Here is a 72,089-nt window from a genome sequence, read left to right on the forward strand (position 1 = left end):
TACTATATGTATAAATATATTAAAGGAAAGGTTCCTATTAGAAAAAGGGTAAGTAAATATGATGATCATTGCTAGAGGTATAAATGGCTATATCATCCCCTGACTCTTCTTTTTTTATGTTATCTTTCATACTTCTATTATGTTATTGATTATGCCTTACATACTCAGTACATTATCCGTACTGACGTCCTATTGTTTGTAGACGCTGCATCATGTCCGCAAGTGGACAGGGAGATAGACTTGATCCTTAGGCTGCATATCCAGTGATTACATAGAGGAACTCCATTTGATCCGGAGCCGCAGCTGTTGGTACTATTCTTTTATGTATATATATATGGGCATGGCGGGGCCCTGTGTCGTCCTTATAATGATAGTTCATACTCTTCTTAGAGGCTCGTAGATAGTCATAGTGGATGTCTTTTGCCTTGTCAGCTCATATTTCTGGTATGTTATTTTGTTAGCCTCGTCAGCTTGTGTATATGTATATGGGGGTAGTTGTTGATGTTGATATATAAAAAAAGGGTGTTTTAGCCATTGGAAATGGTATTGTTGATAATCCATGTGGCTCACCTAGATATGAATGTGAATGTACGATGAGAGGTGCCCGGTGGGTTAGCTTCGGGTACCCGTTATGGCCCTCCGGCTGGGTCGTGACAATGTCGATGCTCGAGTGATAGCTATTGTTATACGCGAACTCTTCCAATGGTAAGAACTGATCCCAATGACCACCAAACTCTATCACACAAGCCTGTAGCATATCCTAAAAAACCTGAATAGTCTGCTCGGATTTCCCGTCAGTCTGAGGGTGAAATGTTGTGCTAAGGTCCAACCTAGTACCCAACTCGGCCTGTAGAGTCCTCCAGAAGTTCGTTGTAAAAGTAGTGCCCCTGTCAAAGATGATGGAAACCGGAACCCCATGCAATCGAACCACCTCGCTGATGTACAAATTGGCTAACTTCTCTGCATTATACGTTATTCGAACCGGAATAAATAAGCAGACTTAGTCAACCTATCGACAATAACCCATATAGAATCAAACTTCCCAACGTCTTTTGAAGACCAACCACGAAAACAATTGCTATTCTTTCCCACTTCTACTCAGGAATGGGCATCCTCTGAAGTGCAACCCCAGGTTTCTGATGCTCATACTTCACCTATTAGCAGTTCAAACACTGAGCAACAAACTCTACTATGTCATGCTTCATCCTAGCCCACCAATAATGTTGTCTCAGATCTCGATACATCGTAGTAGTGCCAGGATGAATGGAATACCTTGAACGGTGAGCCTCTGCTAGAATAGTCTTAATCAAATCACCCACACGTGGCACACAAACTCTCCCCTTAATCCGTAACACCCCCTATTCCTCGATCATGGCCTCGTTGGCCTCACTACGCAACACCTTGTCATGAATTTTACACAACTTAGCATCCTCAAACTGTTTAGCCTTAATATGCTCCAGAAACGATGACCTACCCTCAACATAAGCCAACACTTTTCCCGTGCTAGACATATCTGGTCTCATAAAACTGTTAGCCAGAGTCTGGACCTCTCTAGCCAACGGACGCTCAGAGGAACCCAAACGAGCCAAACTCCCCATACTGGATGAATTCCTACTTAACGCATCGGCCACAACATTTGCCTTACCCAGATAATATAGAATGGTGATGTCATAATCCTTTAGAAACTCCATCCATCTGCGCTGCCTAGAGTTCAGATCCCTCTGAGTGAACACATGCTGTAAGCTGTGATGATCAGTGTACACCTCACAGCGGACACCATATAAGTAGTGCCTCCATATTTTCAGTGTAAACACCACTGCTGCCAACTCTAAGTCATGAGTAGGTTAGTTCTTCTCATGCACTTTCAACTATCTAGAAGCATAAGCAATCACCTTCTTTTCCTGCATCAAAATAGCACCAAAGCCAGAGCGTGAAGCATCACAATAAACAACAAAATTCTTGCCCTCCACGAGCAATGCTACAATAGGAGTTGTCATCAACAAGGTCTTGAGCTTTTGAAAGCTTTCCTCACACTGAAACGGTACCTCTTTCTGAGTCAAACAGGTCAAATGAGAAGTGATAAAGGCTAACCCCTTCATAAACCGATGATAGTAACTAGCCAGACCCACGAAACTACGGATTTTGGTCACTGATGTGGGCCAAGCTCAATGCCTGAATCTTCTGTGGACCCACCATAATACCCTCTTTCATAATTACATGCCCCATGATGGACACAACAAACAACCAAAATTCACACTTAGAGAACTTAGCATACAACTTCTTTTCCGGCAATACCCCAAGAACAATCCTCAAATATTTCTCATGATCCTCCTTACTTCTAGAATAAACCAGGATATCATCAATGAACACTATCACAAAAGAATCTAAATAGGGCTTAAAATCACTGTTCATCAAATTCATGAACGCAGTTGGGGCATTAATAAGCCCGAAAGACATAACCAAGAACTCATAGTGTCCATACCTGGTCCTGAAGGTTGTCTTAAGAACATCTTTTTCCCGAATCTTTAACTAGTGATACCCTGACCTTAAGTCAATTTTAGAGAACACAGAAGCTCCCTGAAGCTGGTCAAACAAATCATCAATACGGGAGATGGGATACTTGTTTCGGATAGTAACTTTATTCAACTGATGATAATCTATACACATGCGCATACACCCGTTCTTGTTTTTAACAAACAACACGAGAGCACCCCAAGGCGAGGCACTTGGGTGAATAAACCCCTTACTCAAGAGATCTTGCAACTACTCTTTCAATTCCCTTAACTCTGCTGGCCCCATCCTATAGGGTGGAATAGAGATAGGGCGAGTCCCTAGATCTAAATCGATCCGGAAGTCAATATCACAGTCAGGTGGCATACCTGGCAAGTCTGCGAGAAACACATCCGCAAACTCACGTACCACTGGAACTGAATCACTAGGTGGAGTATTTACACTGGTATCATGGATCTGTGCCAAATAAGCTAAAGAACCCCTCTCTACTAGCTTCTTATCACGAATGAAGGATATAATTTTCTTAGGGAGGGGACTAAGGTTTCCTTTCCACTCAAGTCTAGGTACCCCGGGCATAGCTAAGGTAATTGTTTTAGAGTGATAATCCAGAATCGGATAATACGGGGACAACCAACTCATGCCCAAGATGACATCAAAGTCTACCATGTCTAGGATTATTAAATCCACCCAAGTACTATATCCCATAAATGTAACAGCGCAAGAACAGTAAACTCTCTATACCACCACTGAATCCTCGACTAGAATAGATACATGGATAGGGGCATCAACTGTATCACAAATCATATCCAAACCCACAACAAAATATAAAGACACGTATGAAAAAGTAGAACTAGGATCAACTAAAAAAGAAGCCATCCGGTCACAGACTGAGATAGTACCTGTGATGACAGCATCGGAGGCCTCAACCTCGGGTCTGCATGGGAAGGCGTAAAAGTGATTGTGCCCTCCTATAGCCTGTGAACCATTGCAATTGCACTGTTCAGTTTGAGCCCTGCCCCTGTCGGGCTGCTGTCCACCTCTGACTGCCTGAGATCTGCCTCGATTAGGTTGAGCACCAACCCTGCCCGTGGTGTGGCTGCCCGCCCTGCTTGTACATTGTCCCTTCCTCCCCTATCTGATACGAATGGAGCTCGGGGAGCTTGATACTGAGTCCCCTGACCAGCCTGTCTGAGTTTGGGGATAAACCTCTTAAAATGCCCTCGCTCACCACACTCGTAATAAGAACGGTCCAGCGTAGGTCGCTGAACAGAAACTGATAAAGTGGTCTAACACCTATGCTCTGGGTAGCTGGGCTGCGCACCCCTATAATGACCCGAAGAATGATAATTAGCCCCTAATGGGCCCCCAGCACACACCTGCATGGTGGACTGAACCGGACGCCCGGAATACACCTGAGAACTCTGCCTCCTAGAGAAGGAGCTGCTGAAATTTCCACCCTTTCGGGCCTTCTTCTCTGCCGGCTTTGCATAACTCTCCTGTATAATCCCCTCAACAACATGGACATGTTCCACCACCTCCTGGAATGAAGCCCCAATGGCTACAAGTTGAAGAGCTAATAGCTGAAGTCCAATGTTCAATCCTTTCACAAAACGTCAGGTCCTCTCTTCCTCAATAGGCAGCAACGGAAGAGCATATCGGGACAAGGAATGAAACGGGACTCATAAATAGCAACAGACGAGTTCCCTTGATCAATATTACAAAACTCATCCTTCTTCTTGTCCCTCAAAGTAAGCGAAACATACTTCTACAAAAACACTTAATAGAAGTGAACCCAAGTCAACGGAGGTGACCCAGCTAGCCTGCACTCCACATATGCCCTCCACTACAACTTGGCATCACTCAAGAACTGAAACGTCACACACTCAACACCATACTTATCCACCGCCCCTATCTGATAGAGCCTCTCATAACAATTTGTAATGAACTCATACGTATCCTCTGACTCAATACCACACAAAACCAGAGGCTTTATCTTAGTGAACCCCTAAAATAAATCATGCTCCTCACCGGTCATCACCGGCCTTACAACTGGCCAGAAAAATGCCTCGAAACTTGAAACTTCATCCAAGGAGGAGGCGCGGCTGTGGCATACTGAACTCTTGGAGCCGAAACTCTTTTCGAAATTGGGGCTGCTATTCCTGCACCCCTACCTGCTGGAACGGTCGGTTTCGCTCAGGTCTATGCAAACTCGTGTAGCCAGTTCAGCACCTGAGCCATCGTATCTGGTAAACCCGAAGAAGCTGCATCCCCTGGCAGAGCTGGTACTGCCGCTGGCTGAGCTGGTACGGCTACATTCCCATGGCCTCATTAGGGGCCACTTGAGGCACGGGATCAACTGTTGAAACTCTGCCCCAACTGGCGTTGCTCCTTTACCTCCACCTCTACCTCTCGCTGTTGCCGTGCGTGTTCTCACCATCTGCGAGAGAATGAATGATAGTTATATAACAATTTGAATCATCCAGATACTAATTGGAATCAAGTAGCATGAAAGAAAGAAAGAAAGGGAATTTTTCTAGTGTCCGGTAGCCTCCCGAAGATAAGTACAAATGTCTGCGTACCGATCCATAAAACTCTACTAGACATGTCCTTGTACGACGAGATCGATGAACCTAATGTTCTGATACCAACTCTATCACGACCCAACCCGCCATGACCGGCACCTACACTAACTCCTAGTGGGTGAACCAATGCGCTTAACCATCTACTCACTCAAAGTTCATTTTTACTTAGTCAACACATTCAGTTCACAATAAATTAAACTCAATATTAAGTCAAAATGGTGATGCCATAAAATAATAATGTAAATGCGAAAGTCCTAACTATTACAACCCAAAAAATTCGAAAGTCACTGTACCAGGACTATAATCCAAAATATGTCTAAGGAATCCCTACTGTCTGAAATAAATAAACATCAATATCTGGAATGGAAATAGACATTAAATAAAGAAAGGTCTTCGGGCGGTCTGGTACGGATAGAAGCTCACCCTCAACCTATCAGTAATTAACCTCAAGCTAAATATGAAGTCGAGTAGCAGTCTCTGGATCACAATCGGCACTCAAAAGAATGCAGCAAGGTAGTATCAGTACAAACACTATGTACTAGTAGATATCATAGGCCGACTAAGATTAGTATCATACATGAATCATAAAATCAATAAAATAGAAAGACCAGTCAACAGAACATAATCAGATAGCCAATGTTAAGTCAATCAATGATATTAACAAATCAAGTCCACCACTGATACTAACAATCAAGTCAACGGAAGCAAGCAATGGAATAAACCTTACAACAACATTCTCACTTCCTCCGTCACTGATCACTCGTGCACATACATGCTAATTGGTGTCTTTTCCCAATAGATATGACCTGCAGGGGACCCATGGTGTTCATGTACCCTCGCTCCTGAATCTTACCTCAAATTATGAGCCTTTAACTTAGGCCACATCCTCAACCCCTGTCAAATGTGCCCAAAATCTAGGCCACATCCTCACCCCCTTTCAAATGCGCCTTTTCATATACATATGTATATATAATGTCACATCAGTTTTGAATGAGTGATTATCAAGTAGTATATCATTTTTATCAAGAAGATCATATCAACTTCTCACAACAATTGTCATCAAATTATAGATTACCACACATCGAATAATGGAATTTAGCCGACATTATCACTCAATCAATAACATATAGGAATTCCAACCACACATTATGCCCGAAGGCTAGACATGCTTTCTCCTATCAATTTCATAACAGATACAATAAACTAATCAAAGTCTAACTCAATTAAACCGTAACCTACCTCAACTTTAGAGCTGAAATAATGTGAATCACTCTGCTAGAGCCTTTCCCTTCTGTAATGCCTCGGAACGCTCAAAGTCTAGCAATTAAGATGCTAAATAAGTCACAACACACTAGTCAACAATAATAACTCAATGAACACCCTTCCACTTTACCCCTTTCTAATGGGTGAATGCTTACTAGGTGTAAATCATTCTAACATTGGCCTTAGCAACCATGAATTATCAATATATAAGGTTATTCAATCGAGTTGTCCCTTACAAGCAATTTCCATGGTCAAGCTACCATCTTTATAAAAACCCTAAGTCTCAATTGACTTAGTTCATGTCTCTAACGGTTCAATTCTTGATTCGAAAGTGATAAACCAAGCCTTTAGATGATAATCACACAATAATATTCATACCCCACCAACTATTAAAGGTCTATTAAGTTTTAGGGTTACTAATCCTCAATTCACCATTTTAGACCCATTAGAATGATGATAATCTTAAAGATGAATGCGTAATGAAGGAAGGAAGGGTTAAGACTTACCTCTTAAGAATATTCTAGCCCTAGCCTTAGAATTTCGCCCTAGGTGCTCCTTGGGAACTGTTTTTGAGATTTATGAATAAAGAATTCAGACTACGTGCTTAATAACCCGGGATTCTGCCCCCATCAACCGTTGTGGTGGTCGTTTTGTCTGCTACGGCGGTCTCGCTATAGCGGGCAAGGGCCCGCTATAGCAGACACCGACTTTATGCCCACCTACACTGTGGCAAGCACGGACCCGCCATAGTGCAAGCGGTACAACGGTCAGTGTTAGCCATAGCAGAGACTTCCCTTTCTCTTCCACTCAGGGCAGCGACCGGTCCGTCACTACCGCGGACTCACTTCAGCGGGATTCTATCCGCCGCAGTGAAGACCCAACCAGTGAGCTCAATATTTCTCACCAGTTTTTACTCTGCCACACCACACTTCATCTGAGGCCTCATGACCATAAACAAAACATGCACATAAATGTAAAAAAACCATACGGACTCACCCATGACCTCAGAATCCCCAACGGAGGTCTAATTTCCTACATCACCCCCAAATGGACTCAACACAACCAAAAAATAATCAGAACAAGCCAAGTTTTTAGCTCTTAGACTTCTACATTTGAGTTTCTGTCAGCTCGTTCTACCTTTGGAAAGGTTCTAATGGGAGGGTGATCCTAGATTTTCCATAATGATCGGGAAGGTCGTTACACAAGTGTAATCATATTAAATCTCAATCGTGCCTCTACATGAGCACATATCACAATATCACTACTGATTCAAGTTCTTTCCCTTATCCAGGATAAATGACAAGGTAAGTGAGAGGAGAACTTATCACAACAACAACATGACAAATAAGCAACAAGACCAACATCACACACATGGAAACAAGCCAAATCACAATAAACGTGGCGACAAGCCCACAAAGTCATCAACAATACCAACCTAAGAATATCCATCCCAACTTCATACCCGAAGGCTTAATATGTTTTTTCCGTCAATAACTAACTCCTACATATGTTTCGCTTATTGAAGTCTAACCGAAAGGTAAGTCATAACCTACCTCAATGCCGAGTGATATGCGGTGAAATTATGGCACATTTGAAGCTTTTTGACCTTATGCTTTATGTATTTTTAAGCAACTCAGTGTCGTTTAATATGTTTTTAGTGTTTTGCAAGTAAATGAGCATTTAAGTGACAAAAACTGGAAAGTTGCAGAATTTGCATTTGTGAAGAATTACTAGCCGTAATTTGCATTACGGTCCATAATCTTGGAGCGTAACAAAGGATAAGCGTAAACAGAATGTGCAGAAAAGAGCATCATCTTTTACGAACAACTATTATAGTCCTTAATTCAAATTATGGACCGTAATTCAAGACGTAAAATTTGATATGTCATGAGGCAAAGAGACTAGTTTTGGAGATGAAGAATTACCGTCAGTGGATTACTAACCGTAAAATGAATTACGGACCGTAAAAATTGATGGCGATTTTGTCCAAGTCTCAGCAGGAAAGCAAACCGCAAAAGTTGTTATTGTCTATAATTTGAATTTCGGACCGTAATTTGTGCCGTCAGGGACTAAAGTGCAATTCTGTAATTTTTATGTTTTTGAAACCTATAAATACTCCAATGTAGTGTTTTATTTAGTATCAGCTATTAGACTTTGACTCTTGACTTAGAGCATTGAATATTCCTTTGTTCTTTGAGCTTTCAAACATCAATTCAAGTATTATTAATTTCTTTTTTCATCAAAAGTAAGCTATTATGAAGTCTTAAATCTTTTATTTCTTGTTCTTTGTTATGAGTAACTAAACACCATTACTAAGGTTGTGAGCCCAAGGATGGGTGTTTTGTGATTGGGAATTGTGATTGATATATGCATAATAGATTGTTAGGGTTTATTTATTCTTCGGTCTTCATTCATAATTAATGGTTGAAAACATTGATTAAAGCCATAAACTTTATCTAACTGGGAAAAGTACTTAGGGTTTGGTAAGAATAAATAACAAGAACTCCAAGCCCTTGTTTGATAAATTCACTTAGGAATAAGAGGAATTTACTTGGCATAATTAACTGCTCTTCATATCAACTTTCTTATATTTGGGAAAATCATAGAAAGAAATAATCTTTATTTATTGGGAAATAGTATAGATTCACATAGAGGTTAAGTGCATTCATATAACGATCCATTAGAAGTATATCAAGATCAATACCCATGATCATACACTTTATCTGACGGGGACACAACCTTGGTTTCTTTTACCGTATATTACAATCCAAAGAAATTAGTTAGCAAATAGTCATAAACAACCAACTTTCTACAAAATCATCGGAGTTAGACATTAGACCTAAATAAATCATTCTATGATTTTAGTAACCATTTCACACCATATTCCCTGTGGGATTCAACCCTAACCTTGTTGGATTACTATATTTGACATCGTCCGCTTTACGCTAATAAAAGGTGTAATTTCAACGTATCAAATTTTGGCATCGTTACTGGGGAATACAGTTTTGAAATTACTAAATAGTGTTTGCTTTGATTGAAGTCTTTTGCTTATTCCATCACACCTTGTTTGCTATTCCTCGTGAACCAGGTGAACATGAATCAGAATCAGCGAAACCAATGTGCAGCAACTGGTAACTAGGGTGGTCAATTGAATGATCCCGCGAATAAAATGGATGAAGCGAATGTCTTCGCTGATCTTATTGCTGAGGAGGACTATGCATCTGCTATTATTCATCCTCGGGTTGGAGCTTCTAGTTGTAAAATTGACTCCTCTCTCCACCAGTTGTTGAAGCTTGAGGGCTACTTTAGAAATCTTCCGAGAATGATCCTCAATGACATTTGCAGAACTTTATGGATGTATGTGCTCATCACATCCAAAACAATGTTTCACAAGATGCTATTCGTCTTAGGCTTTTCAAATATTCCTTAGCTAAAGAAGCAAGAACATGGTTCGAGAAGCTTCCCTGAAATTCTATTACTTCATGGGCGAGGATGGTTACAGTCTTTCTCAAGAAATGGTAACTCCTAGAAAAAAGGCTGAGATCCATGACAAAATCTATGAATTCAAGCAGCGATCGGGGGAACAGTTATATGAAACTTGGGAGAGATTTAAGGAATATCTGCAGAAGTTTTCGACTCATGGCTTTCCGGAGAACATATTAATGGAAAGGTTCTACCGGGGGCTGGATCTTATAACATGGCAATTACGAACAATGCAGCTGATGATTGTTTTATGGATAAATCTTGCACTCGAGTTACCAACATACTTAACAGATTGACTACGCACAATCAGGCTTGGCACTCGAATAATGCTGATATTGTACCCTACGGGAATGCTATGATCCAGAATATGGTGATGGAGAATCAGGATACTCAGCAGATATTAGCTCAACTTCCAACAAATATCTCTTTGCTGACTAAGAAGTTTGATGACAACCAGATCAAGAAGGTAAATGTTTGCGAAGATGCCTCAGGTATGCCAAAGGCGATGTACCAAGTCCAAGAGCGTCCATATCATGAGGGACCTCCTATGCAGGTTGAAGATGCTAACTATGTGAACAACTCTCAAGGGGGTTATCAGAGGTAAAATTACCACTGGGGTTACCAGAATCAAAATCAATGAAGACCTCAGCAAGGACAAGGTACTTACAACAATAGCCAGGGAAACTACAATAATAATTATGGTGGTGCGAACCAATGGAACTATAACAACAATAGCAATTTTGAAAATAAGAGTTCCAATCTATATATTCCACTAAAAGGGCAGTCAAATGATCAAAGTAGTTCGAGGGTTGAGGCAATTCTTGAGAAAGTTCTGGCAAATCAAACCAAGTCTGAAAAGAAATTTTCCGGGATAACAGAGACAGTGAGATCTCATACAACGGCTATGCAAAAGCTCGAGTCGCAGATGCGAGATATGTTTAGAGAGCAGCACCCTCCTAAAAATGGAGGACTTCCTAGTGACACTATTCTGAATCTGAAAAATGAGGTGGCGGTGTTGACCGTGTGTTCGCTATTAGTACTCGGAGTGGTAAAATACTCCAAAGTGCTAAAAAGAAGGGTATTGATCTCGAGCCAATTCATGGAGAGGTGAAGTCTGATGCACTAATTATTATTGTTGAGGTTCCTCGTGAAGGAAAATTAGTTAATATTCCAGAAAGTTTGAAGGTCGCTGATGATAAGAGCAAGCAGACTGTAAAAAAGGGGCTCTCCTCCCTTTGACTCAGCTTTTCAAATCTAAACCTCCCTTTCCTCAAAGGTTGGTGAAAAAGAAGGAAGATGCTAAGTTCGAGAAATTTTATGATCAGCTGAAGCAATTATCTCTAAACTTTCCATCTTTGGATGCTATCAAGGAGATGTTCGGTTTTGCTAAGTACTTAAAAGAACTGTTGACCAAGAAGAAAATGGTGTAACAAGAAACCGTGAGTTTGACTCACACTATGAGTTCCGTTATTTGAACAACTACCGTCCAGAAAAAAAGAGATCCTAGGGCGTTCACCATTCCTTGTTCTGTTGGGTACCTTAATTTTGCTCGTGCTCTGTGTGATAATGAGGCGAGTATAACTTTGATGCCACTTGCTATCTACAAGCAATCAGGTTTGGGGATGCCAGGGCCTACTACTATGAGATTACATGTGGATGATAGATCTATTAAGCAGCTGGTTGGCATGGTTAATGATGTTCTTGTGCGGGTTGGTAAATTTATGTTACCCACTGATTTTGTGATTCTTTACTGTGCTGTTGATCGGGACATTCCTATTATTGGAGACCTTTTCTTGTTCGAGAAGAGGTCTGATGGATTCGAAAAAGAATGAAATAAAATTCCGAGTCAATGATGAGGAAGTTACTGTTCAAGCAAGTAAGGGGATAAAGTTACCAAGTGCTTATGAGAGCAGTTCGGTGATTGATTCTTTTGATGTGGTTAATGAAGCTGTGGAATTCAAGATGGAAGAGGAAAGTTTGGGAGAAGCTCTTGCTGCATTCTTGTAAATTTTGATGCTGAAGATATAGAGAGGTATGTGGAGATGGTTAATTCGCTTGTTGGGTTTTGGCTCATATTTGTACCACCCAAAGAAACTTACTCTTGATCTAGAAAATAGAAAAACTCCTCCAGCAAAGCCTTCTATTGTTGAGCCACCGAAGCTTGAGCTTAAGCAACTCCCATCATATTTGAAGTATGAGTTCCTTGGTCCAAATAATATGTTGCTAGTGATTGTTTCAGCATTACTGACTGAGGAGCAGATCGACAGGCTGGTGGAGATATTATGTGAGTATAGGTGTGCTATTGGTTGGACCATAGCTGACATTCGAGGGATTTCTTATGGAATTTGTGAGCATAAAATCCAGTTAGAGGAGGATAGCAAGCCAAGTGTGGAATATTAAAGGAGACTGAATGAAAATATGCAAGAAGTCGTCAAGAAAGAAATCATCAAGTGGTTAGACCCTGGATTGGTTTACCCTATTGCTAACAGCAAAAGGGTGAGCCCAGTTCAATGTGTTTTGAAAAAGGGCGGCAACACAGTCGTGCCCAATGCAAAGAATGAGCTTCTTCCGATGAGGACGGTGACAGGTTGGAGATTTTGCATGGACTATCACAAGCTTAACACTACTACTTGCAAGGATCACTTCCCAATGCCTTTTATTGATCAGATGCTTGATCAGCTAGCGGGGCGGTCATACTATTGCTTCCTTGACGGGTATTTGGGCTACAATCATATCAACATCGCCCTTGAGGATTAGGAAAATCCGCTTATAGGACATTCGCTTTCAGCAGGATACCCTTCGGTCTCTGCAATGCACCGGCTACCTTTTAGAGGTGTATGATGTCGATATTTTCTGATATGGTGGAAGAATTTCTTGAGGTATTTATGGATGACTTCTCGGTTGTTGGTGATTCTTTTGAAAACTGACTTGACCATCTGGGCCGAGTGCTTAAACGCTGTGAGGAGACTAATCTGGTGCTGAATTGGGAGAAGTTCCACTTCATGGTGAAGGAAGGGATCGTCCTTGGGCATAAAATCTCTAAAAAGGGGATTGAGGTCGATCAGGCAAAGATTGATGTGATTTCAAAGCTTCCTCCACCTATCTCAGTTAAGGGTGTTTGGAGTTTCTTGGGATACACTAGTTTCTATAGGCGTTTCATCACAGATTTCTCAAAAATTGCCAACCCGATGTGTAAGCTTCTTGAAAAAGAGGTTGAGTTCAAATTTGATGAGAAGTACTGAAAGGCATATGATGAACTGAAGGAGCGTTTGACCACAGCTCCTATTATTGTTTCTCCAAACTGGTCTCTACCGTTCGAGTTGATGTGTGACGTGAGTTGTTTTGCTATAGGCGCTATGCTTGGCTAGAGACATAATAAAATCATGCACCCCATATATTATGCTAGCATAACATTAAATGCGGCTCAGATGAATTACACAGTGGCTGAGCAAAAGCTGATTGCTATAGTATTTGCTTTTGAAAAAATTTGAGCCTATCTGTTGGGGTCCAAAATTGTGCTATACACAGATCATGCTGCATTGAGGTACCTAATGGCAAAGAAGGAAGCTAAGCCGTGATTGATTTGATGGGTGCTGTTGTTGCAAGAATTCAATTTCGAGGTGAAAGACCGCAAGGGAACTGAGAATCAAGTTGCAGACAATCTCTCTCGGCTTGAATAAGCCAGGAGACCTTCAGATGAACTAGATATTAATGATACGTTTCCAGATGAGCGGGTTTTGGCGGTGTCAATGGAGGTGGGACCATGGTATGCATACATTGCTAACTACTTAGTAACAGGCATAATTCCAAAGAAGATCAAGTCATACCAAAAGAAGAAGTTCTTGCGAGATTCTCGTCAATACTAGTAGGACAAGCCATACTTGTTCAGAACATGCGATGATAACATCATTTGGAGTTGTGTTCCCGAGAGTAAAGTGATGGTGATTCTAAAGGCATGCCAGGACTCTCTGATTGGGGATCATCATAATGGTAACCGAACTGCTACTAAAGTTCTTGAAAGCGGTTACTACTGGCCCACTCTCTTTCATGAAGTGAATCTGTTGGTGCGATCTTGTGATCAGTGTCAGAGACAAGGGAGTATAGGTAGGTGGCTTTACCTAATAATGAAGCCAAGAGTGTCATGGGGTTCCAAAAGAAAAACATATTTACTCGATTTGGTACCCCGAGGGCTATAATCAGTGATGGTGGTTCTCACTTCTGCAATAGAGCCTTTGCGGGATTGATGGAGAAGTATGGCGTCAAACATAGGGTGGCAACCCGTTATCATCCTCAGACAAGTGGGCAAGTTGAAGTCTCCAATCGGGAGGCCAAGAGTATTTTAGCTAAAACAGTGAATGCAAACAGAACAGATTGGGCCACACGCTTGATAATGCTCTATGGGCTTACGGGACTGCTTTCAAGACTCCGATTGGGACTTCGCCTTTCAAGCTAATTTTTGGCAAAGCTTGTCACCTGCCAGTAGAACTTGAACATAAGGCCATGCAGGCCTTGAAAAAATTGAATATGGATTGGGAAGAAGAGACCAAACTTAGGTTGTTTCAACTCAATGAGATGCACGAGTTCCGCTATCAGGCCTATGAGAGCGCAGCATTATATAAAGAGAGGATAAAGCAATATCATGATAAGAAAATCCTGAAGTGGAAATTCTACAAGGGTGATCCTGTCCTACTGTTTAATTCTAGATTGAAACTGCTACCGGACAAGTTAAAATCAAGGTGGTTCGGTCCTTTTGAGGCGGTATGTTTTTCACCACATGGGCAATTGAATTGAAGTCCGGAGATGGAACTCGGACATTTAAGGTGAACGGGCAGAGGGTGAAGCACTACCATGGTTGCATCGATGGGGATAGAATTGTTGATCGGTACCAGTTGAAGCATCTGGGAACAAATGTTGACCCGGATAATCCTGACCAGGAGTAAATTGATGACACCGTCGTGCCGCGACGTTAAATCAAGCGGTTCTTGGAAGGCAACCCATATGTAATTTTTGTTGTTTTTGAATTTTGTAACTTAGATAGTGTGTATATAGGGTAACGGTTGCTTTGTTGCAGGATGAAAATGCAGAAAACATAGGCGATAACAGGTAAGAAAATCATTAGACTCACTGTCTAATACATGAAAAATTACGCCAAGTGATTATGGACTGTAATTTCAATTACGGGCCGTAACAAAACACGTAATTTTCCATGCCTCAAAATAGTAAGCACTGTTGTAACAAGAAGAATTACGCCCAAGAATTACGAACCGTAATTGGAATTACAGTTCGTCACCAAGAACGTAATTTTTTATGACACACCACAGTGACCTGCTTAATAGTTTCACATAAATTACAGACCGTAATTCCAGTTACGGTTCGTAATTAAATGCTGAAAAAGATTACGAGCACTAAATATCGGATCGAGCAGAGGGTTAAAATAGAAAAAAGAAAAAATCTACGCGCCTTTCCTCATTCCCACCATTTCAAACACCAACTCCACCTCTTACAACCTTCAACCCACGATCCCATGTCCCTTTCCCACTAAAATCCCACCTTCAATTTCCATAATACCCTAACATCCATCTCCACTTCCATCACACCCATCCTTGTTCACTCAAAAGCCATCCTTCTGCTCAAAAAATTGTGTTGCTTGTGGTTTTCACTAAATTTTCTCCAAGGATCTATTCTAATTTCATCAAAGCACAGGTATGTTAACACTTAATCCTTACTCTGCTCGTATGGTTGCAATTTTATTGTGGATGTTGAGTAAAAAAGGGTTTTAGTGAGAAATTTCATGGTTATTGTTGTTTATCAATAGGGATTAGTTTTATGATTGTTGTAACATCATGGGGTTGAGAAATCAAAACCCCAATGGGTTGGAGGGCATTTTAATTGACGAATTCCAATTTGCATTCCGACATTGTTATGCCCGCCAATTGTTCGTTAAAATTGCTATGAGTTTAAAATCGAAATAAGGGTGACGTCTGAGTAACCCGACCTCATATAAATTGAAACCATGTGAAAATTTGGTGTGTATGATGTCTTGATCAAAACCCGAAGAAAACTTGAACTTAGGTACACTATGACATGTGATTGAAAATTACGGACTTAGTTACGAACCGTAATTCAAATTACAATCCGTAATTTTCAATTACGGTCATAGAAAGAAGAAATACTCAGGTACACTGTGACCTGTGATTGAAAATTGTAGACTGTGACCTGTGATTGAAAATTACAAACTCAGTTACGAACCGTAATTCATATTACGGTCAGTAATTTTCAATTACGGTCACAGACAGAAAAAAAATCCAAAAACAATTTATTACTTAGTTTGTTTACTTGTAGCTAATAAGTGCATCTTTTACAGGAATGACAATGAAGCATGGTACACAAAGAGGTACAGGGCCCCGAGCTTCAGGCCGAGGTAGAGGTCGAGGCAAACAACCTAAACTTGAGCATAAATTGCATGATTCCCCCTCCCAGTCTGAAGAGGATGAGAAAGTCATCCTAGAAAAGAAAAAGATGGGCGCCCCACATGCTGAGCCTGAGGCAATAACACATTTACAGTCCGAGTTCGGCTCCTCCCAGTCTGAAGAAAGGGAGTCAGTTTCAACCACATCGGGACATGAGGAAACAGAAGGAACAGAACAAGTAAGTGGCTTATCTAATCCTGATTCCAAGCAGGCTCAGGTTTACGAGGTGACTCCAAATCAAAGAGAAGGAGGCGAGGGTTGCCGATTGGCCATAAGTACAAGGAAATTGGAGGAAAAAAAACTCCAATTCTCTATTAAAGGGTCCAAAGAATTGTATGATGTTGGGTTAGCTCCGACGATAAAAGGGGGGAGCCGCAAAGAAATAATTTGGAAGAACAGATGTTAGTATTCGAGGGTTTGTCTGTGTATCCTCGCACTGCGGAGACTTTAGAGCTGTACCAGCTAGGTGTGTTCAGCCATCCGCCAGGGGAGTATGGTCCACAGATAGTGCGGGAGTTTTATGCTTCCTATGGGGCCGTCCTATTTTAGATGAAAAAACCCAGTATCCCCTGGCCAGAAGTTCCCATGCTTGACTTTATCATATTCCAGAATGTCTAGGTGGAAATCTCCTCCAAATCAATCAACCGGGTATACTTTGGCGATAATTTCGTGGAGCCAGCTGATGAACACGAGTTCCTTAATAAAAGAGCGAGAAAGGATGAGAGGTCCGTGAAGAGGTGGGTCGCATCCATGATAGCTAAGGGTGATTCAGAATGGGTAACAAATTTTAAAGCTTAGATTTTCAATAATTGTCTGACTACCGAAGGCAAATTCTGGTGGAGCTCAATCAGATACAGAGTTCTCCCGACTCAGGCTGATAACGGTCTCTCCACCAATCAGGCAGTGATAGTTATTGCATTGATGGCCCACTATCCTGTGAACCTGGGGCGTCTGATCAGTGAGGAGATTCGAGGCAGAGTGCACCGGCCTAAGTCCTTCACGGTATTTTCGTGTCTCATCACAGAACTATATCGGAGAGCGTTGGTAAAGAATATTCTCGAGAGAGACCATACTACCAAAGCAGCTCGCGTAGGAGACTAGAGGAAGAATAAGAAGGGAGGTGAGGATGATGCTAGGTTAGAGCAGCCCGGTAATGATAACGAAACTCAGTTTGAGTTGAGTTCAAGCCACACTGAGGAGGGTGTTTCCCCTGATCAGGCTATTTCGGTAGCGCTACTACTGATGCTACAGCTACTGCTACTGATTCCCCTGCCACTGTTGTTGACTCGATTCTGGTGCGTGTTACTGCTGCTATGCCGCCGCCGCGACCACCTGCTACCGCGCCCGCGACTTATGCGGGTGCCACTCCTTCGTCTGTTCCATAACAAGCAGCGTCTTCAGATACAGAGTTTCTAAATTTCTACAGAGCTAATTATCACGAGATAGCCTTTAGGACATTAAAGGCAGAGAAGCAGATTGGGGTGATTATGGCTCAGATTAAGCCTCAGGTGGCAAAACAAATCAGAGAGGCAAAGGGGGAAATCAGAGAAGAATATCAACAGTCTCACCAGGTCTTCCAGTCCAGATTAGATAGGTTCGAGACGAGACTTATTACTTTAGAGAGGGCTGCACCCGGAGGTGGTTCGGCATCATTGAGGAATGAATTGGACAAGTTGAAGGCCGACTTTGAGGCGCTAAAGGCACATGAGCGAGTAGATAAGCCAGTTCCAGCCCCACAGATTAACTTAGATTTGGAGATCCCGATTACAAATTTGCTCGACTCCGAGAAAGAGGATAGGGGCGAGTATTGTACACTAATGAAAGGAAAGACAAAACGGGATGAGATGGAACCGTCAGAGGAGGACCTACTAGAGCGGGACCAAAAATTATGTCGAAAGAAGGAAAAGCAGGTGAGACAAGCGATGTGCATTTCTCTGAGTGAGTCGCTCCAGGTTTTAGGTTCGTCCAGTCGTCCCCCGACGAACGACCCAGCTGCTGCAGAGCCTGCTCGGGATGAGCATAGCACCTAGGGCGTCCAGGTATTCTGTACTCCTACTTATATTTAATTTCATGCATCATGGGTGATGTATAGTTTTTCAGTTGGGAGTGGGGAGTACTTGATCTTTTGTGTAATGGATATATGAGTTTAGGAACCCCCTCGGCTTTTTTTTGCCATGTGTTCATTTCCTAAGGGGTTTATTTTATGTTGAACCTGGCACGTTTAGGAAGTGTTTAGGTATAATAGAGTAGTTTTGACTTATATGGTAGTACTTTTGTAATTTACGGCATGTTTGTGTTGTTTTGGTTAAAAATGGTGAACCTCTCAAAATATTGCATGCGTAGGAGTAGCTACGAATTGACGTGATTGGTTCTTTTCATGACATGATGATTATGAGGGTATCGTGTAATATAAATGATCGCTTGGGATGCTGTGTTAAGTTGAAATCCTTATGCCATTGTGTGAGTAAGTTGTTAGTATATGTTCATGTATTTGCATTTGCAATCTAGAACTTGTCTCGTTAGTTATGCTTAATTACTAAGGATAGTGTGGTTGTTGAAATGATCCTAGGCTTTCTTCGTGTGAATATTGAAGCCAATTTTGCCTTAAAAGCCTACCCAGTCCATGAATATTATCACTAGTCTCCCCTTTTGAGCCTTTACCCTTTTTCTTGACTAGCCGTAATCAGCCCATACCCTTGTATGAAAATATCCCATTGTTTGCACCTATTTCCTCCTTGACACTAGAAATTGATGAAATGAGGCTAAAAGCCTGAGTTGGGGGTGAAACGTGTGTGAAAGCGTAAGTTAGGGGTGCTGCGAGTTACTTAGTAGAGAAATCGGTGTGGTTGAGTAAGTAGTTGTGTAAGTACATTTAAAAAAATAAAGAATAAAAAAGCAAAAGCAAAAACAAAGAAAAATCAGAAAAGGATTGGAAAAAAAAAAAGGTAGCAGTTTGAAATAAGTTGATGAAACCACACCTAAACCAAAGGAATAAAAAGAGGGAGAAAAAAAGGCAATGAGGTAACAATAGCGTAGTGTTCAAGGAGGGCGAGTCACTAATATCCAAATATGTACCATTCCCATCCCGAAGCCTACATTACAACCTGATAAAAGTCCTAGAGTGATCTCAACCGAAAAATCCGAAGTGTATAGCATTGAAAATAAGGGCAAGCTTGTGGTATTTGCATTTGTGATGCTTGAATTTCTTTGTGACTGAGAGTGTTTGTTTTATTCTTTGCCTTAGTCCCTATCTCGTTGCACATATGTGTGAGGGACAGTCTTAGTCTGTCTGAGGGAATTAGGATTAAATTATGAGCATTCCCTAAAAAAGCGACGTTTGTGTGTACATTGATGCCTCTGATAATGTTATGGCATGGATTGAAACGTCACTGTGAGTTATAGTGTCCTTAGTATGAGTCATGTTCTGATTTTTTTAAAATGAGGTGGTTACTTATGATAAACATGCGTGCCTGTAGTTCCGAGTTAAAACAATTGTAGACATTAGTACTCTGTTATATCTAAGTTTAGTTGAGTCGTTTGTGTCATATTACTTGCTTGAGGACAGGCAAAGACTTTAAGTTGAGGGTGTTGATGTACCGTGAAATTATGGCACATTTGATGTTTTTTTACCTTAAGTTTTACTTGTTTTTAAGAAAGTCAGTGTCGTTTTAATATGTTTTTAGTGTTTTGCAGGTAGATGAGCATTTAAAGGACAAAAACTAGAAAGTTGCAGAATTTGCATTTATGAAGAATTACTGGCCGTAATTTGAATTACGGTCTGTAATCTTGGAGCGTAACGAAGGATAAGCGTAAACAAAATGTGCAGAAAAGAACATTATCTTTTATGGACAACTGTTATGGTCCGTAATTCAAATTACATACCGTAATTCAAGACGTAAAATTTGATATGTCATGAGGCAGAGAGACTAGTTTTGGAGATGAAGAATTACAATTAGTGGATTATTGACCATAAAATCAATTACGGGCCGCAAAAATTAATGGTGATTTTGTCCAAGTCTCAGCAAGAAAGCAAACCGTAAATGTTTTTACAGTCCGTAATTTGAATTTCGGACCATAATTTGTGCCATCATGGACTAAAGTGCAATCTGTAATTTTTATGTTTTTGAAACCTATAAATAGTCCAATGTAGGGTTTTATTTAGTATCAGCTATTAGACTTTGACTCTTGACTTAGAGCATTGAATATTCCTTTGTTTTTTGGAGCTTTCAAACATCAATTCAAGTATTATTAATTTCTCTTTTAATCAAAAGTAAGCTATTATGAAGTCTTTAATCTTTTATTTCTTGGTCTTTGTCATGAGTAACTAAACCCCCTAAGGTTGTGAGCCCAAAGATGGGTGTTTTGTGATTGGGAATTATGATTGATATATGCATAATGGATTGTTAGGATTTATTTATTCTTCATTCATAATTAATGGTTGCTAACATTGATTAAAGTCATAAACTTTATCTAACTTGGGAAAGTACTTAGGGTTTGGTAAGAATAAATAACAAGAACTCAAGGCGTTAACCCTTATTTGATAAATTCACTTGTGAATAAGAGCAATTTACTTGGCATAATTAACCGTTCTTCATATCAACTTTTTTATATTTGGGAAAATCATAGAAAGAAATAATATTTATTTATTGGGAAATAGTAGAGATTCACATAGAGGTTAAGTGCATTCATATAACGATTCATTAGAAGTATATCAAGATCAATACCTATGATCATACACTTTATCTGATGGAGACACAACCTTGGTATCGTTTACCGTATATTACAATCCAAAGAAATTAGCTAGCAAATAGTCATAAACAGCCAACTTTCTACAAAATCGTCGGAGTGAGACATTAGACCTAAATAAAGCATTCTACAATTTTAGTAACCTTTTCACACCATATTCCCTGTGGGATTCAACCTCAACCTTGCTGGTTTACTATATTTGACATCGTCCGCTTTACACTAATAAAAGGTGTAATTTGAGCATATTGCCGAGCTGGTGCCACGAATCGTCAAATATGAGCCTTGCCCTTCCGAAGAGCCTCCGAATACTCCGTCTAGTAATTATCGGAATCTAAGTTAGAAACGGAGAATAACGATACCCATATTGCAATACATTCGTTCGAATAAAAAATCAACTAAGGAAGAGAGGGAAACCGGGTCCACAAGGGTAAAATGGGTATGTTAAAAGTGGAATTGGTGACCCAACATTCTAGAAGTTCAATTCTACTCTTTGCTAATTAAACTCAATTATTGATCAATTTCATCATTCAAGAGAAAACACCAAATTTAGGCTTAAACCCCAATTTTTCATAATCAATTTCTCAACTCAAATTGGAAATTCAAGCTTATTACTACTAATTAATGACATTCCATGCTTATATTAGCCAAGTCCATTAATTAATCTCACATTCATAGCCTAATACTCAGTTAACAAATTTGAGGTTAAGATTCATCTTCTCCAACTAGCTTTCTAGATTTCACCATAGATTTCAAGCTTAGGAAGGTAAATAATTAAGAACAAGGTGGAAGAGACCTACCCCAAGATGAATCCACTCAGAAAACACTTCAATTCTTCCTTGAATCACTTGGTGAATTAATTTTGTTAATGTGAAATGAATGGTTCGAATTACGCATTTAATGAATCTGATTCTGCATCTTCCGCTCCAGCGGAAGTGGTTCGCTTTTGCAAATTCGCCTCTACGGAGGACCATCTGCTGGGGCAGATTTCAGTAAAACAAAGAACTTCCGTGCCTGCGGACCAAGCCTCGCTGAGGCGGGTCCGCTGGGGCGAAACACCAGAAAATAGTGAAATTCTGGTTTTTCACCAAGTTCACTACAAATCCCAACATCCACCCGAGACCTCTCAGATAAAAAATAGATATGTATACACGCATAAAAACACGCTACGAACTCACTCGTGGTCTCGAAATTTTCATCGGAGGTATTTGACCGGGTCAACCCCCAATGGCCAAAAACCAATTTTCCAACCAATAGCCCAAAACGCTCCCGAATGCTTCGGGAACCGAACTAAATATGCCACCAAGTCATAATCGACCCTTCAGACCTCACAGAATTGACGAATTTTAGGAAAAGGTCCATTTACCCAAAAGTCAACTATCGGTCAAGGATTTTTCGCTTTAAAGTTCTAATTCTCATATGTCACCATAAACTCGCCCGATTACCTCGAGAACCGTATTACCCGTCCTCGCGGGTTAAAATCATACTAACAAGACTTGGGGAAGGGTCAATGGGAAAATGGGTCAAAAGTGTTTGGTTGTTACAAGAAATCTCTCTTTATAAATGCCTTATACAAGAGGCCTTATTGTGGTAGACTGTGAAGAATTTTTTATTTTTTAAAAAAATTAAAGGACCATCTAGCAGGCTACTAGTGGTGTTTTATTTTAGAACAAAGAAATATTTATACAAGGAGTTTAAGCTAAAACAAAGGAATGCAGAAAAGGAAGGAAACTAATCAAAAGCAAAAACAAACAAAAGGATAAGAAAACTAAAAAGGAAAGGGATGATCCTTGAGCTAGAACTCTCCAACTACAACAGCTAGTAATGCTTCTAAAATCTATTGCATTGGGATGATGACATTATCAGTCACCTCAAGCTCTCACTAGGTGCTATGGTATCCATTCCCTATGTGTATGAAACAAGAGAATCTGTGCATTGTTGTTTTAATGTTGTTGGACTAGTTCCTGATCATACACTTTGAGTCACCAAGTCAATCTTGTGTGTTGTGAATAACATAGATTACCTAGTTTAATTACCTAAAGCAGTCCTGTTAGCAGGATGAGCATAACTGCTGATACCACACACTAACTAGCACACCGTCAGATAATCAACTAGTAATCATGATATCAGTTACTTTCTCCAACTTGATCATGTTGCAAGCTGCATACTGTGTTTCTACAACCTGGATGTATTTCCTTGACCATTTGCACACTGTCTTAACAGTCTAGAATTACTCTTATGTATGCTACTGCTGCCTGAGTACCCTGTTGTTTATACGTACTGCATTGTGTGTCAAGTATCAGTACTTGACATGGATCTTGTTCAAGCAAATGTTTCAATCTAGTTCTCTTGCCTTGTATGTCCTGAACCTAAAGCAAGGCATCATTGACTTGTCCATGTTTAGTATTTTCCTTGCTTCTGGAACCAGTTCTTAATAGCTATGGATCTCTATAGTACCTGTAACGTTAAACACACTGTTAGTTAAAAAATCAGCAAGTGCATGCCCTCCCTAAAGATGTGAGCAAATTGCACTTGTCCTATTGAACTCCAGTGTTTGATCTTCTTCACTTCCAAACTAATCTTGCAGGGTATCTCCCAATTCCCTTCAATGATATTCAGCATGGTCAAAGAGTCAGTTTCTACAATAACTGGAGTTAGCTGCCTTGTAATACAAAATTCTATCCCATCAGAAATTGTTGTGGCTTCAGCACAGATATTGGTGGTGTTGGCTAGTCTCCTTGTTGCAGCATATACCAAATCCCCTATATCATTCCTTACACAATAAGCAGCTGAACTTTGACCAGGATTACCCTTTGAGGCCCCATCTGTATTGCACTTATACCAGCCTGCATTTGGACTTTTCCATTGCACAGGTCTGCAGCCTACTTTAGCTTTGTAACCCTCTAGAAACTGCACTATTTTAGGCCAATTGTAAGGTACATCTCTCAGCCAAGGCTACAGTGTACAAACAAGATTATGCAGGTTCAGATTTATATTATATATCAATTTGCTTCTGCTCATATAACCCCCATTCATTATTGCATTCCTCCCCTTCCAAAGCTGCCAACAAACAAAGGTTGGTACGGCCTGGTAAATTGGCTTTAAAAAAGCAATACAAGAAGTATTCCACCATGTAACAACTGCCTGATGAATGCGAATCAAAGGATTAATGATACATGCTGCTCCTTTATAATATTTCCATATTGCCATAGAAAATTCACCAGACAAAAACAAATTTGCACAGTTTCTTCATGTTATGGATAATGACAACATCTACACCTAGAAACTATAGAGATTTTCATCCTTTTAAGAACATCATCCACTGGAAACTTGAACTTCCACAATCTCCACAAGAAAAAAGATACTTTAAAAGGCATTCCTTTTACAAATAACTTAGGGAAAAATATTGAAACACTATCCTTCTATCTTAATAGATTCTGAGCACTCTTGACTGTAAAAGAACCTGAGGGTGTTAATGTCCACCAAGGTCTATCCTTCTTAGTAGTAGTTCCCATTATAATCAATTCATTCATAACATGCACCACTACATGAGTTGGTAAATGTTCATTCATCTCATTGAAATCCCAACCTTCTCCATTCATGAGCTGAGCCACTTCTTCAATGTTGTAGTTAATATCAAACTCTGGTGGACAGTTGTGACATATTGGACCAAGATTAGTCCAATTTTCCTCCCATACATCACAAGCTCCATTTCTAGGTTCCCACCATATGAATTGATCAACCTGGTCCCTAGCTTCAAGCATTTTTTTCCAGACCTAAGATCCACCTTTCCACTACACTTTTGTTGGTTTATGCTTTTTGTAGTACTTATTCCACAAAAAAGTTGACCACAAAGTATTTGTTGTTCTAAATCTCCACCACAGCTTGGCAAAGAGTTCTTTAGAGACATCATAAAGAGATCTAAAGCCTATTCCCCCTTCCTCTTTAGGCAGACAATTATTCTTCCAAGATACCCAATGCTTGTTTCTTCCTTCCTCCTTGTTGTTCCAAAAAAACCTTGAGAAAATTCTGTGCATCTCATTGATTGTGTACTTTGTTGGTACTATAGCAGACAAAACATACACAGGAATGCTTTGAAGAACACTATTTATTAAAACTGCTTTACCACCATAAGATAGTAGTCTTCCTTTCCAGCTCTGCAACTTGTTCTTCACTTTCTTGATCAGCTCATTATAGTAAACTTTCTTCCTCCTAGCATGAAAAATGGGGCATCCTAAATAATTGAAAGGGAATTGGCTTCTAGAAAAACCAGTAATATGTTGCACTTCCGGAACCAGACTTTTAGCAACTTGTGAAACATATAAAAAACACTCTTTTCTTTATTGATCAATTGCCCAGAAGCTACCTCATACTCTTTCAGGATGTTCATGATTTCCATCAGAGAAAATTTCTCAGCAGATGCAAATATAATGGTATCATCTGCATAAGCTAAGTGATTTATATTAGCGCTCCACTTTGGCAAACCATATCCCACGTACTTACTATTTTCAAAGACAGCATTGAGTGCTCTTGAAAGAACCTCAGCAGATACAATAAACAAGGCTGGTGACAGTGGATCACCTTGTTTAACCCCTCTTGTTGAATGGAAGAAACCTTTTTCCTTGCCATTGAAAAAAAATGAATACCAATTATTGGCCAATAACCTCCATATCATGTCAACAAGGACTCCAGAAAAACCCATTTTGAGTAGAACTTTAATTAGAAAAGAGTGGGACACTCTATCATATGCTTTAGCCATATCCAACTTCAAAACTACATTGGCAGATTTCCCTCTTTTCCTGATATTTGTGACAATTTCCTGTGTTAGCAGGACATTTTCAGTAATGTTTCTTCCCTTAACAAAGCCTGCTTGATTAGGAGAGATTAAAGAAGGAAGGATCTTCTCTAGCCTATCATGTATCACTCTGGAAAGAACCTTGTTTATGAAGTTACTCAAACTAATTAGCCTTAAGTTTGAAAAGTTTTGAATCAATTCTTTTTTAGAAAGCAGAACCAAATTAGTGTGAGTAACTGATTTTGGCAAAGAATTTCCTTGAAAGAAAGCAACCACTAACTTGTACACATCCATACCAATAATGTCCCAACAAGACTGAAAAAACAATCCTGTAAATATATCTAGAGCACATGCACTATTACCGTTGAGTTTAAACACTGCTTCTTTCACTTCATCCATATCATGAACCTTGCACAAAATGTCATTATCAGCTGACTCCACCATGCATGGAATGTAGTCAATCAATCTATCTGAATGTTGAACATGATCCTCCTGAGTAAACTGTTTCTGATAGAAGTTAACTGCTTCTTCTGCCATTTGATCTTCATCATCCAACCAAATTCCTTCAAAATTCTGAATCTTCTGAATTTGTAACTTCTTCCTTCTACCCTTAACAAGATTGTGAAAAAAATCTTGTATTTCTATCACCTTCCACAAACCAATCTATCCCAGATTTTTGTCTCCAATATTCCTCCTCAAAGTGACGATATCTTTTCATTTCTACTTGAGCCTTCTGCAACACAGCTCTATTTAGAAAGGAGGGATTTTCTTCAAAAAGATCTTCTTTAAGCTTGACAATCTCTTCCCTGATAATGAGTTGTTTAAAGATATCACCAAAAGTTTCCCTACTCCATTGAGATAGAACCCCTTTCATTTTCTTCATTTTAAACTTAAAATTGAGAAAAGGATCTTCATGTTCCCAGCCTGACCAATTTAACCTTACCACTTCCTTGAATGAGACTTCCTCCACCCATAATTTTAAAAACTTGAAAGATCTATACTGATTATGTGGAAAGTCCCCATAAGTACATAAAAGTGGAGCATGATCTGAACGTGTCCTGGCTAGATGTTCAACCTCAATAGTACCAAACCAGTTCTGTAAATGATCATTAACAAGCATTCTATCCAGCATTTCAAAGATACAGTCATCACTTGCCCTTCTCAATCCACCAGGTAAATGGACAACCTTTGAAACTAATCTCTATCAGATCACATGAGTTAACACAGAATGCAAAATTTTCCACTTCTTGTTGTTGAATGAGAATGCCTCCTATTTTTTCTTCCTCATTTAGCACTACATTGAAGTCACCACTCATTCAGCACTACATTGAAGTCACCACCAATCATCCATGGATCATTTAAACTGCTAGATAGTTGATAGATACTATCCCACAACTCCAGCCTCTCAACCTCATTACATTTAGCATAGACTAAGGTTGTAAACAAAGTCTTATCCAGCTCTTGAAAAAATAGTCTAAGTGTAACCTGCTGAGAAGAATTAGAAACTACTTCCACATCAATATTCTCTGAGACAAAGTACCAAATATTGCCATTACAATTTTAATCTGCAACATGCATCCCCAATCTTCTCTTGTATGTCTGAATATTCCTGGCCTGCTGAAAAGATTCCAACAAAGCAATGAGAAAAAATCTGTGATGTCTAAAATTTAACATTTGGAGCCTGTGAAAGGCTTTTTGAGTTCTAACTGATCTGATGTTCCATATAAATGACTTCAACATCATTTAAAATTGGATTTAGCAGTTGTCCTCTTTGGTACAACCCTTGTAGGTAGTAGTTTTTCCACTGGCACAGATTTGGCACTCTTCTTCTGCCCTTTTTGCAGTTAAAACTACCTTAGGAGATGTATCTGCTATGTGCCTTTTCTTAGAGTTTTTCACATTCAGCTTCTTTTCTAGCCACCTCTTTAGGAGTATTTGCCTTTCCTCTATCCTCAGGAACATTGATCCCATTGCGAGAGAACAAATCATGCAGCACTTTGTTAGGGGAAATCTTTTTCTGAGAATTCTTCTTGTTTGAAACCTCCAGACCAACTTTCTTATAAGGAGAACAATTCTCCAAATCACCTCCTTCATCCAGCTAATCATCTTCTACCCTTATAGCTTCAATATTCACCTCATGTGCCTTGGCATGAGAATCATCTCAACTCTTCTCCATATCTTTCTCATCACTGGCATGCTCCTTTAAAGGAGAATTCTTATTAATCATAGCTAAAGGATTAGGGATCTGCACAATAGCTTGAAAAGGGTTGGAAACAAAATGCTCCTCCCTTGTAGCTGGATATGTACCAATAATGACCTTATCCCTATCCTTTTCAATTAACTCTATAGCCATTTTCTTTTCCACTTCTGTTCTATCATGGATACAAGAATCAGGACCAAGAATTCATGATTCCTGATCATTAAAGACTGGATCATCAAGCCTTTCTTGCACATCAATATTCTCCTTGTCCTCACACAGATATGCAAGTGATCTATATGACCTTCAAAAGCATTAGATAATATTTCTCCATCTTCTGTCTCCACCCTATCACACCACAACTCTTTACTAGTCTCTTTGACTGGGAATATAACCATCTGCTTTGCAAAATCTCCATTCCCCTCATTATTGCATTCCATACTATGGTTGATCTGAGACTTCTCATCAAAGCTGATAATAACTTCCTCCACCTGATTCCTATAATCATCCTTGTTGTGTATCTCCACATGTTCAACATCTAATGTTTTTTGTTGGACTTGCTCCTTCACCCCATCTATTGCTGTTTGTTGGACTATCCCCTTCTCACCATTCCCTGCTATATTTGAACCCTCTAGCATTCTATTATCCTTGATAACATTCCAATTGACAGGATCACCAAGAATTCTGCCACTGGATAAAATTCTAGCATTGAACTTCCTTTTATTATAATTGTTAAACTTCTTCCTCCTATGATCCTGGAAATCAGGTTTGTCATCCTTAGCATATATACCATCCTCAACCACTATCCCCTTCTTCTTGTCAGGATTATCCTTAGTACACATCTCTTCTTCATGATAAGTTAATTCAGGGTGAAGATGCCAACATTCATCAACACTATGACCTTGTAATCTACATTCACCACAGTATTTTGGGAGATAATCATAATGGATTTTCACTTTGACAGTATCAACCTCCTTTGTATCCTCATTAACAATCTCCATATTCACATGTTTTGGTAAATCAAAAAGAAGATCAACCATAACCTTAACACGTGCACAACTAGGTCTAGTACTATTGATAGTAGCTAGATGTAGTTGTAATGGAACTCCCACAGCAGTACCAAGTGAGAACAGCGATTCCTTCACAAAAAATGTTGGCATGAGATTAGGAAAAGATACCTTCGACGTTTCTTCATCAACTTTAAACTTTATATCATAAATTAATGGCCTTATTTGATAGGACTGACCTTCCTTCGACTGCAAATAATAAGAACCCTTCGAACATAGATTGATAAATTCTTCCATAAGAGAAAGCCTAATCAAAACATGCTTATATCTAAATAAGCCAATTTCACACGTTCCTTTAATCCCACATTGTGCGGGAATAATATTTCTCAATTCCTCCATAGCAGGCCAACCGTGTGAAAACTTTCCAATAACAGCATGCTTAAGTTTTCCATGACTTCCATTTGGTCAACTTCCTTTTGTGTCCAACATAAAAGAGGAACACCATTGAGAAAAGACACTTGCTTCATAGGGATTTTGGATGTAGAAGTAGGGTTTTGCATGGGATTCATTAATGAAGGTTTAAAGAAATCATTGTATTTAGGTTTGGATGAATCTGGGATAAAGTTGTGAGGCTTTATGGGTGTAGTAATGGCAGCGGAGGTCTGGCCAACCACCTGAGGTGACTGACCAGCGGCCATGCTGGCCATTGTACGGTGGCTACGTGAGGTTATGCTAGGGTTTGCATGTAGACTGTGAAGAAAAACTTCGAAAAAAGCCATTAATATTTGGATAATCCAATCCACGTGATTATTTGTGTTCTCAAAGGAAGGTATGTTTTCCGTGTTAGTTTCTTCGTTAAAGTAGTTGTTGATTCATATGTAATCTCTCTTTTCATTTTAATTTCTTCGTTAGGAATAATAATTTATTATTATAAATGAAATATTTAGGCTTCAATTCTCACTGCTCTATACTATCCCAACGTGTATCAGGCTAATATTGATTAGAACTAGCTCCTGTTAGAATAAAAGAATTTCGAGCAATAAAATAAAAGTTCAATCTAAGAAAACAAAAGAGTAAGAAAAATTATATATTAAAAGAAAAACAAAGGGCGTCAAACTAATAAAAACTCACATGAGGATACCGAACAACATAAATACTAAATTTTAGTGTAGCCATAATGAAGGATAAGACTTATTTAAATTTAAATTGAGAAAGTTTTTGAATTATGATAATAAAGTCATACTATAGATTAGATCAAGTAACTAGCATATCTGGACCAAAATTAATAGATAAAGACAAAAAAAAAAAATTAAACAACAATTCAAAGCAACATAATAAAAATATATCTAGATTTCTCATAAGTAATCTAAGTAATTCTAAATTAAAACTCAAAATTCTTTATTAAAAACAAAAGAGAATAAAATTTTAGCTGCTTAATGCACCAAAAAAAACTAAAATTAAATATTATTAAAAATATTGGTCAAAATTACAAGAAGATAAAGTTCGTTTATACTTTGAACGCTTTCGATGTCACAATTATCTTCGATAAAAAAAGTTCTGTTTATCCGATTCATATGGTAAAACACTAAAGGAAAAATATTGATTAAAATATCATAGCAGGAAAATAATATATAAAACAGGTGAATAGAGTAATGTGAGTGTACTTTGATTAATTTAAAGGATAAAATCCAGTAAAATAATACTCAAGATTATTATTAATCGTAAATTTAAATAAGAGAATTTCTAGTAATGGAAGAAAAGTTTAAAAATAAATAGAATTTCGGGAGTATAAAAAATAAAATTTACCTATATTATATATTAAAAAGAGAGTTTAAGCTAGAATATTAAGTTAAATGGCAAGCTAAAAAAAAAACTGGCGTGACAACATAACTATACGAAATATATGGATAAAAGCATTATTAATAAACAAGGAACTTATTAATAAACAAGGAACAAACTAGAGGAAAAAAAAACTAAAAGTGGTCAAAACTTTCACCGTAAAAGTACCAAAGGATAAGAGTTCAGTATTTGAATTTGATACTAAGATTTCTTTTGATTTATGAAGAGATAGATAAAACTATGGATAGCACCAAGTAACTAATAAAAGAGAGGAAATGCAAAAAAAACTCCTCCACATTTTAAACATTCTCTTTAATGCGAAGTAAAATCATAGTCATTATTAGTATCACTGGTAATACAATGTCAAGTTTGACTTTTAAAGTTCTAAATTGTACTTCTAAAGAATGATCCACTATGAGGAGTTCTTTGTCGTAAGTTTTGTTGCTTAATTCTTATTCTTTGTTGCCCTTTTCTTGCTATAGTCCAACTTAAACTGGCAAAGGAACTATCTGATCTTGTTCTGAGTGTATCATTTCTTGGGTGATTCTCAATCGCTCTTTTTAGTGGGGAGGAATAGTACGTGAATGGCGGTTCTCAAACGATGCTGGTGACCAACGATTCCGGATTCCCCTGCCTTTCTGCCATAGTCTACACTTGTCCGTCCAAATGGTCGACCTTGCCATCAAGTTGGGTCACTCAAGGAATCTTAAATTTGGTTAGTTGTCAGTCTTTTTGCAATGGTAATCCACAATTTATATAATTGTGAACTTATAAAGCTTAGAGTTTGATTTTATAATGCTTTGTTGGTGAAATATTAATTTATTAATTAATTTTTCTCTAATATGCTTGAATTGGTTGCAGGTAAGCATCCGTTTGGAGAAAGATTAATTTTTCATGAAAGTTTAATGTGCATATAAAGAGACAAGTATACATGTCCGCGCTTTGCGCGGCTAGTAAACAAAACATGCAATTAAATAATAATATCATAAGTTTTATAAGAGAAAATTAATATTTCTAAATCGAAATTTTTTTCATGATTCTTTTAACATTCATAGAATATGTAAAAAAAAAGTTCCAAATTAAATATGGAATAACCCATTTAATCAGTATATGTGAACTTGAATAAGAATATACTTAAAGAAAAACAATACAAAACCGAAATAATGATAGTGTGAAAGTTTAGTTGGTAATATAAACCTAAGATGTAGTTTGCTCTTTTCTCTGGCTCTTTTTTTATTTTTTAATTTTTACTTTGTTTCTTAGTGAGAATTGTTGACTCTTTAACGTAATGAGGTTAACACTTTCAAGTCTCTTAAATAATAAATTTTTAAGAAACTAAGGGAAGAAACAAAAATAATACAACAGAAATTGTAAAACAAATGAAAAACCAACTATTTAATGTATCCCTTCAGTGGTAGATCAACGCTCTAGTTCCTAATACTTTTTCTTTTGCCTATTCTCTTCCATTCTATTCATTCCTTTGTTATATTTCTATCCTGTAAGCACACATTCGGCTGATTAACAAAAAATAATTACATTTGTTAGCCAAATATATAAAAAAATTATACATTAATGTTGCATTTACAATCTAATATTCATTTTCTAATGTTGAATATTAAAGGTATAATAACTTAAAATAAAAGGGAAAAACAAAATATATTAATAATTCAGGAATATAACCATCTAATCTGAAATAAAAGCGAATGTCACCACCGATCATGAACATGAACATACAATTTAAAAGAACATCGATCAAGACTAACAATAATTCGTAGGCGGAACCTCTGATAAAAAACACCATCAGCATCTAAAACTGCCTCTTTTGATTTATATCGTACTTTACTTTGGAAGGTGATGCTTTTTATTGGGAATTAAAAAAAAAAACTATTTGTAACAACCCGTCCTAAAGTAATAGCATCCAAGTTGCAAACAATAGAAAAAAAACTAAAAAACATAATATAAAGGTCAAGTGATTAAATCTTTTGCTTACATACTTTTTTTGCAGTTAAATAAAATATATCATCTGGTTCCTTTCCAGAATGATAAGCAAATATATGTATCAACAGCCAAACATAGCCACTTGTGCCTTCTATCACAACTCCATAACTCCTTTTATAGTTGAAGAAGATTATAAGATGCAACAACGTAACATAACTCCTTTATCTCAGTGCAACAAATACAATCTGATCTACCGAAAGTCTTCTACCCATCAAAACCTTAGTGTACACTCACTCTCTCTTTTATTGCTCTTTCATTATCTTTTTCTGATTATTTGGTAGAATGGCAGGCATGCTGCTTTACCAACGTTATATTTGAGAAAGTAATGAGGCTTAATTGGGGAAGAACGTGGTTGTGTCACATAATTGACATTATTAAGAGAGTCAATAATCTTGAATGTCTTTCCAATTTAGTTCAACAATGAAAGTATTTATTATTTGGTTACTACTACGTGGGCAGTGCTACATTTATTGTATGAGCTTGTTATTAATCCATAGATTAGTAGAAGAAATGAACAAAAAATTCAATAAAAATGAGGAAAATGCCCAAAAAAAGGAGAAAAAAGATAGCAAATGCTAGCCATAGAGAGGTGTCACATCACCTTGTCTTGCCTAACTTTATATTATGTATAGATTATATGGCGATTGTTGGAATCGTTGAGTATTTATTGAGATATTGAGTTAAGGATGAGGAAAAGGTATTAGAGGGATACGGTCATTTAACTTTTAAAAATTCACTTCTTAAAGATAAAACGGATTATCAACAAATTTGGTTAAGATTCTTTTTTTACTTTGAAAGCATCCAATATGTATGGTTTCTTGATTTAGAACTATTATAGAGAGTTTGAAAAGCCGAAAGGATAGTAAATTTCATGTTTATAATGTCTCTGCATCCTTTAGAGATACTCAGCTCTTGCATTTGATATGTATCCTATGTATTATTTCTCTTTATTCAGAACTCAGAATAATAATGATGAGCTTAAGTAATATGAATAGAAAGTATAGTGGTCAAATTTCAATTCAAAGCATATCAAACCTTTTCTTTGAATGAATACATGACAAATATAAGGCACCATTCTAAAAAGCATAAGAATTTTAAATATTAAAGACTTCTTTAAATGAATATTGCAAGGACAATATTAGGATTTTTCTTCTATATTCAAATTTAAGTAACACGATATCTTAACAAAATTTTAAAATAAGTCTTTCTTTATACATGGAGTTTAGAAATAGAAGCCTATTTTTTAATAAAAGCTATCAATTGCTAAATGTGATTGAAGATATTTTAGCATTAATTATAATCAAGTGTATATGTTGTGTGAGTCTTTGATGGTTCGTCTATATTTGATGTAACGATAAATTATATTAGTGTATATTGTTAAGTTACAAATTAAGGTGAATATATACTTCTATTAGTTAATTATAATTATAATTTAGTGATAAGAGTGCAATGAAAATGTGTAGCATGTATTTATTAGGTTGGCGTAAATACCATTGAAATAATTAGATTTAATGTACTCAATTAAATAAGATAATAGTTTTTACTAATTAATTTCCTCTAATCCCTCCATTTATAAATAAATATATAAATAAATGGTGTTTTAGGCTTTTTATTTTGTTTTAAAATAAGTGGTGCTTTAGGATTTCAAGGAGAAATTGATCTTATTCTTCCAAAATTATCCTTATTTACATAATCAAAAATCATTAAGTAGCTTTTCTATGAAAGAAATTACTTAGAAAGATGTAAAGTTTAATCGGGGGTAAGTTAATAAAAACACTTCTAATTTTCTAGAAGTGAGTAATTTTTTAAGGAAAGTGCATAAGCTTAAAACGTCACTTATTATGAGCTAAGGGAGTATAATTATACAAGATGTGATATTCATGATAAATTAACGTTTGATTTTTTGTCTGAGTTGTGAGATAAAAGATTTGAATTTAAATTTTTAATTTTTGGTTGTTTCTTTATCAGAAAAAGGGGATAAAACTAAACTTTACCCATAAAACGATATCTTGACAAGAAGAAGCCAATCAGAAATATGCAGAGGTTAAAATCAACATGTCATTTGGTGAGTATTTTTTTCTACAAAATTCTCATCCGTTTTCTTACTTCACTAGCTTTTGCATATGAGTTCTTTTGACATATTCTTTTAGTATTTTTCTCAATCCCAACTAAGATTTTTATAATAAAATTCATTTATTTATTGAATATGAGTTGCATTTTTCAGGTGTTAGTACAAGGGAAAGTATTTCAACTTTAATCCTTACTAGATCCCCTATGTTCAAAGATCTCAATTATTTAACGATTAGTTTCATGTATTTAAAGGCTCCTATTTTTTTGCTCTGTAATGCTATTTTTAAAATTTATTGCTCCCTTCATGATTGAAGGTATATTGTTGAGTAAATTATTTGAATATTTGTCTAACTTCTTCTATTATGTTCTTTCTCCACTATTTTAAAGTGAAGTTAGATATGTTAATCTAGTGAGCAGTAATTGACAAAAGCTGCTTAATCACTCAACATATATATGTTTCAGGATAAAATAACCACCACAACACTTGAGAATTGAGATTTTTTTTAGAAGATATATGCTCGAGAAAGATGAGGGATAAAATTGAAAACTTTGAAAATTAAATTGATATGAACTCACCTATTTCAGTGGATAGCCATTGTAGAAGAAAACGGAAAAGATGAGAGATAAAAATAAAAATTGTGAAACTTTAAATTAACGTGCACTAACCTATTTTTAATGGGATATTAATCTTGAAACAAGATCTGATAACATTTAGAGGGAGTAATTATAGACTTTAATGTATTGTTAAAAACTTATAAAATCAGCTGAGAGGTTTAAAACCCATAGGTATTTGATGAAAAGTATACTGTAAAACCCGTCTAATATGTAAATTTCTTGAATTCGAAAAGTACACTTTAAAATCACGTGAGTTTCTTATAATTTGATCTTCATAAATGGATATGTTGGGATTGAAAGAAGAAATTTAAAACACCATGCACCGAGTTTTTTCATTTATTTTCTTTAATAAGGTTTTAAAACTATAATAATAATAACGTGAAATATTTCGAAAAAATAAACCGTAGAATTCATATCAATAAATAATTGTATTTTCTTATTGTTAAATAATCATAAAGCGAATATTCGGAGAGGTTGATGTTATGAAAGAAAAATTGAATATTATTGTCTCTTAAATTACCTAAATAGTAAGAGGAGAATACTGAGTTGAGATATTAAGTCAAGTGACAAGCTAATAATAAAAGGCGACGTAACAATTTTTGACAATATTAATAGGCAATATAATAAAGTTAAGTGAGGTTAGTTTTTGAGTTGTTATTAAAAGGTAATGTTTTAAAAGTAAGTACTTGGAAATTTGAATTGGAAGATTGTATTAAATTTGAATTAAAAGATAAGATTATATTCCCATGTCTTAACAGATTAAATAAATACACATAGAAGTCAACTAATTAGTAATTGTTTTTTAATATCATAACCTTTTCTAAATATGTCAATGGGATATGATAAAAATATTTTTTTCATATAAAAACGTCTAAAGTAATTGCAATTGTGATAGGATATTAAGTGTCAATTTAAGTTTTTAATATAAATTTTCAACTGAAATATAAATCATTGATGACGTTAAATTTAGTATATTAATAGTTACATTTATTATCTCGAAAATTTATTGATGTTAAATATGACAATGTGATATGTCAAAATTTTTATTATATCAAACAAGTAAGTTAACGATTAATTTTCTTTGAGAATCGCGGCGCTTCGCGCGGATATAAATACTAGTTCATCATAACAATTACATTGGGTACGACAAAATTTGTTTTCATATGATACACCAATTAATGACAAATACTCAAACCTGTCGTGTTAAGACAAAAATTACGATATTGAATCTTGTATAAGAATCGCATGGCAATTTGGGAGATCTAGAAAAGTTTAAAAAAAAAAAATTGAAGACCACTTTTAATAATTAGAGAGTCTGCAACGTTGCTTCTCTTCGAAATCTGAAACAGCATTTCAGTTATGATAGATCAATAAGAGTGAGAGAATAGAAATTGATGGAACTATTTTGGTCTTAGGAATAAAGGTGAAAAGTTGTTAGAACCATTGACAGAGAGAGAGAGTTGCACAGATATCTCTAATCACCAAAAATAACCATCTAGCCATAAGTCAATAATTTCAGTGCAACTAACACAAAATTAATTATCTAAAGGGTAAACTGTTATGTTCTTAATCATTTGTTACATCCACTTCTCGCCGGTGGGGGGGGGGGGGGGGGGGTGTTAGTAATTAGTGTGGTGTTTGGAGGAAGGTCAATATCATGAATAGGGACTAATTAAAATCTTGAAGGACCCTCAAAGGATTTCCTTTTGCTGGTTACGCTAACTAGTTATTTTTGCATCATGGCTTTGTTACTTTTTATACAACTCACATTACACACATGTTAATTTGCAGGAGCAGACGCAAAATGGAACGGCGAGTGCATGTGTCTGCACTTATGATTAAGTTTTGCAACCACTGCCACAAGAAAAAGTACATTCACCAAAGAAAAGCATTAATTTCGCCTATTATCATTGAACTTCACCCACTATAATAGCATACAAAATACATTTATCTGCAATTAAATCTGCCTTCAAATCTTCCTCTTACCTTAGGTCTTAGGGGTAATCAAGTCAGTATTTGTGGATTCAGGGGCACCATCTTTACAATAGATAATGCAATTTAATAAAAAGTGATAACGTAAGAATACACATATAATGAATTTCCTTAAATAAGTGTGTAAAATCAGAAGGCGGAGGATGTCAAAGCCTTACACGTAAAGAAGATATATAGACCTGCACACAAAGAGCTACGCCTGAATCAAGACAATTCCAAAAAAGGAATAAGTCTACACACTTCCAAAAATATAAAAGACAAGATGGTTGTGATTGACAAAGTAAGAGGAGCTGTGTCTTGTCTTATCACTTATTTTTGCCACATTAAAGTACATGAATTATGTGTGAAGTGCTCCAAAATTAAAAATCACCAAAAGATCAAATTTAAGCGCTAAATTATGATGGATCACTGGCCACGTGCATTTTGCAATAAATATCACGTCAGAAAATTTTAAAAAATATGTAGTATTAAAATTTTGACTACCCCCTTTTTTTAACAAATTAAAAACAATAAAATAACAGTTTAGTGAAGACACAAATAGTTGTGTTTGATATATAATTACTGAATTCGCCCGCATTTCGCGCGGTTATAAATCTCACTATTTAAGAACTGACTTATTTTACTATATTTGAAAATTAAAAGTATTTTTCTTTTTATTCTATTAATTTTTCATAATATCCGAGCAACGGATTTCAATTTAAAATAAAGGTGCAAGACTCTATTTTAGCTTAAAGCATTTGTTTCCCCAAAAAATGTAATTTTATTATAATATAGAAAAGGAGAAAGAAATACAACAAAAAAGGACAGTAGTAGGAAATTAAGATCAAACCACATGTTTATTAGCCTTAACATCTTCCGAGGGCATCTGAAACAAAAACATATATAGAAAATCAAAATCTCAAAAACCACTACATATGCCACATTCACGAAGTAAAAAAAATTATTAAAAAGAACCTTGAGTAGTGATAATTGAGACTCCAGAGATTTTTTCCCGCATTAATAATAAATACAAAAAGTTATGAGACTTATATACGGTAAAAATCGGATATATGTTAAACCGGTAAGACCGGAGACCGAGGGAAGAAAGGGACAAGTACGTGCACGAAAACTTTCTTTCTGAACCGGAGGAGTGCTTGAACCGAAGCAAAGGAGGGGCATCATTTGGTCCGGCTTCTCCATAGCCGAGTTGGTCGTGGCCGTTGGTCCGTTTGATCGTGGCCGTTGGTCCGTGTGATCCGTTACACAATTGCCACGCGTCAATACCGTTCTGCCACATTGTACTGTCAATCGTACGGGTGTCAAACCGTACGACCAACCTTATCCATTTTAGGGTTTTTCTTTATTCTTTAGGGTCTTATGTTGTATGAAGCTCATGAGGCAAAACTACAAATAGGGGTCATTATCTTACTTTGAGGGGTTGGCTTCTTGAACTCTATAACATCTGTAATAACAAATATATACGAATTCTCTCTCTCTCAATATCAGATTTTGGTCCGGATTTATTGTGTTCATCTTTAGATTTGTGCAATCAAACAATATTCAACATAGTAGCATATACGTTTAGCGCAGACCATCAACTACCATCTAGATTATTCATAGTTGATTACATTCCATTTTCTCTCAATCAAAGAATAGATTAAAGTTTTACCACATATCATATACCTCACTCATAAATTTAATTGATTATCCAAATTTGGGGTAAACAGTTTGGCGCCCACCGTGGGGCTAGGATAATAGTGGTCTTTGATCTTACTCATCTCTTACCCGTCAGAATCGAAAAAATCCATTCTCTGTGAAAACGGACCAAATGGCTAACAGTGGACAATCTGGTCACGTCAACAACCTCGAAATTGTGGCCGAAAATGGAGACAGTGGGCCACGAGGATTACCAAACCCCGTTAATTCGAGGGAGGGCCTCAACCGACAAAACACCGTGGACCAGGAGAATGCCGCCCAGCCGGCCACTGACTCTTTAAATACTCACAATTCAATTACTTTATCCCGGACATAAGGCCGGAAAGAACCGGATACCCCGAATGATAATATTGACTTACGTTTAATTTTTGAAATGTTGCAGGAATAGAGAGCGGCGATTGCCGAACAAGGAATCACAATAGCCCAGTTGCAAAACGAAAGAGATAAAACGACCCCGGAGAAGGCGAAGGGTGTTGCTGAACCCAGAAGAGATGAGGCACGGATGGTTGAAAGCAATGGGTCAGGAGCTGGTTCATCCACCGAGGTTCTGAGAATGCTCGAAACATTGGCGAAGCGGGTGGACTCGACCGAAAAAAGGGTGGAAACATACAACTCTCGGGTGGATCATATCCCGGGGGCTCCGCCTATTTTGAAAGGGTCGGATTCAAAGAGGTACATCCAAAGGCCTTTTCCTCCGAGTGCGGCTCCGAAATTGATCCCGAAGAGGTTCAAAATGCCGGATATCTAGAAATATGACGGCACAACGGACCCTCACAAACACGTGACCTCATACACCTGCGCTATAAAAGGCAATGATATGGAAGAAGATGAAATCGAATCTGTGTTGCTGAAAAAGTTCGGGGAAACTCTGTCGAAAGGAGCATTGACTTGGTACGACCATCTGCCCGAGCATTCAATCACTTCTTTCGAAATGCTCGCCGATGCGTTCGTAAAAGCACACGCCGGAGACAAAAAGGTGCAGGCTCGGAAGGCGGATATTTTCCGTATAACCCAAAGAGACGATGAGTTACTGCGTGAATTTGTCAACCAATTCCAAAGGGAACGAATGGAGCTCCCCCGGTTCCGGAGGAATGGGCTGCACAAGCTTTCACAAAGGGGCTCAATGTTCGGAGCTCGACGGCTTCGTTAAAATTAAATAAAAGCTTGCTGGAATACGAGGCTGTCACATGGGCAGATGTCCATAACCGATACGAGTCGAAGATTCGAGTGGAGGATGACCAACTCGAGCTTCCCCCGAGGCCAGTAAATATGAACAAAAGTTTTGAGAGACCAAGGAAAAATTACGAACCGGAGCCCAGATCATCGAGGGAAAGGTATCGGCCATATTCTCATTTGGAAAAACCGAGCTTCAGGTCGGAGAAATCCAGGGTTTGGCCCGAGCCATTTCTCCGGTCGGGGTGATAAACGGGTCGAGCGCCCGTCGAACAGTCAAGGTCTCTCATTCAGGAGTGATGCCGGAAGCTCTGCCGGCAACAAAGACTCGCCGAGGATATCGAAGTACAACTTCAACGTCAACACCTCGGACCTCGTCTCGGCTATTGGCCGTATCCCGGATGTAAGATGGCCAAGACCTCTAAGGTCAGATCCGGGTCAACGGGACCCGAACATGATGTGTGAATATCATGGAACCCATGGACACAAAACTGAGGATTGTCGCCAGTTAAGAGATGAGGTAGCCCAGTTACTGAAGAATGGCCATCTCCGAGAATTGCTGAGTGAAAGAGCCAAAGGTCACTACAAGGAAACGGAGACTCATAAAAGGGTCGAGCCAGTAGAACCCCAGCATATAATCAACATGATAATCAGGGGCACCGATACCCCACGAGGGCTGGTGATGAAACGAACCAAGGTTTCTGCTGTGCGTGAAAAGCACGGCCGGGATTATATGCCCGAGGGTTCCATCTCTTTCAGCAACGAGGACGCAGAAGGCATCATCCAACCTCACAATGATGCATTGGTAATCACTATTCTTATTTTTTAAAATCAAATTAAGCGTATTTTGATTGACCCAGGTAGCTCGGCCAACATCATCCGGTGGAGAGTGGTCGAACAGCTAAGGCTACTCGATCAGATTGTACCGGTAGCCTGGGTACTCAACGAATTCAACATAGCGAGCGAAACCACAAAGGGGGAAATCTCATTGCCGGTAAACATCGATGGCACTATCCAGCAAACGGTGTTCTATGTAATCGAAGAAGATATGAAGTATAATGCATTACTAGGTAGACCCTGGATACATAGCATGAGGGCCATGCCGTCGACATTGCACCAGCTGCTAAAATTCCCGACTCCGGAGGGGATAAAAACCATCCGAGGTGAACAACCCGCTGCAAGGGAGATGTTCGGAGTCAAGGAAGCGACACCTCAGCCCAAAAAATCGGATCAAAAGGAATAAGATTCAACCGAGGGAAAGGACACCAAATAGCAATCAAAGCACTCGGGGTTAGATCCGGGGTATGAAGAGGATGATTTTGGTGCACCCAGATCACTCGTCATGCCAGATGACTCGGATGCAACCAAGTCAACAGTAGAGGAGCTAGAGCAGATCATCTTGTTCGAATATTTACCGGACAGAAAGGTATACCTAGGTACGGGGTTAACCTCGGAGCTCAGGAACAAGGTAATTGAATTTTTTCGAGCTAATGTCGATTGCTTTGCATGGTCCCACATAGATATGACAGGTATACCACCAGAAGTAACAACTCATAAGCTCAGTTTGGACGGGAGGTTTCCCCCGGTAAAGAAGAAGAGAAGGCCCATGGCAGAAGCAAAACATACCTTCGTAAAAGACGAGGTAACAAAACTTTTAAAAATAGGCTCTATCCGGGAGGTAAAGTACCCGGACTAGCTAGATAATGTAGTGGTGGTGCCGAAGAAAGGTAATAAATTTCGAATGTGTGTTGATTACAAGGATCTAAACAAAGCATGCCCGAAGGATTCATTTCCGTTGCCGCACATCGATAGAATGATCGATGCGACAGCCGGGCATGAGATGTTAAGTTTTCTCGATGCCTACTCCGGGTATAACCAAATTCGGATGCACCTGGAGGATCAAGAGAAAACATCCTTTATTACTCGATATGGGACTTACTGTTATAATGTCATGCCTTTTGGATTAAAAAATGCCGGTGCAACTTACCACCGCCTAGTTAATGGGATGTTCGAGGAACAAATAGGGAAAATAATAAAAGGTTATATTGACGACATGGTGGTCAAGTCCCTGGAAACAGAGGACCATTTAAAGCATTTGCAGGAAACCTTTGATGTACTTCGCAAGTATAACATGAAGCTCAACCCGAAAAAATGTGCCTTCGGTGTCCGGTCCGGCAAATTCTTGGGTATCATGGTGTCAAACCGGGGGAATGAAATCAACTCGGATAAGATCAAGGCCATCGAGGATATCGAGGTAGTGAATAACGTCAAAGGAGTGCAGAGGCTCACCGGAAGGATAGCGGCGTTAAGTCGCTTCATATCGAGGTCCTCGGACAAGAGTCATCGCTTCTTCTCCTTACTGAGGAAGAAGAACAACTTCGTTTGGACATCGGAGTGTCAAAGATCTTTACAAGAATTAAAGAGATACTTGTGCAGCCCACCGCTGTTGCACACACCAAAAGCGGAGGAGCAGCTTTTTCTCTACCTTGCTGTCTCCGAGGTAGCGGTAAGTGGTGTTTTGGTCCGAGAAGAATCAGGTACGCAATTCCCTATTTATTATGTAAGTAGAACTTTGGGGGATGCGGAGACCCGTTATCCCCACTTGGAAAAATTTGCATTGGCATTGGTAAGTGTTTCTAGAAAACTCAAGCCCTACTTTCAATTACATTCGATATGTGTAGTGACTACTTACCCCCTAAAAAATATCATGCACAAACCAGAATTATTGGGTAGACTAAATAAATAGGCCGTAGAGATTAGCGGATATGATATCGAATACAAACCTCGGACGGCCATCAAGTCCCAGATCTTGGCCGATTTTGTGGCGGATTTCACCGCGGCTATGGTCCCCGAGGTTGAGAAAGAACTTCTGCTGACCTTGGGGAAAGCCTCGGGTATTTGGTCGCTACACACGGACGGAGCCTCGAACCTCAAAGGTTCCAGGCTAGGAATCGTCCTTAGAACCCCGGCCGGGGATGCCGTTCGACAGTCCATTAGAACTGTTAAATTGACTAACAATGAAGCCGAGTATGAGGCTATGATTGCAGGTTTGGAATTAGCCCGGAGTATGGGGGCTGAAATAATCGAGGCAAAGTGCGATTCTCTTTTGGTCGTTAACCAGGTGAATGGCGTCTTCGAGGTCAAGGACAAACGGATGCAGAGGTATCAGGAAAAAATCCAAGTGATACTACACCGATTTAAAGAATGGACCATACAGCATGTACCGAGGGAGCAGAACAGTGAAGCCGATGCATTGGCCAATTTGGGATCTTCGGTCGAAGGGGAAGAAATCAACCCCGGGACTACGGTACACTTGATGAATACGGCGATAGAAAACGGACATGCCGAAATAAACACAATGGGTTTAACTTGGGATTGGCGCAACAAGTACATTGATTACTTGCGTGATGGAAAGCTCCCGAACGACCCAAAAGAATCACGGTCATTAAGGACGAAAGTTGCGCGTTTCTGCTTGGTAGACGGCCAATTGTATTGACGGTCTTTCTTCGGACCCCTGGCCAAGTGTTTAGGTCCCGGAGAAACGGAGTATGTGATGAGAGAGGTGCACGAAGAAACTTGCGGCAACCACTCCGGTGCTGAAGCTCTGGTTCGAAAGATTATTAGGGTCGATTATTATTGGAACCGGATAGAGGAAGATTCAAAGAGTTTTGTCCGAAAATGTGACGGGTGTCAGAGACATGCACCGATGATTCATCAGCCCAGGGAGTTGCTGCACTCGGTGGTGTCACCATGGCCTTTCATGAAGTGGGGAATGGACATTGTTGGTCCATTGCCATGGGCACCAGGTAAAGCCCGATTTATATTGTTTATGACTGACTATTTCTCCAGATGGGTTGAAGCACGGGCCTTCGAAAAAATTAGAGAAAAGGAGGTCATTGACTTCATATGGGACCACATCATCTGTCGTTTCGGCATCCCTGCAGAGATAACTTGTGATAACGGTCCCCAGTTCGTGGGCAGCAAAGTCAACGATTTCCTCGAAGGGTTGAAGATCAAGAAAATTGTATCAACTCCGTATCACCCGTGTGCGAACGAACAGGCGGAATCCACGAACAAAACAATAATCCAAAATCTAAGGAAAAGACTCGAAGCATCAAAGCATCACTAGAGGGAAATATTACCGGAGGTATTGTGGGCTTACAGAACCACATCGAAATCTAGCACGGGGGAAACTCCTTTCTCGTTGGTCTACGGGGCCGAAGCCCTTATTCCCGTAGAAGTTGGTGAACCGACTCTCCGGTTCAGCTATACCACTGAGGAGTCAAACGAGGAGGCCATGACCGTAAAACTCGACCTCACGGATGAACTTCGCGAAAATGCGTTGGTCCGTATTGCAGCCCAGAAATAGAGAATGGAAAGGTACTACAATCGGAGAGCCAATTTTCGGCATTTCTAAGTTGGGGACTTGGTGCTTCGGAAAGTTACCTTGAACACCAAGAATCCCGACGAAGGAAAACTGGGTCCGAACTGGAAAGGACCGTACAAGATAACCGAGATAACGGGCAAAGGATCGTACCAGTTGGAATCCATGGACGGGCAACGGTTAATGGACTCCCCGTGTTTTTCTATTAACCTTTCTTTTTTGCAGGAAGTCAAGTACCGGATAAAGTTAGAATCTAGGTCTGAAAACATGTGTTGCACTCTTTTCCTTAGTACGATTTTGTCCCAAAATGGGTTTTCCGACAAGGTTTTTAATGAGGCAACAAGTACAACGTGTTATTCGACGAAAACAAGGACAAACGCCCGGAAACTTGGGGTCACACCCTACGAATGGGGACTTAATAGCGCTTACCCGATCTTGCAGCTCGGATAAGCGCTAGGGGACTATTATACCCACTTCGAAGTTTACCCCGGTTAGCGAAAATCGGAGGAGCTCAACAAAACAAAACCGGACCTTCTATATTAGGTTTCGATGTAAGGACCAAACGACCAGAATGAATCGTGTCCACTCAGTATTTGCTATGGCAAAGCCAAGAACCGGACTTTCCGCATTAGGTTTCGATGTAAGGACCAAACGATCAGAATGAATCGTGTCCATTTAGTATTTGCTACGGCAAAAGCGGAAGGAAAAATTCTCATATCTTGTACAAATACTTGCAATACAAAAATCATTGAAAGTTCGGATAACGATATCTCGGATGTCTTCTTGTTAAAACATTCTACCCCGATGATTATCGCCGTATTTCGAAATTACATCATTTATATACCCCATTATGGGCACGACGGTCGAAATTCGACAAAGGCAACAAGGTCATATTGAACAGAGCCAAAATCGTTAATCCCTCAAACGGGGACTGTTACATCAAAATTTAGCTAAGGCTGAGATTCAGGTGTCCGAAAAATACCGGCCCTAAAAAATAGCCGAAAAATATCGGCCCTAAAAATGCCCATCGTGATTCGGAGACGTCTGAATTCACAAAGTATAAGATAAGTCCCACGGGTAAAAATTCCATAAAATTCCCGGACAAAATGTACCGAATGAAGAGAAAAGCCGATATTCAGGCACAGTCATAAATAATGACTCCTTAAAACGGACCGACAATTCGGGCAGAAGTCATAACAAACATTCAAACAAAGTAAAGAATCAAGAAAAATGCGTGTTCTATTTATACAAAAGATTTTACATCGGAGACTCCTACAAAGGCAAAAAATAAAAGGCTAAGTACAGGCCCTAATCTATCCGGTATGGCTAGATCTAGAGTGTTCGGACACTATCCGCTCGGAGTCGTCGGAGTCAGCCCCGAGGGCACCCTTAGCCTCTTCCTCGACTCTTTTAGCCTCGAGTATCAGGGCCGGAAGATCCGCAAATCCATGCTCGGTTTGCTCAAGGGTGATCCTCCGGGACTTCCACTTTTCATACTCAGCAGCAATAGTAGTATGAGCCTCGGCGGCTTCCACGCTCTTTAGAGCTTCTTCTAAATCGGCCTCGGCCTGGGCTAGCTTTGCCACCAGAACATCCCAAGCCTCTTCGAGGACACTTTGCATTTGAATGTACGACTCGAGCTCGGCCTTGAGGGTGTCATTAGTATCGACCGTCTCCTCGAGCTCGATTTTTAGATCATCACATATCTGGGCCCTCTTCTCCGCCTTCTCCTCAAACACCCTCATACGCTCTTTGTACCGGGCATTCTCAGATTCGAGCAGCCGATTCCTCTCGGCTATGCTCGTAGCATCGGACTTGGCAGAGTCCAGCTCCTCCCGGAGTTGAGAAATGGTGGTTTCGAGTTCACCAAGCCTTGAGGAAAGACGGGTGTTATCTCGGCTAAGGCCGATCTTGTTCGCTTCGAGACGCCGGTTATATTCGACCATCTCGGCCAGCTCACCCTTTAATTGACGATTTTCGGCCTTTGTTGCATCAAGCTCGGGTTGGAGGTTTTGAAGAGTGACTGCTCGATTCAACTCGTCCTCCTTCACCCGCAGAAGGTGCAGATATTTCTCCGTTTCTCAGCCTTGAGCATCCATTTGACCCTTAAGATCGTCCACCTCTTGCTGGGCACGGACGAAGGCTTCGTTAACGAGCACCACACTCTGCAAAATGAGGCAAGTTAAACACTTGAATAAACGAGATTAAAATTCTCAATGAAATCATGCAAGGATGGCTGATAAACTTACTCGATTGCCTGCATGCATACCCTCGTTAATGAGGCACTGCCAAGGGACTCCGTTCATCTTTCGTTTGTTCGAGTCCGAGACAAGGGGCCTCAGGTAGCTTGCCACACCCATCGGGCGAGAAAGAAAGCTACAATCCTCGGAAACGGTGACCACAGCTGATCTTGTCCTCCTCGGTTCCACACTTAGGGTCGGAAAGGTACGCACCAAGCTATCCCTGGCACCGGACTCGGTGGTCTGACTAACCGCCCTCGTGGCTCGAGGGATCGGAAGATGTCCGAAACCAGCAGCTTCGCCGGTAGCAGGAGGAGTGTCGGCGAACATTTCATCAAACTCATCCGGTCTTGAGGCCGGAGTTGGAGAAATCGGAGGGACCTCAGCAGCTTCGGCAAAGGCAGGGAACTCCGAAGTTGCGGCAGTCTCGTAGTGGGGCAGCTGATCAACATCCGTGAGGACTTCGGTCTCGGGGACCGGCTCCGGCAACAGGTGCCTCCCCGAATATTCTTGTCCTTTGCAGAGGGGTTTCTTCGGAAGAAACATCACCTGAAATATCAACGAATTCAATCGACCTTAAAGGAGCCGGGTAATGAATTTCTTCCCCACCTGTGCGTAATGCCGGAGCTGAAGGCCCTTCCCCGGCTGAAGGAAATGGTGAAACGGTGATACCCTCCTCCGGAATGGGAACCACGGAAGGGGCCACACTGATCCTCCGAACGAGAAGCTCAGGCTCAGCTTCATCCCTTAAAGTCCTAACGACGCTCCTCGCCCTTTTTTCGGTTTTTGCCCATTGTCCGAGGGCCTTTTTCTCTTGACGGCGGCAGAAAGGATACGAGATGCACCCGCTAAATCGAACTCGGGTGCCGACGTTGCGGGTTCAGCTGCTGACTCCGACCTTGGATCCACCGAGCCCTTAGGTAAACTTGAAAATCGAAGATGTTACAGAAGGGTAGAAGATGCAATGAATACGGATAGAAGCAAAGTATTACCGTGATTCTGGGCGACCCATCAACCACGTGACAGGTTTCCCCACGTTCAATCGTCATGGGCATGTTGGCTGAGGAGATCAGTAACCCATTCGTTGAGATCCCAGACAACCGGAGGAATCCAACCCACGGCTAACATAAATAAGAAAAGTAGTGAGAAGGTGGAAGAACTGACGTTTGACAAAACATACAAAAGCAATCATTAAAAGAGTTAAGACTTACGATTATTATTCCACCTTTCCGGAAAAGGCATGTAGTTGTCTGGAATAATGTCCGAGGTCCGCACCCGGACATATCGCTCCACCAGCCCCGGTCTCTATCTTCGACCATTTTTGAAAAAATTAGATTCCGGCTACGCTTTGCGAGTTTTATTACACTACCCCGGAACAACCTCGGGGAGTATAACCATATTAAGTGGGCCAGCGTGAATTCCTTTTCTGCATTATTGGCCAACAGCCGGAGGCAGGCCACGGCCCTCCAAACAATTGGACAAATTTGTGCCAAGGTTACGTTGTAAGTCCGACACATGTCTAAGATGACCGGATCGACCGGGGGGTCGAGCTTGAGGGTGAAAGGGTAAGTATAAACGTATAAAAAGCCTTCCCGATGGTCGGTGACTGATTCGTCTGGCCCGGGGGCAAAAACTTGGACTGAACAGCTGTCCCATCCACAATCAGCCCAGACTAAGTCGAGTTTATCCTCGGTAATGGATGAGGGATATCGTCTCACATCAAACCCTCTATCGGATACCGGAGAAGGTTTTTCAACCTCAAAATCTTTGTTGAAATTAGGTTTGGACGGAACAATATCCGAGGCAGTGGGCTCGAAGGTGATTTTTGCCTTAGGTGGTGAAGTTGGCTCGGTTCCTTGAGACAAAACCGAGGGAATATCATGGGAAGTGGTTTCGGTGTTAGCAGACATTTGGAAATTACGAAGATAGATTTGGCAAAGTTCGAAGGGAAGTTAAGAACAGTCAAATGAGGAATCGAAGTAGTAAAGAGTAAAGAGAAGAAGCAGCAACACGCAAGAATAATTAGAGAGGAAGTTGGCAAAATCGTTTCTTTTCACGTACTATAAGCAGCGAATCAACAAGAAATGTGAGTGAAATGTGAGTTGAAAGACAAAAAGTGAAGAACTGAAAACAGAGAAGAAGTGAGTTAGAAGAGGTGAAAATGTTCAAATGAAGAGGTAAAGGACGTTATATAGGCATGGGATCGAGGCGATTACAGATCCCAGCCAACCGGGGAGAGCCACGTGTCCCATAATTAATGAGAGGTGACTTGAAACGACGTACGTTACGGCGGTTGTCAGAGCTGACCGCCCGGGACGAGACACGTGGCTGATGACAGAAGGGACGTGACGCAACTGTTCCCGCCAAAATGAAAAGTTAAGAACGAGCATTCGGAACCGCCGGTTTTGTATTCATCCACTTCCCGTTACTCCGATAAAACTACGGTCCGGGAAGTGTGAGGACTATCTGTATACGGTAAAAATCGGATATAGGTTAAACCGGTAAGACCGGAGACCGAGGGAAGAAAGGGACAAGTACGTGCACGAAGACTTTCTTTCTGAACCGGAGGAGTGCTTGAACCGAAGCAAAGGAAAGGCATCATTTGGTCCGGCTTCTCCATAGCCGAGTTGGTCGTGGCCGTTGGTCCGAGTGATCCGTTACACAATTGCCACGCGTAAATACCGTTCTGCCACATTGTACTGTCAATCGTACGGGTGTCAGACCGTACGACCAACCTTATCCATTTTAGGGTTTTTCTTTATTCTTTAGGGCCTTATGTTGTATGAAGCCCATGAGGCAAAACTATAAATAGGGGTCATTATCTTACTTTGAGGGGTTGGCTTCTTGAACTCTATAACATCTGTAATAGCAAATATATACGAATTCTCTCTCTCTCAATATCAGATTTTGGTCCGGATTTATTGTGTTCATCTTTAGATTTGTGCATTCAAACAATATTCAACATATTAGCATATACGTTTAGCGCAGACCATCAACTACCATCTAGATTATTTATAGTTGATTACATTCCATTTTCTCTCAATCAAAGAATAGATTAAAGTTTTACCACATATCCTATACCTCACTCATAAATTTAATTGATTATCTATATTTGGGGTAAACAAGACTTTTAAGCATTTCTCAATAAGCAATATGAAAATTGAAAGGTTACTCTTCAAGGACCTTATTCTTAAAATAATTATATATGTAAGAATTGAAAAATAGGGTCAATAGGCAAAAGAAATAGAAGAAAATAGTTCCCGTTTCCCCCCCCCCCCCCCCCCCCCCCCCATGGATGGAAGGAGAGCTACCGAGGTCTTTTCTTGATATAAAGCATCGTACAAGAAAATCCAAAGGAGTAAAAGATTAAAATACTATTATTGGTTTAATAAATACAGGTCCCGTATGAAAATTTATGCTCAAGTAATATAAAAATTAATTGACGCCATAAAATGAATCAAGAAGAATATCATAAAATACAAACAGAACGAGTAGAGAAGAAAAGTTCTGCTACTACCATTATGTTGAATGAGAGAAATGATGCCGTTCCTTGCCAAGTTTATGTGTTGATTCTAATAATTTTCATGTAAGGATATTACTATAACTAGTTAATTTATCCGCGCTTCGCGCGGTCATAAAAACATTAATAATTAATTAAATATAATATAGTTATCGGAGGCCTGTGCTAAGCCCGGGCTCAAACTCAAAATATAAAAATATTAATTTTTATTCAATAAGTACAATGTGAGTCGTAGTTTTTAATCGCATAATCAATTTAATGTAATTACAAGTTAACCATATCTTATTGATAAGTTTTTATAATTATTAAAGCCTTTTCGTCATATAATTAGGTAATTTTAAAGAAAAATATTACTTATGAGGAAAGTAGGAAAATTAGCAAATCCCAAGGACACAAGTGATTCAATATTCTGTAAACTAACATGAAAAAGTACGATAGTGATTCGATATTCGATAAATTAACATGATAAAGTATGATAACTAACAACTTGGCAAAGATCATAGATTGAGAAATATTTTCATATTTTTATGAATTTCGGAAAGATAAGATTTAATACATATTCTATGAAAAGATTTTTTGAGTCTTATAAAAAATAAATCGTGTATGCAAAGGAATTAAAGTTCAAACGGAAACCAGAATTGAAATATATAATTTTTTAAAATAGCACTTATCCATGAAAAATATCCTGAGTGATTTCAAATACTATGTACTAATTTATTTTTAGTACACCCATACAAGAGTAGAATTTGATGTTCTTTAAAGAAAAACCTATAATAAGGTACGTCAAGATGTTAGTGGCAGATAAGATAAACACTTCAAAAACACATAACGTAACAATCTCACATAATAATTAAAAGTCCAAATAAGTATATATGTTTCCGGTACATAAAAGGAAAATTTTATTTTACTTCTTTAACAGTTCAACTCTCACCGTTAATGAAATTGTTTACTTCAAACATATTTATGCTTATCTTGAATTCATTTCAGGTTATATTAATGTATTTTTATTTTCACATGTTTTAGTAAAAAATTCATATTTTCATCTTCAAGAATCATCTAAATAACACAGTAAATTTTTTAATAACTTCAAGTTTATGTTAATATTTATAATCTTAGTTTAGAGTCTTTAAAGAAATTAACCTAAGAAACTTATAAGGATATTAGTAAATACTAATTCAAGTAAATAAAGAATTTTTTTTTGAAATTATTGAAAATAATTCTAGAATGAAGTTAAGCCCATATAAGCTCATTAAGGAAGTAAGATTTTGGAGGTTTAAAACAAATAGAGAGGGAAAAAAATATGGAGAGGAACATACGGCGTGTGACATATTTAAATGTAAAATAAGACCTAATAAATGCAAGTTCGAAAAAATATGGCTAGTTGCCTAAATTTATCAAAATGTATCAGAAAAAAATAAACTAAAAGTACTCCAACGATCTATATTTATGGTATTTTTATTTGGGTATATGTTAAGAAATTCACTCATCAATAGAATGTAAGAGGTATTTTTACTAAATTACTTTTAATTAAATAGTACATATTTAATATGATTTCTTGATTATGTAAAAACTCACTTATTAAAATAAGAGTAAATTTGAAAACAAAAAAGAATTAACATCTTTTTTATTATGTAAAAAATTATTTATTCTGAATTAAATATAAAAATTAAAAACACCATAAATCAGAGAAAAATATATACTCCATCTGTTTCAAAATGTTTGTCTGGTTTTGACTTGACACGGAGTTGAAGAAAGTAAAAAAAACTTTTAAATTTTCTTGTGGTTAACTAAAGACATATAGAATGTGCCAAAATATTCTTTAATAATGTGATCTTAAACATGCTATGTAAAAAATTAAAATTAAAAAATTGTCAAAAAAAAGAGATTTCTTTTTTAAATGAAGTAAAAAAGAAAAATAAGATAAACATTTTGAGGGAAGAAGTAGTGGAGAAAGAAATCTGATATAAAGGGCAAGAAGAAATCCTTAACTGAACAAAAAGAAAGAAAAACAAAATCACTAAACAAATACAATGCACACCAATTATAGTGGGCGCACGGAGGAGTAGTATTTCTATTCAGGAAAGGACCAAAAAGCAAATCCAATTGCTGCAGCACCAGCCACGTGAGCATCAAAGATTGTGAGGATGACAAAAGGAGCACGTTCCCTTTTATATATATACCGGCTTATGCCCGTGCGCAACACTTTAGATTATAGTGCATTTATGTGTATGTAGTTGTCTTTGAATAGTGATTATATATATATAAAGTATATGTTATGTTTAAAATATGATTAATATAACATTGTAATTTGTGCTCCGTATCTAAAATTTTATTATATTAATGTTTGCTACGAATACAAAATCGACAAATTTGTTAATATTTTTTAAAAGAGAAGACTTGTTGTAGAAATTGATTTTCTATCTAAACGAAGAAATACTATTTTTTAATTTTTTAGTAAATATTCTCGGTTTAGCTCATTTTACTTGTCATGTTGTCTTTTGTATTTAATTCTATCTAATTTTAAAATATAAATATTTTAAGTATATTTAATGAACATAACAACTTGATTTTGTCAATATAGGATACTATGTTCAAAACACGATTAATATAACATTGTAGTTTGTGTTCCGTATTTAAAACTTTATTATATTAGTGTTTGCTACGAATACGCATGGTGTTTAATATGTGATCCACATTTTTTTTTAACATTGTTTGTTTTTTAAATATGGGATTCACTTCTTCTTTTTTTCCAATATTGCTTGATATTGTTAATATGGGGTTCACTTTTTTTTTTCCAGTGAGTTTGGATGTGGTGGGTTCCACTTTTTTTAATACTGGATGGTGTTTAATATGGAGCCCACAATGTGGGATTCATTTTTTTTTATATATATATATATTGTTTGATTTTGTCAATATGGGATACTATGTTCAAAACACGATTAATATAACATTGTAATTTGTGCTCTGTATTTAAAACTTTATTATATTAGTGTTTGCTACGAATACGCACGGTGTTTAATATGGGGCCCACGATTTTTTATTTTTTTTAATATTGCTTGATTTTGTTAATATGGGGTTCACTTTTTTTTCCCGTGAGTTTGGATGTGGTGGGTTCCACTTTTTTTTTTAATACTGGATGGTGTCTAATATGGGGCCTACATTTTTTTTTAATATTAGTTGTTGTTTAATATATATAGGGCCGACAATTGTTTTTTACAATTTTTTTTAATGGGCCTGTTTAATATGGAGCCCAATTTTTTTTTTTTTTTTTATATACTATATTCAAAACACGATTGATATAACATTGCAATTTGTGCTCCGTATCTAAAACTTTATTATATTAGTGTTTGTTAAGAATACAAAGTCTGCATTTTTTTTTTTGACATTGTTTATTTTTTTAATATGGGATTCATTTCTTTTATATATATTGCTTGATTTTGTCAATATGGGATACTATGTTCAAAACACGATTAATATAACATTGTAGTTTGTGCTCCGTATCTAAAACTTTATTATATTAGTGTTTGCTAAGAATACAAAGTCTGCACCTTTTTTTTTTATATGTTGCTTGATTTTGTCAATATGGGATACTATGTTCGTATCTATATGTACTATGTTCAAAACAAGATTGATATAACATTGTAATTTGTGCTCCGTATCTAAAACTTTATTATATTAGTGTTTGCTAAGAATACAAAGTCTGCACCCTTTTTTTTTTTTTTTATATGTTGTTTGATTTTGTCAATATGGGATACTATGTTCAAAATACGACTAATATAACATTGTAGTTTATGCTCCGTATTTAAAACTTTATTATATTAGTGTTTGCTACGAATACGCATGGTGTTTAATATGGGGCCCACTTTTTTTTTTAAATATTAGTTGTTGTTTAATATATATGGGATCCACAATTTTTTAGTTTATGCTCCGTATTTAAAACTTTATTATATTAGAGTTTGCTACGAATATAACATTGTAATTTGTGCTCCGTATCTAAAACTTTATTATATTAGTGTTTGCTAAGAATACAAAGTCTGCACCCTTTTTTTTTTTATATGTTGCTTGATTTTGTCAATATGGGATACTATGTTCAAAATACGACTAATATAACATTGTAGTTTATGCTCCGTATTTAAAACTTTATTATATTAGTGTTTGCTACGAATACGCATGGTGTTTAATATGGGGCCCACTTTGTTTTTTTTAAATATTAGTTGTTGTTTAATATATATGGGATCCACAATTTTTTAGTTTATGCTCCGTATTTAAAACTTTATTATATTAGTGTTTGCTACGAATACGCATGGTGTTTAATATAGGGCCCATTTTTTTTTTTAAATATTAGTTGTTGTTTAATATATATGGGATCCACAATTTTTTTTTTTACAATTTTTTTTTATGGCCTGTTTAATATAGGGCCCAATTTGTTTTTTATGGGGCCCATCAACTACGACGAAGAGGGACGACCAAACTCCCTCTTCTAAGTAGTAGTTATATATATATATATATATATATATATATATATATATATATATATATATATATATATATATATATATATTTCAAGCAATTTGTAAGAATGTAAGAAAAAAATAAATAATAAAATACACATCATTCTTACAACCTTAATCATAAAAATAGAAGGAAAAAATTATGGAATCAATGTATAATTTTTCGAGATCTTGTTGATATTATCCACTCGTACAAGTCGATCATCATTCATGAGTCTTCTCCTCCTTTTTTTTTTTTATCTTAAACTAAAGTATGAATATAATACTGCAGTAAATATAACAACATTACTACGTACTTCAAATATGGAATGAATGAATAACCTTAGGTAGGATCTCACGAAACAAAAAATATAAATTTACAATATGTGATGCTTTAAGAGGGTGACATTCTTGACTAATGTGATAATTTTCTTTGCAACAAAGTCTTACAATATTTCTATTTATAGGACTACAATATGGAATATCAAATAATGTCATGATCATGGCAATTAATTATTTAGAGTTTATGGTAATAAAAAGTTGTGGGAGTATATATATATATATATATATATATATATATATCATAACTTATACATCAAATTAGGAATTATGAAATTAATTACTAATACTAATTAAGAGTAGAAGTTAATTATGAAGATGAAGGAGTGAGTTATGGAGATGACTTTTTAAATTAAAATAAATTAATTAAAAATGATATAAAAAGTAAAAAAAAAAAAAAAAGATAAATAGGATTTTTGGCCATAGAGAGGTGCCACATAGGAATTGATTTTGCGCGATCGTGAGCGAAAATCCAAATAACTAATATTCCTTAATCAAATATATCTTTGTGATTCTAACATGAAGTATATATATTACAACATGCAATATGAATAGCATATTATAACCGGTATATCTTAATGTGGTCTCATCTTTTATACTTTTAATGATAGTGTAATTAAAGTCTTTTTAAGCACTTGAAAATGGAAGTCAAAACATCAGATATGGCACTCTAGCTTCATCTTAATAAAATGACTCTTCCATTATCAGAAAGGTTGTATTGGACATTAGCTTTTTTTTAAGAAGGGGATTAATACATATCTGTCAAGAAAATAACTTTATTGAACTCTTTAAAGTAATTCAAAATTGATGTTTTGAAAAAACTCGTAATAGTACATTTTATACTAAATGGTGAATAGCGAAGTATTATAAATCTACTCGTATTATGTTTTTTAAAAAAACAATATAACAACGTCAGAAAATAATAAATAAAACAAAAGTACTAATTAAACTAATGAAAGCTCAGAAGAATTTTGCTTCAATCACTATTTCCTCATAACTCAACCTCCAAAACTCATATATCCTCCGTGTGCATCAATCAACGTTCATTAATTGGTGAAGTATAGTAGTTGTTGAATTAAGAAAAATAACTTTCGGTTAATATTTGGAGTATAAACCGCTATAATTTTTTATGAAAGGTAATAAGATATAAACCGCTATAATTTTTTTATGAAAGGTAATAAGATGATATTTATACTCTCATAGTTAGCAGACATCTTATATGAAAGTTCATCTCATGGTATTCAACATTTAGTAGTCTAAAAATATGAACGGGTGGCTGCAACATAAATCAACATTTTGTGATGCTTCTTCACTGCCTTCGGCTTCACCTTTGTCAGTTTCTTCATTTGATGTTGGCTTCTTCTTGACAATTCTTTTCTGCTTTCCTTCTCTGCTCATAATTATTCAATACACATAATAACAAATAATTAATGGACCACACATGTAATACAGAACCTCCAAGTTATAAATCTAAAAAATTGAGGTATTTCATTGCCATCATAGCAGCTAAAAAACGGACGCAATAAAAAAATGGTACATAATTTATTTAGATATATGATAAAATAAACCAAACATATTTAATTGAATTATGATAGTTCCCAAACTCTTTTTGATCCTCATCTCAAAACTGCCAAGTCTTCTCAGGTTCTCCACGATAATTTATCTTACCATCTATATGGGATAATTTATCTCATATAGATGAAATTGAGTGAGATACCGAAAGAGTTATTCCATCAACCAAATATAGAATAATTCAAATTCCTGGAGACTAATAATCCAATCTCATCATATTCCTCCTACCAAACAACGTACAAAGTAAGTATTGATACCAACCACTACCACACATAGCAATTTTGAACCTGCAATAGCACCAACGACAACAGATAGATCCAAAATAATAATAATGAAAAAAAACCAAACCAACACATCAAACGAAACAGAACATAGAAAACATAACAAAATGCAACCAAAAATAAAAAAAATATTACTCTCTTAACCTGCTGGATGAGCAAATAATGACCATTGTTCTACTCTATTTTATGTATAATTTTAATTAGATGAACCAATTGGTAGAGGAAGATCCCTACGAGTTACAACATTATATTTCTCACCTTAATAATAAACTTATATAATGGATGAACCTTAGAAGACAAAATGGCACATAAATGGACATTAATATGTAGTATTAATTATTCAATTTAATTGGAGATTAAAATGGTTATTCATGAACAGCAAAATGACCAAAAAAACAATCGATTAAGAAGATGAAAAGGCATAGGTAGTAAAATGTATTAGTTGCTGTGTTTAATTAGAAATAATGATTATGAAGGGAAGAGATTTTTATGTTTATAACCTAAACTAATAGGATAGATGAGGAAAAATTGTCAAAAAATGTCAAAAAAAAAGGAGAAAAAAGATAAATAGGAATGGAGGGCAAAGAAGCATGCCACATAGGATTGTCTATTCCTAGCTTTATTATATATAATAGTTAACAGACCCGCGCTTCGCACGATGAGATGTTTCTTTTTATAAATTTACTTCTAAAAGTTTATAATAAAAATAAATTATAAATCATATACCGATACCTATGTTTTGGTCCCAGCAAATCGAGAGAAAATACAAACTAAAATTATAAATCAAATGTCTAAGGATAAAAATACACAAAAAAAAAAAACAACAAAAAAAAACGTTAATGAACAATTCTTTTAACTTTTTTTTTTCCGTAATAGTTCTTTTAATTGAATGATTTTTTTTTTGTTTGTAATGTCCTAATTTAGTGTTGTTCATAAATAGTATATTAGTTATTGAAAATTATGGTAGTATTTATTAGTGACAGTAAATAGAAGTAAATGTTATCATAATTTAGGCTTTTGGTATTCTTAGTTAATTTCGTTTCATAGATAATAAATAATAACAATTAGTACTTATACTTTTGGGGAAATATTTAAAATAAAGTAAGTGAAATTATGGTCTTTACTGTATTGAGATAATATATTTTAAGTCCCTAAAAGTTTAAGTGTTGTTGAAGGTTGAGTCAAGCGTGGGACTTGACTGCCGCACAGTGAGTGAACCTCAGGTAGAAACTTGGGCGTGAAAAGTCATTCTTGTGACAAACTGAACTTTATCCCTGTTACTCTAGATAAATAACTCGGCATTCAATCAAAATGTGGAATAAAATTTTAGTAAAACATAAATAAATTTGTTATTCTGAGGAACATACCACGCCACCTCTAGTCCATCATATTTTTTTTGACTCTCTACTGAATTTCTTAGTGTTTTTATTAATTACATTCTTAAGTATTTCATTAACATGCAATGCTTTTTAATTTTTTTTAGAATTAAGGAAAAACATACTTTTCTGAGGTAGTTTCCTATTCTCACAAGCTACTCATTTAGTTTCGCCACAATTTCTTTTAAGACGTAACAAAATATAGTAGAGATAATACGATACTTTTTACTTAAGTAAAATATGATCAAATTTATGTTTCTTTTTTGGGCAGCACTAATTATTGACCAACTTTTCCAAAAAAAAAAAAAAAGAACTTAAATAAATATACTACCGTGGTGGGTCCATAATTCTTACCACCACATTTCGACCATGAGAATTAAGTCTTGAAGTACTGGTATACAAGCTAAAGATATATCAATAATTCTTATATGAATAATAATGGGGTAAAAACAATACATTTTCTCCTACTCACAACAGATGTTCATAAACTCAACTTGTATGCAATATTTGAACAATAGCCATTATTGCATTAGGGATTTCTCTCATAAATTATCCAACAATATAATTTTGATTACTTCTCCTTTTTCTTCTTAATTTGTCTTCACTTCATCCTTTTATATAACTATCAGCAAAAACATAATTAAGAAAACCAAAATCTTCACTAAATAAGTATTATTGTTGCCATCACCACTACTTCAATATTGATAGTTTGATGTTTGTAGAATGATGATTCTTCACGACTTTTCAATGTATAGTTACTTCTATCCATCTGTCATGAATTTCCATGAATCCTTTAGGATGCACAACTCCAACATGCCATGATTGTGAAATACAATCATCCACTTGAATCATTTAGGGCAAAGCTCAAGTCAAAAAGAAAAAACTAATTGAAGAGCGTTTGCCTGGGATAGAAACGACACACAAAGAAATTGTAACTGACAACTAATTGTGTAGCCAAGAAGAAGATGCAGTGACAATTTTTTCTCAAGTTTTTGCTTGTTCTGATGGCATGCTTCAATGTTTATTTATTCACTTGTCATATATGTACACACACACACACACACAGAGAGAGAGAACTTTTTTGGTACACATTACTTATCATATATATAAGCAACTAATTAATAAAATTAGGCCGGAGTTCGTGGGACATCGATTGCAATAATGCCACGAAGTGGCCTTCGAGAACACATAAAAAGGGGGAAAAAAATAAAACCAATTGAAGTGCGTTTATCGGGATAGAAAAGACACACAATTATTTTTTCGAGGAAATTACAAAGCATAAAAAGGAAAATATAATACCGTATATGAAAAATGTTAGTATAGCAACCAAAATAGATAAACATGGGAAAATAAACTACCGAATGTTTTGCTCTATTATGTACCTGAAATTGAAGATGATGGAGAAGAAGTAGAACTCCAGAAAGTTAATAAAGGATGTGAATTATTTGCTATAAAAAGATTATAATACCATCTGAATGTTCTGCTCTATTATATACCTAAAATTGAAGATGATGGAGAAGAAGTAGAACTCCAGAAAGTTAATGAAGGATGTGAATGTTATATACTATAAAAAGATTATAAAACCATAGGCACAAGTAAAAACAATTAACAAAAGAATGGAACAGAAAATCAAGCAAAATATAAAAAATATTGAAGACCAAAAGGAATGAATTTTGCCTGTGGCAAGGGGAGGAGAAAGAGGGAAATGAAGAAGGTAGTATAAGCAGAAAAAAAAGTATTGCAACAAAGGTCTGTTAATTGGGAGGAAAACATAAGGCTCAGTAACGTAACCGAAATCATAAAATAACTTTATTGGCACATTAAAATCCTTATTGCTACTATTATTTTGCCACTTCAACTCTACATCAGTTACAAATTCTAATCATTATATCTATAAATCATCACATTGAAATCTTTTTTTTTCTTCACCATTATCAGTCTCCGTATCTACATCTCACAAAGCTAAATCCTGAAAATTATTTCTGTGGTAATTTGGTATTGGGTAAAATAATGTAGCAATAAATATGTCGTCGTGGGCTGAATTAGAGGATTGCTTTGTACGTGGCCTGATTTTTGCCAAAGGAATATTTAATTAACTAAGTTTTTGTTTTTGTTAATCTAATTAATTAAGTAGTAGATTATATAGAGGAATAGAGGGGAAAATGCCAAAAAAAGGAGATAAAAGATAAATAGCAATGGAAGCCATAGAGAGGTGCCACATCACCTTATCTATGTCTAGCTTTATAATATATATAGATTACCTTGAAGCTCAAGTAGTGGAGGGTTGTTTAGACGGAAATTACCGATAGGATAAGAATCTTTTTTGTATGCTTAGAGTTTACAGCTTACGTGATGCGAAATTTCTGCTAGAAGCCTCCCTGGAAACCCCAATTAATAGAGAAGTAATAGAGTTCAGGTATATGAGTTTTTTTTTTCCAGAATCTCGACCGGTCCACTATTAATGCATAATATTAAAGTTCTTAGTATAAATATATAGTATTAATCATTATTAATTATAGGGATGGAGAAGAGTTATAAAGACAATTATTTCTTTCAAGGCGTGCAAAATTATTAGTTAGTCGTTAACAAGCACATAAATGGCAAACTACAAAAAATGTGTGTATTTAATAGAATTAAGAGAGGGACTTTTTGACTTTTTAATATACAACATATTATTTTTTTAAATGAGAAAAAATTCACAAAAAAAGAAAAAAAGATAAATGATTTTCTAGGTCATAGAGAAGTGCCGCAACACCTTGCCTATGCCTAGCTTTTGCTCAAGATTTACCTATTCTTGCTTCACTATAACAAAATCATGAACATGCATGTCACTGCGTGGTTATGTAACTGTACCTCCAAAGTTATCCTGGCAGGCAAAAACCTGAATATAAAATAGGTTTTATAATTGTCCCCAAAATGATACTGGAAAAGTGATACATTTTTGGCCTCCATTTATAGTAGGTAGGTTATACTCCCTCCGTTCAATGACGGATTCAGGATTTTCACTCAGGAGGTTCGAAAAAATAACAAAGTTAAATATAAAAAATAATGTTGTTGATGGAAATCGAACCTAGGATGCTAGAGATAATTTTGAACACCCTAGACTGCTTGAGCTAACCTTGTGCATATGCTTAGGGTGTTCAAAAGTTAATATATGTACATAAACACAGAAAAACTATCCTATATATACACTGTAATTTTTTGCCGAGGGTGTTCGGGTGAACACCCTCACCTCCACTTAAATCCGCCCCTGCCTCCGTCCCATGTTACTTGGCCACATTACTAAAAATATTTATCCCAAATTACTTGTCCATTTACAAATCCAAGATAGAATTAATTAAATCTTTTCAATTTTACCCTTAACATTAATTGTTTTTTAAGTAACCAATATTGATTAGAGTGTCATTAATTGGAGAGAGATAAGGGTAATATAGTAAAAATACCCTTCTTATTTATGATTTCTTAATAAGAGTGTAAAATGGAAAGTGGTCAAATAAATTAGGACGGAGGGAGTATCACGTACTCCAAGGGGCACATTTATGGATATTTGTGAATAGACGTTACATGGAGCTGGGGAAACCACCACTCATTACAAGGTATTGAGCACCCATTAATTACAAGTTATCCAGGAGCTTTTACTCGTGAAAGAAACTTTGTACAAAGTTTTACATAGAGCTTTCACAAGACAGAACGTGGGTGTAAAACAAAGTACTCCCTCCGAATCAAAGAAAGAGTTCACTTAGCAAATTAAAAAAAGAATTAAGCTTATTTTTCCATATTTATCCCTATTAAGTGTTATATGATCAAATCCCAATGCCTATTTAATTAGGGGTAATTTAGTCAAATTACCTATTTTTGCCTAGGAGTTAGTATTTTTTTAAGGAATGTGCAAATGACTAAGTGGACTCTTTTTTTTTTATCCGGAGGGAGTACTACATTAGTATTGATATTAATGGAGTAATAATGAATGATAAAAAGGTGTATTTAATTATTATTTTTGGGCAGATTTTTTGGACATCAAATAAGGGGGAAAATGCAAAAAGATGAGAAAAATAAATAAATAGGAATGGTGATCATAGAGAGGTGCCATATCATCTTATCTATGCCTAACTTTATTATATGGATAGATTCTATAGATTTGGTCGACTCAAACTTTAATCGTTTTTTTTTTCTGGTTCATTTATAGGTCTTGTTTAGAATATGGAGGGTTACGTTAAACGGCGAATTTATAATTCATTTTTGAAATGTATTTATAGAGTGGCAGATCACTAACATGATATTGATAAGTGACATGTCATGACAGGCACCAAAAAAAAAAAACTTTTGGGTCATTTATATATTTATATTTTGGGAACTGAAGCCAACAACAAACTTTACACTCAATAAAAAGTGCAACAAGTGTAGTATGAGTACAAACACATGTACTCATATGTATTATAGGCCGACAATGATTAATTTACACATACACAGACAGATATCAACAGATATGACAGATAAGCAATCGCCATAAACACATAATAAGACAATCAGGAAAGTCGCACCATAATGATAGCCACAATGTATCTCAACAACTCAAGTCATAAGCTTAGGAGAAGCCTCTAATCCTCAAGTTCATCAAGTCATTAAAAGCCCCCAACAACAACAAATACTAAATTTGTCAACAACCACAAATCTATATATAATATAAAGCTAGGCATAAACAAGGTGATATGACACCTCTCTATGACCACCATTCTTATTTATCTTTTTTCTCCTTTTTTTGAATTTTTCCCTTATTTTATTAATTATTTAATTTTAAAAAGTCATCTCCATAACTCACACCACTTTATCTTCATAAATTCTACTTTTAATTAGTACTAATAATATTCATAACTCCCAAGCCTTTTATATTCATAACCTCCAACTATTTAATGTGGGCACCTAAAAATCACACCAATAATATAGCATTTCCATCCAAATAAATATGCATGTTTTGACCCATGTAAATTATTCTCTACCTTTGAAGTAAGTTTTCTTTCGGTTTTCCTCTTTTTGATATGTCTACGTTTTCCTTCATGTTTATGTTGTTAAAATTTTAGTTTTCCTTCACGTTTGCTTGGTGCTTCATGTATTTTTGTTGTACAATTTTGGGCGATTGTAGCAAATCAAATTTGCATGTTTAAAAAAATGATTTCGATTTTCCTCTTTCTTTCCTTTTGTATTTTTTTTAAAGAATTTGATTACCTTATATTAACAATAATATAGTTTTTTCCCTTCTTATATTAAACGTTAATTTTTTTACTTTTTAAAGAATTTGATTACCTTATGTCAACATATGGTTTTCCTTCTTCAATTCATATATCTAAAGTTTTCATTTGCTTAGTTAATTCTTAATTTCTTCTGATTTTTTTCCTTTATCGGCGAGGTTAAATAACTTTTTATGTCTCTAACTAGAGTTTTACGAAAGTGGAAGTACCGGAAAAAAGTCATCACATACGTGTATGCTGCTTAAGAAAGTATGTGTATCCATCCGCATGTGGATCAACTTTTAGTAAGCATAGTAGAACACAAGAATGTAAATTAGTTTGTAGTTCATAGAATGAAATTTAATTCATAAGAAAGTTACTTAATTACAGATATGAAAAATTACCGTCCTCAAGTATTTTGTTTTTTATTGTTCATAAACGTCTTCAAAGTTTTAAATTTTCATAGAATATTAGTATCATTTATTAGGTCTAAATCTTTTGAGCTTACTACTTGAAAAAAAATACAAGAAATGGATTAGCTATTAAGAAAATATAACATAATAGGTATTGATTTCGGGAGGAATTGAATAAGCAAAGGTAAAGAAATGAAAAGAAAGTGTGGAAAGGAAAAGGCCAAAAAATAATGTTGCAATGAATACGAAGAGGAGTGGGATTACAAGCAGAGGCGGATCTAAGATTCAAGTTTTAAGGGTTTAACATCTTAAATTTTTATTACTAAACCATTATATTTGTAAAGTTATGGGTTCATATCTACTATTTATTGTAATTTTAGTAAAATTTTACACATAAATTTATACCCCGCAATGAAAGTTTGGGTTCAATTGAACCCCAAGTTATAGAGCTCTATCCGCCACTGATTACAAAAGAGAAACACAATAAGATGGAAAATAATAGAGAAAATGACAAGAAAAAAAATGGCAGTTAATCAAGAAAAATAACAAAAAGAAAAAAAATGGGATTTCAAAAAATGTATAGAAGATAATCAGAACATGATCGAATAAATTTATTTTCTTAATTAAATTCCTAAAATTGGTGGGTTAAAATTGTATGCCTTTGACAAGCCACATACGATTCTTGTGAGAGATGAAAGATGGGGGGAGTCAAAACTAACGACGATCGTTTATTTGATATTAAATTTTTTGACCTAATTTTCTTTTTTTCCATTTGGTTCAACCTTTAAAATATAACTAGAATGACAAATAACAATTGAAGAGTAGAGAAAAAATAAAATTAATCAATGAGTGAAGATTAATCTTATTAGCTAGAAAAACTGACAATAATTATTTAGTAATGTTCGAATACTATTTTTTAATAACCGCGTGATATGCAGACAAATTTAATAGTCTATATATAATATAAAGTTAGGCATAGACAAGGTGATGTGACACCTCTCTATGGCCACCATTCCTATTTATCTATTTTCTCAAATTTTTGACATTTTTCTTAAATTTTCCAACCTAAAAGTAATTTCTTAATTACATTCATTTAATTATCCATCTCTCTTTCAGTTTAGAGAGCCCAAAAATCATTTTCATTAATTCAGTGATTTGGCGCTAGACTATGAAAGTGGTGGTAGTATTCTCAGGTAACGTGTGAAGTACTTTTTAATGGTCAATTAATGCCATTTCAATTCTTCATTTTCCTAATCTACATATAATATAAAATTAGGCATAGACAAGGTGACGTGACACCACTCTATGACCTCCATTCATATTTATCTTTTTTCTTCTTTTTTTGACAATTTCTCTAACTTTTCTATTTTTTATTATAACAAAAAAAAAGTGTCAATTACTACTCCTTCATTTACTTCATAATCTTTAATGTAAAAATTTAGTGATCTTTATTTCCATACTCACACAACTTTTGGAAGTGCAAAAGTCCTCATAATGTTTCTTATTTCATTTATCATTACATCATCATAAGTGTTGCATTCTGCAGATAAAAGGTTGTCATCTTCGATTCTGTTAATGTGTCATTTTTTTTAAAATCTGCGTTAGTTTCATGATAGTAAGTTGTTTCCAGGTTTTATGTGTTACATTGCATGATGCTTCCTCTATTAATTTATATGTTAAGTTCTTATATTTTCTTATTTTTATGATGCTTTCTCTCTTTAGTTTTTGCCATTGCTGTGGTTGGTTTTTATAAAAGGTAATGTCATGAATCTGATATCTTTGGTTTATTCTAGTCTCAGGTGACTATAGTAGTTGCGGAAGTTCACATTCAGTATGATGCTTATGAATCAAAAGGCATAGACGTTCCGAGAACGAAAGGTAGGTATACCTTTTTTTTTTTTTTTGGTTGGTTTCTTTGTGATCTTTTTTATTCATTTGCTGTAAGCCTGCAAGTAATGTTCTATATATTATATAAAGCTACGCTTTGAAGAGGTGATATATACATCTCTATGGCCAAGAAGATCATGTATCTTTTTCTCATTTTAAAATTAATGTGTTGTATATTAAAAAATTCAAAACCACTCTCTTAATTCTGTTAGTTATATCTCTTAATTTTCTTAATTACACTTTTTTCTCTTCGTCTATCATCTAACTGCTGAAAAATGTTGTTTAAGTTTGGGATTATAAAGGTTATATTTATTAATAATAAAAAAGGGAGAGATTAACACTCTTTTTCATGAAAAAAATGAAACACAAACTACCCATTAAAGCTCCTGTCTGTTTGCTTTCCATATGAGATACATACTTGATTTTATAGATCTTTGATCTTCGTTTCAAACCATTCACCTCCCCCATTCAATAAATTTTGTAGCTTGATATAGGCTCAAAGTAGGAATGAGGGGACACTGTTAATTAAACTTCGAAGCATATGTGTAGATATAATTTTAGGAGTATCAGAGCTATTTATAGTATATATGATTTATATAAATTTGGTCTTATTTTAAAAAATTATCTTAATTTTCCTCATTTTTTGTTTATCCTTATTTGGTATTATAATTTTTTTTTTGGTAATAAACTGTAAAATATTATTACCACCCAAACCATCCATCCATTACAAACTTCAGAGCACCTGATCAAAAGTATCAGGCCTCAGTACAAGCAACTCTAAGTACAAAGAGCTTCCAGGAATCCTATACATTTTCTAGCTCTCTTGGATCCTATAACCATATTTATCCTTTCTTTCAATATAAGTTGTATCTCCTTCACTACAAAACTTGCATCTACAGTAAGCTCCCTAAATATCCTCCAATTCCTAGACTGCCAAGTATAGTATATCAACGCACCATGGACAGCTGCTACTGTTTCCTTCTTCATTTTACACCAGTGATGTCTAGCAATATATCTCAATACGTGTTTAGATTCCATCAGAGGAAATTGCACTCCTATCTATTGTGTGAGTCCCCTCCTTACTTCTTGATACCATTCACAGTCAACGAACATATGTTGGGCATCTTCAATTACTTCTTGGTCACATAGCACACACTACGCTGTAGCACAACCTATCCCCATACCCAACATCCTATCTTTGGTCAACAATTTCCCTTGATTCGCTAGCCATAGTATGAACCTGTGCTTCGGCAGCAGCATCTTGCTCCATATCAGTTCATGATCCTCAAGTAGGGGTCCCGTTTCCATCATAGTAAGGTAACTTTTAGTGATTGAATAGTTGCCATTAGCTGCCAGCGTATACTTGCCATGACTATACCACTGTTGCATTCCAATTTTTATCTTGTTCAAGTGTCTCCAGTACCAGCTAGCATCGTTTGGTGCAGTATGGTTACAAAATTCCTCTCCAGGTTTCATATAAACTCCATGAATCCACTTTACCCATATGCTCTCCTTGTTAGTAACTAGTTGCCAAACCAATTTGCCTACAGATGCAAGATTCCACTTCCTACAGCTCTTAATATTCAACCCACCTTGCTTCTTGGGAGTGCATACTTTTTCCCAAGCCACGAGTGCTACTTTCTTTGCTCCTTCACTATTCCCCCACAGAAATTCCCTACATTGCCTATCCACCAGTTTCAACACACTCTTAGGTAAGATGAATACTGCCCCCCAGAAATTGTGTAGAGAGAACAAAATCTAATTAATCACCTGTATTTTCCCAGCATAGGAGAGGTGCCGCACAGATACAGACCTGATCTTTTCAGTAATCTTCAAGCATAATGCATGACAATCTAATTTATTCCACTTCCTTGGTGAAAGGGGCAGCCCAAGGTACCTCATAGGTAAAGTGCCCACTGTAAATCCAGTTGTCTCGACTAGTCTGGTCCTGGTATTATCATCCACACCAGCCATATAAATATTGGACTTCTCCCTATTAGCCACCAGCCCTGTTACATTTGAAAAATGATTCAGTGTTTCCATAATTCGCTGGACAGACGCTTCATTACCTTTACAGAATATCATCAGGTCGTCGGCAAAAGTCAAGTGTGTTAATCCCACTTCTTTACACATTGGATGAAATCTGAAGTCAGGTAGTTGACTCATCTGCTTGAGCACTCTGGTAAGATACTCCATTACAAGTACAAATAGTAACGGGGAGATAGGGTCACCTTGCCTCAATCCCCTCTTTCCTTCAAAATAGCCACAGTTATCACCATTTACTTTAATTGAAAAAGTGGTAGTTGTAATACACACCATAACCAGTTGTATGAACTTAGGGGGAAAACCATATCCAACTAACATTTCCTGGACAAACTTCCAACTTACCATGTCATAGGCCTTTTTTAAATCTATTTTCATGAGGCATCTAGCAGAGACATTCTTCCTGTTGTAGTGCCTAAGTAAGTCATGACATACAAACTCATTGTGTATCATTGCCCTATCCTTAACGAATGCAGCCTGCGAACCATCAATCAACGTAGGTAGTACCATTGCTAATCTTGTACATAGCAACTTAGAAATACATTTGTAAAGCACATTACAACATGAGATGGGCCTAAATTGGCTAGCATGTGTTGGCTTCTCCACCTTTGGTATTAATGATATTAAAGTTGCATTGACTTGCTTCAGCAGTTTACCTGTACGCATGAATTCCAACACAGCAGCACATACATCATTTCCAATAACATTCCAGGCTGCCTTATAGAACCCACTTCCATATCCATCCGATCCAGGGCTTTTGTTCTCATTAATGCTAAACATTGCTTCCTTGATTTCCTGTACAGTACACTCTCGCATTAAGGAACACTGCTGCTCAACCGTCAGCCTTGGTCCCTGGGAGAAAAATCCCTCATAAGCTTTGCCTCTTCTCTCCTCTTTCTGTCCCAACAGCTGTGTGTAGTACTTCACAAATACTTCTGCTATTTGATGTGGTTGCTGCTGGACCTGGTTGTGTTCATCATTGATCTGGCAGATTGTTTGTACCAATTTCCTTTGTTTAATGATGGAAAAGAAATACTTAGTATTGTCGTCTCCCATTTTTATCCATGTCGCCTTACTTCTTTGTATTAGGAACTCCTCTGCTAGTCTTGAGGACTTCCCATATTTTAACCTTAGCCTTTTCTCTTCTTGTTGTAGATGAACATCCAAAGGATCCTGCTGTAGTTCCCTTTGGCTTTTAGTCATAGCAATTCTGTCTTCCTGTGCTTCTCGTACAATATTACTAAAATTTTCCTTGTGGAGTGTCTTCAGCATATGTTTCAACATTTTCAACTTCCTCACAATTTGGAACATTTTATATCCTATAACAGGTATTCTCCACCCTTCAGCAATAATTCCTTGAAACTCTGGATGAGTCTTCCATATATTACAAAATTTAAACACCTTCCCCTTCTTCTTTTCCTGTCTCCTCATTTTAATCACAATTGGGCAGTGGTCGCTAACTCCTTCTGGTAGTATCTTAGCGTCGCATTCTGGCATGGCATCTAACCATTCCCCATTCACAAAGGCCCAGTCTATTTTAGAAAACACCCGAGCAGCTTGGTTATCATTCCATGTATACTTATAGCCACTATTCGGCAATTCCATGAGTCCACATACATCCAAACATTTATGAAAATCTTCTACTTCAGCCAAAGTAACTGGATTACCCCCAAGTCTATCTGTAGCTCCTAACACAGCATTAAAGTCTCCTAAAACTATCCATGGGCATGCTCCCATGTTCAACTGGGAGAAATAATTCCATAGATCTTTTCTATCTTCCTTCAAATTATAAGCATACACAAAAGTGACCGCAAACTTTAGCTGTAACGCAATATTTGTAACGAAACAGGTCATTGTTTGGGCAGTTTCACTATGAAATTCCACCTCAAACCGATCCTGCCTCCATACCATTACTAGCCTTCCATTATAATGGGCAGCATGATTGGTCCTATATTCCCATCCTCCAAACATACTGTTTATAATATTTCCTACTTTATTCACCTTTATTCTAGTTTCCAAAAAACACATTAATCCAAGGTCCAATTCATTGCAGAGGAGTTTAACCTCCTTCTGCTTATTGAGGCCATTTAGGCCTCTAACATTCCAGCTCATGAGTTTAACCATCCCCGGTAGGAGACAGTTGAGTTCCCACCCCCTCTTTAGCAATTTCTGTGCTAGTCACACCCTGATTCTCGCCAAGAATTTGAAAAGCATTATTAACATTGACATTTATCTCCCCTGTTCCTCCATTATTATAAATTTTATCTTTGATGTCCTTACTAAAATGTTCTTCATATTATACATAACTAGTAAATTTGGCCGCGCTTCGCGCGGTCATGAAAATTTTCATTGTATTTACGAACTACCTTTTTCTAATGTCAAATATTAAAAAAAATAGTATCAGTTCAAACGAAAAGGAAACAACAACAACAACCTCATAATGAAAGTTCCATTATTTTTATGAGAACTACCATCTATTATGAAGCGAAAGCGAAAATATTGGCCACAACAAAACATGAACGCAATGTTTAAAGAACATCAGAAGTTACCATCATCCTTAGTTGGAACCAAAGTTGCGCAACTTTCTATAAGACCAAGTTGAGATAAATTTGGTACTTTGAACTACTGAAGCTTTATAAATGAAACAACTTTGCTTCTATTTCTTGAATTTTGTATATTCACTGTGCTTTCAACTACTGAAGCTTTCTAAGGGAAACACCTTTGCTTCTATTTCTGGAGTTTTGCTTTCATACCTTCTCACTAAATCCAAATCCTGGGAAAAAGGGAACATTAACCAGAATTGAAAAATAACAGAAAAGGAATTGAAGAGAACAAACCAATTTATAAAGGCAGTTCACAAAGGAAAAGAAAACAAATAGATTTCATACACTAACAATGGTGATGTATTCTCTCAATATTTTTCAAAATCTCATCAGTAGATTTAATAAAGAAATTACACTTGAACAATTAAAATGTTAAAAAGGTTAAATATAGAATAAAAATAGAAAACAAAAGAAGAAACATAAATAGATGGTGTAACTAAAGTCTCCAATCTCTAACACCCACGCCTTGGCTCTAATCTCATCTCCATGTTGGCTTCGTCTACAAGACAAAAAAAGTAAGTTCATACATCTATACATAAATTTTCTTGTTTATTCAGGAATATTTCTGAATACGTAAAAAATGCATGGGAAAAAATAAATATACAAGGCATGACATACCTAGGAAAAAGAAATATACAAAATAAATATATAGGATGAATAGTAAGCTCTAGTACTGTTAAAAGAAAGTGCTACAGGGCCAAGCCAAAAATGTCTTCGAGGAATATGTCCACCACTTGTTCAGCATCTACATTCCCCGACCAGTGCCTGTTCATGCTTTGGCAGAGAAATAAAGCCACGTCCCAAGGTCTTGCTTCTCATCACGTAGGGAAGATGCAATTTAGAGAGAACGAAAAAAAAAATGGAAAGATGCAATCTATATAACACTTTAATAATTGGGGGTTACGGATTTGAAAAGTCATAACCTCCCAATAAAGAGCTAAGTTACAGATGTGAATTCCTTTTAAATAAGATAAATGAACATATGAAATTAAAAAAGTCCTCTGCGGGGTGAAAAACATAGTCGAAGAGTACCACTACCAATGGTTATAGAGGAAGAGGAAAAGGTGTAATTAATATAATTAAAAGAGTAATTTTTGGCTTTATAAAATTTAACACATTAATTTTAAAATGAGGGTAAAAGGTAAAAAAAGGAGAAAAAAGATAAATAACTTTCTAGGCCATAGAGAGGTGTCATATCACCTTATCTATGCCTAGCTTTATATTATATATAGATTATGAATTTCATAAAAGGGAAGAGACGAGATTTTGAAATTGCATTACAA

Source organism: Lycium barbarum, chromosome 12 (assembly GCF_019175385.1).
Source record: "Lycium barbarum isolate Lr01 chromosome 12, ASM1917538v2, whole genome shotgun sequence".
Classification (NCBI taxonomy): Eukaryota; Viridiplantae; Streptophyta; class Magnoliopsida; order Solanales; family Solanaceae; genus Lycium; species Lycium barbarum.